This window comes from Chenopodium quinoa, unplaced genomic scaffold (assembly GCF_001683475.1).
Source record: "Chenopodium quinoa cultivar QQ74 unplaced genomic scaffold, ASM168347v1, whole genome shotgun sequence".
Classification (NCBI taxonomy): domain Eukaryota; kingdom Viridiplantae; phylum Streptophyta; class Magnoliopsida; order Caryophyllales; family Amaranthaceae; genus Chenopodium; species Chenopodium quinoa.
Genome location: NW_018743252.1, coordinates 2,387,208 through 2,459,296, shown reverse-complemented (window position 1 = coordinate 2,459,296; position 72,089 = coordinate 2,387,208). Strand labels below are relative to the sequence as shown.

The window sequence follows — 72,089 nt, the reverse complement described above, 5'->3', positions numbered from 1 at the left end:
GCCACCAGTACCCGAGAGTACAATGACAACATCATTGGGCAAGACCATGATAAAGAAAAGGAGGGTGGCGAGTCGTCTGATTCCACCTCTGGGGAGTCGGAGCAGGAGGAGGAGGAGGCGGATGGCGAGAAAAAGGAGGAGCCAGTCGTGGATCAGAAGGATGCGGCTCCTGAATCTGAGAAGCCTCCTCCAGAAGCTTAGTCTTTATTCTTTGGCCTCCGTGCCACTTTCCTTGTATCATTACCCGACTAAGGGGTCGGGCTTTATTAACAATTTTAAATTTCAACACTTCCTGTCGGTCTTTAGGCCGACTATTAATATTAATCATTCGGCTATTTTTCCCGTTTTCTTCAAATTTTAAAGTTTTTGAATTTTTGCTTTTCATGAATTTTGCTAAGTGTATGTAGCTTGCTTCTTGTTTTCATGAATGCTTTATATACCAACTGTTTTCGCCCCTAGGCGACTGGCGCTTGGTTTTCAAAGGTGAGTTGATTGTCTTAGAATTTTTGATACTTTTGAGTATTACTAATTCTAGGTCAATCAATCACTATGGTGATTGCCCCAAACCAGGAGGTCAGTCGGCCATTACACAGGCGAACACTCAGCATTCAATGCCTCTCGGCCTTATAGGAAACTGCAACATACCAAGTTATGTATTTAGTTTATTTTATTGATTGTAAATAGTCTGTCTACTTGGTGCTTGTACAGAACAGGCGCCAATCTGGATATTTTTAATCAAAGTAGGTTCCAAGGTGTGCTAACTATAATAGGAACAGTGGCCAAATGCCGTCTGTTTGCCAAAAAATAGGCGGTTTCATTCGTACCTTTTAGATTCCAATTGTAGGGTGGATGAGTGACTGAGTCCACTTTTTTAGGTTGATCAGTCTCCATCACTTGCACTCAAGTAATCAGAAGAAATAGTCGGTTGTGGCCGCATGTTCTTCGTATAACTTAGAGGAATAGTGGCCGAGTACCTTCTATTTTTCCAAAAAACAGCGGCTTGGTTCACACCGTTTAGGTTCCATCCCAAGTTTGCTAGAGTGACTATGAGTTAACCCTTGGGGTTAAATCAATCTGTCACTTTAATTTGAGTGAGTAGAAGAAACAAGCAGCATTGGCCGCATGGTACTCCTTTATTCGCCAAGTTTTGCTTAGCTATTTACTCAAATTATGCCGATTGTATTGTCCTAAGCAATAACAGGCGGTTTCAGACTTAGATTTTAACTTTCTGCGGCGTTTGTAGTATAGCGGTACGTTTATCTTTGTCTCAAGTCAAACGACTGCGAGGTTGTCTTGGAGACACTCGGTTGGGTCGTTTGTTTTAAGTTTATAGAGCAATGTGCCACCTAAATGGGAAATGCTCTCTGTGTTGAATTCACCCGGATGGACGTCGTCGGACGCCTGCTCAAGTTTTGGGATAGACGTATTAATTTAATTTTAAAAGGATCATCCGACCATGGGCCTCAGGTTGATCATTCGGCCTGTGGCCTCATTAGGTTGTTCAGAAAAGAAACAGATTGCTAAGTAAAGAAATAAGGTCGATTGTGTTCTGCACAGGCGGCTTGCCCCACTAAGGAGACTTGCACAAAAATTAAAATAAATTGCAAACTTTATTGATATGCTTACATATTCCAATAATTTACAAATCTCAGAAGAAGTACTTTTTTAAGTTATCTACATTCCAAGTTCTGGCTAGCTGCCTACCGTCTGGTGATTCCAAGCGGTAGGTGCCACCTCTAACTTCTTCAAATATTCGGTAGGGGCCATCCCAGTTAGGAGTCAGTTTTCCCTGCTCATTGGCCCTACCGACTGCTTACATTTTCCGTAACACAAAGTCCCCTACTTTTAGGAGCCGCTTGTGCACTCTTTTATTGTAAGCTCTCGTCATTCTCAAACGGTAGATCTCATGGCGCAAGGTTGCATTGCCCCTGCGTTCTGGGAGTGAATCCAATGCTAGCCGCATGGCTTCCCAGTTAACCTCTTTGTCATAAAGCATGACTCAAAGAGTCGGCTTAGAGTGCTTAATAGGCAGAACAAACTTTACCCCATAAACCATGAGAAATGGAGTTTCACTAGTCGCCCCTTTTTCAGTCGTCTGGATGGCCCATAGAACATGCGGTAACTCGTCAGCCCATAGGCCATCGGCTCTTTTAATTTTCTTCTTGATGCCATCGGAGATTAACTTGTTGAAGGCTTCAACCTGGCCGTTTGCTTGGGGATGGCCGACAGATGCAAAACAATGAGAGATTCCTTGGTCTCCCAACCAGTCCTTGAGAGCAGGCGTCTCAAATTGAGGTCCATTGTCAAAAACCACAAACATGGGTACCCCATACCGAGTGATGAGATTTCTCCAAATGAAGGAGATGACATCTTTTGTTTTTATGCCTTTGACTGCCTCCGCTTCTACCCACTTGGTGAAGTAGTCGACTGCTACCAAAATATATCTCCGTCCACCTGTAGCAGGCGTATAGGGACCCAGAATATCCATGCCCCATTTGGCGAATGGTACTGGGATATGGATAGTCGTCACTTCATGGCCGGACGATGGATAAGCTTGTCAAACCTTTGACACTTGTCAAATTTTTTAACCATCTCCATGGTGTCTGCTTCTAGGGTAGGCCAGAAGTATCCTTGCCGCCTGGCTCTCTTTGCTAGTGTCCTACCGCCTATATGGGAGGCACAAAACCCTAAATGCAACTCTTTGAGGACCTCTCGGCCCTTTTCTGGGGTAACACACTTCAAAAGTGGTTGTAGATAGCCTTTTTTGAAAAGTTCCCCTTTGTGAATCTCAAAGTTAGACGCACGCTTTTTCATTATGATCATCTCAGGATAAGTATCCGGCAAGGTGCTGTCTGTTAAGTATGCCTGGATGCCATCCATCCAGGTTGAGCTTCGATCAAGGACTCCAATAGGTTCCTCCTCGATGCTTCTTTTTTCCATCACTTCCCAGAAAACATACCTTGGTGTGTCACAAGAGGCGGATGATGCCAATTTGGAGAGGGCATCCGCCTGGTTATTCTCGGACATGAGCACTTGACTTAGATGGAATTCCTCAAGTGTCCTAGCCTCTTCTTTGACCGCCTGTATATACTTGATCATAGCCGGATGTGTGGCTTTATAGTCACCATGGTATTGGCTAACAATCAATTGTGAATTAGAACAGGCGTCCACTTTCTTTGCCCCAGCCGCCTTACACATGCGGATGCCAGCTAGTAGGGCTTCATATTCTGCCTCATTGTTTGAGGCTTGGAACTTAAAACGCAGTGCATATTCATATTTGTCCCCTTTAGGAGACTGACATAAGACGTCTACACCACAGCCGCTCATTGTGGAGCTCCCGTCCACATATACCTTCCAGACGTGATCAGGATTGTCTTGATCAGCCGGTCATGTCATTTTAACAATGAAGTCGGCAAGTGCCTGCCCTTTCACTGCTTTCCTTGGCTCGAAAGTAATTTCTAGGCTTTGCATTTCAATTTCCCACGTTCGGCCGGATGATTCCATGGTTGTCAGTGGCCGCTTGATTGGTTGATCAGTGTAGACAACGACCGGGTGTGCAAAGAAGTAAGGTTTCAGCTTCTTAACTGCCATGAAGAGGGCCAGGCCAAATTTTTCAACCATGAGGTACCGTAACTCAGCATTTTTCAGTACATGACTAATGAAATAGACAGGGAGCTGGCAATCGTCTCTTTCAGCAAGGAGAACGGCACTGAGAGCATGATTAGAGACGGCCAAGTACATGTATAACACTTCCTTTGACAAAGGGCTGACGAGCCTTAGCAAAGAGTGCAAGTGTTCCTTCAACTTTTGGAAGGCCACCTCTGCATCTGCCCCCCATTCAAACATAGTCTTCTTCTTGATTGCTTGGAAGAAATAGAGGCACTTGTCGCCTGACCGACTACGGAATCTCCCCAATGCCGCCAGATAACCTGTTAATTTTTGAACTTCCTTTACAGTACGGGGCGACTGCATGTCTATGACCGCCTATGTTTTTTCTGGATTGGCCTCTATCCCCCTTTGATCAATCATAAATCCAAGGAACTTCCAAGACTCAACACCAAAAACACATTTCTTGGGATTGAGCATGACCTGGTGCCGCCTGAGTGTGGCAAATGTTTCTCGGAGATCTGTAAGATGATCCGTCTGAAATTTGGATTTGACTATCACATCATCAATGTGTGCCTCTGCATTCCTTCCAATTTGATTAATGAAGACGGTATTAATCATTCTCTGGAAGGTAGCAGGCGCATTCTTCAAACCAAACGGCATCAGAGTATAGCAAAATAACCCCTGATCAGTGACAAATGTCGTCTTTTCTTGATCTTTTTTCCACAAGGGTATCTGGTGAAAGCCTGAATAGACGTCCATGAAGCTCATCAAGACATGGCCGGCTGTAGAGTCGACCAGACTGTCAATATTTGGGAGAGGATAGCTATCCTTTGGGCATGCCTTGTTTAAGTCAGTGTAATCTACACACATGCGCCAGGTTCCATTCGGCTTCATTACAAGAACAACATTGGCAACCCAATCAGGGAAATAGCATTGCCGAATGAACCCAGCATCTAACAATTTTTTCACCTCGGCGGCTGCCGCCTGGCTTCTTTCTTCACCATGGTTCCTCCTCTTTTGCCTAACCAGCTTCTTTTTAGGATCCACGGCAAGTTTGTGGACGGCTAGATCCGGGCTGATGCTTGGCATCCCGTCCACTTCAAAGGCAAATATGTCTTTGAATTCTTTTAACAAGTGGTGCAAGTCTGCACCTAGTTCAGCAAAAGAAGTCATCCCAACCTTAGCAGTCTGGTCAGGACGAGAGTCATCTAGGACGATGTCCATATATACACCAGCCGGCCGGGGACGGAGTTCATCCGGCCTTTGGCCGGTCAGTGATTGCTATTGCATGTCTTTTTTCTCAACCACTATATGGTTGGCCTTTCTATTCTTGCCAGCTGCTGTTGCAGCAAGCGCAGCTTCCTTGACTTGGTCAAGGTCAGTTGTTTCTCCATTGGGGCCAGCTGCGACCACAGTGGGCTTGACATCAGAGAGGTAACACTCCCTGGCCATCTTCTGGTCTCCCCGTAGGGAGCCAACTATTCCATCATCCCTCTCAAACTTGAGAAGCATGAGAGACGGAATGATAACAGCCTTGGATTCATTCAGGGTGGGACGCCTTAGAATCATGTTGTAGGCCGTCGGTTCCTCAACAACTAAGAATCGGACCACCATTTGGTGTCCTTTCCCTTTCTTGCCCAAACGAACAGGTAAGTCTATCTGACCTACCGGATGTACCACACCATCCCCAATTCCCACTAAGGGATGAGAGATCTGGTGCATACTCTCGGGCTTGTACCTGAGCTTGGTCAAGCACTTGTGACTGATGAGATCAGACAAACTCCCAGTGTCTATGAGGATCCGACCGACTCTTTGGTCGGCCACTTTACATTCTATTACAACAGGATCATCATGTGGCCTTCTGATTCTGCCCCTATCATCCTCAGTAACTAAAACTTCGGGGAAGGAATCCTTGGACGACTGCCCCTCGTCGACTAAGTTGATGTCGAGCTGTCTGATGTAGTCTTTGTTACCCCGAATTGTTGGGCCGCCTCCAACGAATCCGCCTGCTATTGTATAGATCGGAGTTTCATCAGTATCCGAACTATTAGTAGAGTGGGACTTCTTTTTAGGCGGCTGCCCAGTGTTAGTTTTTAGGGTAACTTTGGACCTTAGAACATAAGACTTAAGTACTCCTTTGTCAGCCAGGCGGTCCAACAAACGCTTAAGGCTATAGCATTCGTTGGTATCATGGCCAATATCCTCATGGTAATGGCAGTATTTGTTTTTGTTCCGATTTTTGGCGGAACCTTTCATAGGAGCCGGCTTGTCATTAAAGACTCGGTCCTTAATCTCCATGAGGATGGAGTAGCAGTCCTTATTGAATTCGTACTTTGGGGAGTACGTCTTCGTTTCTCTCTTTTTCTTCAAGGATGGTTGTTTAGAAGTTTCAACCACCCAGACTTGTTTTCTTTTCTGTTCTTCTTTCTTAGCCGACTGTGATGGCCGACTCTCTTTTTTGTCAGACCTCTTTGAGTCCGACTGTTTACTGATATTACAGAGCTCGATCGCCTGTATATAGGCGTCCGCCTCCATCAGTGCCTCTTGGAAGGTAGCCATTCTCTTTCTAACGAGGTCGAACTTGAATGTCGACCCGTCCTTCAGACCTTTTAAAAAGTCTGTATAGGCCACCTCATCAGACAGTCCTTGAATCTGAATTTTCATAAGATTGAACTGCCTGATATATGAGCGTAGCCCCTCCTTCTCTCCCTGTTGTATTGATCCCAAGTCTAGACTTCTTTTCTTTGCTGGGATATTCATTGAGAAGTTTGACGCGAACAATATGCAAGCGTCTTAAAGTTATTGGTGCATCCAGCTGGCAGGTTGCCGAACCATTGCTGGGCGACACCCTTCAATGTGGCCGGGAAGCATCTACACCATGTCGCATCATCCAACCCTTATAGATACATAAAGTTAGTGTAAGCCATCAGGTGGTCTTCAGGATTGGTGGTACCATCATAAGTACCTACCAACACATTTTTTACCTTAGCCAGCTATGCGGCCTCAGTTATTTTCTTGGATAAAGCTGAAGGTTGTTCCCCAAGTCTTAGCAGTCGGAGTTGCCAATCCAAAGGTTGGATATTTTGTGTCACCTGCCCCCCGAAGAGGGTAGGCTGCATATAAGGTGGTCCATACGGCATGTATGGCTATGGAGGCGCATACGGGGCCGCCTAGAACATCTGACGACTAGAGTCGGCGGACATGTCGCCTGTCTGGTTCTCTTGGTTTGATTGAGAATACCTCATTGAGGCATTCTAAATGTTGTCATTGAAGTTCGACGTGGAAGCTAACTCTTACAGTTGCATATTCTTCTATTGTTGGATAGTCATCCGAGCATCGGAATATGCTTTCTTGGAACCATCCGGCTGTACATGCCGGATGACCTTCCTCTTTCCTGGCTCAGGAAACCGCAGTCCGACTAAGTTTAACAAGGGCTTCTGTCCCACCCTTGGTTTAGGGTAAGAGTGGCCTCTCGGTCTTTGACCGGCTTATTTCTCCCAGAATGAGAGGGCTTTTTGGCCGCCTGTTCCTTGGCAGGATCAGTCGTCCGCTTTTCAATAAGATCCTTTATCTCCCCTTTGAAACTTGTCATGAGGGTCATGAGCTCGTTTCTAGTGATGGGGGTGGATCCTTCGGCCCCTTAGAACTGACCTGTCGGCTGGGCCGACTATTTCACTAGGCCCTGCCTGGTCAGTGTTCCGTTCCCTCCTTTCAGTGGGACGGTGCGCCATGTCCTGAGGGACCCATCAGGGGCCGTGTGGGTGGCGACTTCATAGTCGTCATCAGTATCCTGGTTTGAGTAGACCTGGACATCGGCCATAGGCCGTTTCTCATTAAGAGGCGGTACAGGTTCTTGTGAAGTCATCTCAAAAGTACTCTCCCCACAAACGGCGCCAAATGTTTCGTGGTTTTTTTATGTCCTACGGGAGAGTTACAATTCCAAGACTGCCCTTTGGATGCCTGTACCTGCAAAACAACAGAGATTCCGGTGGGTGGGAGTTCCACCTCCAACGATCAAGTTAGAACGTGTATGAGGAGTAAAGTGCAGAAAGTAAAAGGGTCTCCCTTGGATTCCAGGTGAGTATCTGCAATGCGAGATTGCTCAGTTTGAGGTGTCAGGTGTCTAACTTTCTCTGATTGTGAGTTGATGTGAATTGAATGTTTCAGAATTTATGTTCCTCAGAGGGAAACATCTCCCTTTTATAGGGTGTTGGAAAATATGTCCACTATTAGGTTTCATTAAACCTAGGGCTGACTGGGCTTTGCCTTGGAATTTGGGTCGTACGGGGCCAGCTTTCCTGGTTGGCTATCTGTCTGCCACGTGTCGTGACCTGATTGGTTCAACTTGGACCTCTCACGAGATGACACGTGGCGAGCTCTGATTGGTCCACGTGGATGACACGCAGCAGGATTTGAGTGGTCCACGTGGCGGGGAAAAATCCCCTAATCAAGATTCATAAGGGAGAACTTTTCAAGAAAGGGTTATCTCCAGCCGCTACTAAAATGTGTCACCACAAAAAAGGGGGAAAGAAGTTCTAGAGGATCTCCACTTGGGTTTCTGTGCATCACATATAAGCTACAGGACTCTAGGAAAAAGGGCCAGGCGACAAGGCTACTTTTGGCCACTCTTGAGGCAAACGCCATGGAAATGGTGAAGAAAGTTTACAAGTGTCAAAAATTTGGCAAACTCATACATCATCCGGCTACTAATCTGACGGCTATTCACAGCCCAGTGCCATTCGATAAATGGGGCATGGACATCCTGGGTTCATATACTCCTGCTACAGGCGGACGAGATACATTCTAGTTGTCGTTGATTACTTCACCAAATGGAATAAAGGCAAAGGATGTCATCTCCTTCATTTGGAGGAATATTATCACCCGGATAGGGGTACCTATGTCTATGGTCTATGACAATGGCCCTCAGTTTGAGACGTCTACCCTCAAGAGCTGGTTGGGAAATGAAGGGATCTCACATTGCTTTGCATCAGTTGGTCGTCCCCAAGAAAACGGCTAGGTTGAAGCCTTCAATAAGCTGATCTCAGACGGCATTAAGAACAAAATTGAAAGAGCTGGTGTTCTATGGGTAGATAAACTACCTCATGTCCTATGGGCCATCAAAACAACTTAAAAAGGGGAAACCGGTGAAACCCCGTTTCTTAAGACGTACGACGCAAAAGCCGTCTTGCCAATTGAGCACGATGAGCCAACCCTTCGAGTCATGCTTTATGACGAAGAGGCTAACTGGGAGGCCATGCGGCTAGCATTGGACTCAATCCCAGAACGGAGGGGCAATGCCGCCTTGCCTCATGAGATTTATAGTCTGAGAATGACCAGAGCCTATAACAAAAGAGTATACAAGCGGCCCTTGAAAGTGGAGGACTTTGTGTTACGGAAAATGGAGTCAACCGGTAGGGCAAATGAGCAGTGAAAGTTGACCCCCAATTGAGAAAGCCCCTACCGGATCTGTGAAGAGAGAGGCGGCACCTACCGCCTGGAAACTCCAGACGGCAGGCAGCTAGCTAGAACTAGGAATGTAGACAACTTAAAAAAGTACTACTTCTAAGACTTGTAAATTTTTGTAAATAGAGTTTATCAATGAAAAGATGCTTTATTTTCACGTATTTGTGCAATGTACAAACGGACCTGTAAAAATTTTACGTCTGCTCCAAACATGAGTAGATGCAAGCTAAGTCCAATACTTAGCAGCTACCTATGAGGCCGATGGCTAGATAACCTTAAAACAACCGTCTGCTCCAACATGAGTAGGCGACCGGCGACGCCCATCCAGGTGAATTCGTCGCAGAGATCATCTCCCATTTGGGTGGCACATTGTAAAATAAACTTGAAAACAAATGGCCCTACTAATTGTCTGGATTAAGACCACTCGCATCTGTTTGAATGATCAAATGGAAAATTGGATAACTACAATTACCGCCTGTTTTATAGAAAACGGTAACTAGTATCTTGGTTGGATATAACCGGTCTTTGCTTAGAAGTAATATAAACGGTTACAATTGGAGATTTAAACTAAGTCATAACCTTAGCAACTAAAACATTCCTTGGTTCTGACAACTACACACGGCCAATGGCCGCTTGCTAATAAACAATTGGCAAAGACTGATTATCCCAAGGGGTAATTCGCAGACGGTTGACCAGAAAAATCAAAGTAGGAACCCAAGCGCCATAGAGAAAACCGCCTGTTATTCCAACTTAGAATTAAATACTGAGAATTGATTCAGATGCGGCCATTGACCGCCTAACGTTCCATCCGGATGCTTATTGGACGACTGCCCGCTTGGGTTGGGACAATTACCAAGCAAACACCCGTCCAAGGGCAGATAAACCTAGTTCATACGGTAAGCCGCATGTATTAGGTTACTTCGCAAAACGTGCACATTGAAAAATTGCAAAAATTGAGAAGTTGAAGGAAATATACCAAAATCGAAACAGTCGAGAAATCATATTATAAAAAACCGGCCAAATGGCCGGGAGAGTAATTGTTAGCCGGATCAACATCCGGAAAAAGAAAGAGAATACATCAACATACACGGCACTTAGGCCGGAGACAAAGACAAGTTTATTTTTGTTGCTGCTGAGGTGGAGGCACCGTCTGGCCTTGACCGGATAGGAGCACGCTTTCAGTTTGCCCTTGTTGAACTTGGACAGTAACAAACGGCGCTTGATCTTCTTGCACATTGAGTTCCTCATCCTCATGCTCCTCATCGGACGGCTCAATGTCGACCTTCTCTTTAAACGAAGCCGGTGCCTCAAGACCGAGAAACTGGGCATCATATACCTTATTGGCATACTAGTATCTTAAGTTGAAGAACTCCCAGTCGCAGTCCGGGTGGATGAGATTCCATGCTATACCTTAATGACATCGTATACCTTAGTGGCATACTCTGGATGCGTGGTGAAAGTGTACCACGCCTTCCAGCCGCCTAAGCCACGGCTCAAGTAATGCATATGTGCAAACGCCTCCCAGTTGGGTGTTATGTCCTGCATCTCATAGGCGACGATATAACTTAAAATATTTACCCAAGAATTGGGTGTTAATTGCCAAACGCCAAGATCATAGCCCCTTAAAATGGCTTTGACTGCGTCATGAAGGGGGAAACCGGAGGTCGACTTTGAATGCTGCCTCATAACAGCCGAAATAATTGTTGGCATGATCTATGTCACCATCACAGACGACGGTTGCCTCAGTAGGCTGCACAAGAATTTCCCACTTATCCCCAACCGGACATTTCTCTAAAAAGGCGGGAAAGGTAGTTGTTAGGGTGACAATGTTTCTAGCGGACATGTGCACCTCAGTGGGGTTAGTTATAGCCGGCCACTTGTGTGCATCCTCCTCACTGGCAACATCCGCCTGCAATGAGGTTGACTACCCTGAGTCAGATTGCTTAACGGTCTCAGCGCCGTCTCCACTATCAGATTCTTCCAATATATCGTCACTTGGAGTGCTGGGTGCACCTAGAAGACTGTAGTACTCTATGTCAGCCGATGCCCCAGCTGAGCCGTCTGATGTATATTCAAGGTCAAATGTCGTCCGCTTCGTCCGAGCCATACTGTCTTGCACATGCACAGAGACGTTCGGATTTGAGGAAGAGAAAAGGGGGTCCAAACACCCGGAGACGACATCCCCAGTCCTAGACTCAGCCGTACCAGGAGACTGGCTGACTACCGCCCTAGGTTGTGCCGTGTGTGTGGTGGGTGAATCCATTATTCATTACTATACATAAAGAAAGAAAAATCTCGAAAGAGTTGCGAAGGGAGAGAGGGTACCTCGAAGATATCTCTGATAAGAAAAATGCTGACTGGCTGTGATGAGCAGGCGGAAATCTATCAGCTGCTTGAGAGAGGTGCAGACAGTTGACCGAATGTACCCACCTGGAAAGCAAGAGAACTTGTTAGAAATATACCAAGATAGTTCTAGGAAGCCCTGGTTTCTGAGCACACAGATGGTATACCGGTTGTGTCAGGCGGAAGAAACAGAATTGGAGAAAACAAAGCCAGGCGGAATCAGAGCTCTCTTAAATCTCCTCTCTCAAAATTTTTAAGAATTCTAAAAATGAGAAAAGGAAGGGGGAGGAGGCTTACTTATAGAAGGGAGGGAAATAGGGTCACCCCTATAACTTCCCCGGAAGGTGAACCGTCACCAAAAATCACCAAAAAAAAAATATAATATATTCACCTGCCTGCATATGACACCAAATTTGGGTAAAAATACCCAAGGCCACGTGGCTCAATAAGGTGGTGACACGTGTCACCCTTAGAGAGGTTTAAAATGAACCTCTCATCTGCTGACATGTGGCGTCTCCAATGAAGGGGAAAAAAGACGGCCTTCAAGGCCCAATTCCCAAGACAGCCCAGCATTCCTAGGTTTCTGTAACCTAGGATAGCGTCACAAATTCCCAGATCCTATAAATAGGGAGATATTCCCACCTAGGATGACATTCAGAAATATTCACAAAAAATAGAGCAATCATTAATTTGCAGATATTCTCTCGGAATCCGTGAAGACACTTTACTTTCCACACTTTTTACAGACTCTATACACATTCTAACTTGATCATCGGAGGCGGAACTCCAACCAATCGGAGTTTCCGTTGTTTTGCAGGTACAAGTGCTCAGAATTCAGTGTTGGTGTTGTAACTCTCCCGAGGGACACAGAAAACCCCGAAACATAAATATATATATGTATATATGTATATGTATATACATAAATATAAATATATATATGTATATATGTATATGTATATGTATATATATATATATATATATATATATATATATATATATATATATATATATATATATATATATATATATAAAAGAACCATATTATATGTGAGGACATATTACAACCGTTAGATCAATTGCATCCAATGGCTACAATTTACCCCAATCAAACATAATTTCAAAAATAATTTTCTAGCTTTTTCTCTCCTCCTTCAATTTCTCTGCTCTCTTTCAACTGCTATTTGCTTTGATTCTTCATCAATTCTTCTTCAAACTTCATTGATTCTTTGTCAAGGTGATTTTCGTTGATTTTAGTTTGATTTTCGTTGATTTTAGTTTAATTTTCGTTTCTTACATATTTTCGTTTTTTCGAAAAACCTAGATATCACGCTTATTTGTGCTATTACGTTGATTTTAGTTTGATTTTAGGTTTATTTGAATAATTATTAAGTTGATTTTAGTTTTATTTGAGTAATTATTTTTATTTGTGTTTTTACCTTGATTTTTGTTTGATTTTTCGGCTTAATTTCGTCAATTGTGTTTAATTTTTCTGCTTGATTGTATTAAGTTTGTGTTCTTGTTCTTTTAATTGTTTGGATTTTGAGGATTATTCTAGTTGTTACTTGCGGAAACTCGAACTTCTCCATTTAAGCAATTTCTGAGTTCCTCTTCTAATCCATTGAAACAATTCATGAGGTAAGTTAATCTTTCAACGGAAAGTGATAGGATGTGATGAGGTTGGAAAGATAGGTGAGGATTTCATCACCTTCAAAAACCCAATTTGAAGGATCCAAGTATACAGAACAATCTGCTGTTGAAGATGGCAGTGGTCTATGGAAGGAAGATGCCCCTGAGCTTCCTTGTTGGGCCCAACCAAGTTTGGGTATTAATTTCTAAACTCTGCAACCTTCAAAAATTTATGAATTTTATTTAATATTTGGATCTCAGAAAAATGGAGTTAAGTCATAATATTAATTTCTTCTTCTTTTTTTTTCTTAGAAGGAGTCCAATCTGAGGGATATGTTACTTTCTCCTTGACAGATGGTCCAGTATACCATGTCTCATAGGTGACTAACCAAATTCCACCTCCTTTTATTTATTTTCAAAGTTCTTGAAATTGCAATAAATGATGTCACAAAGCTCTTGTTGAAATTGCAATTAATTTTGCCCTTAAATTGGTAGGTGATTTATGTATTTAATTATTGTATACTATAATCTCTATTCTCTAAATTATGTTTTAGTTTGGATGTTGACTGATCAATAATTTTGATCAATCTCATTAATTTCTTCTTGCAGTATGGAATATAATAGAATAATAAAAAGAAGAAGAGTTTCCTTGCTTGAGAGTTAAATGTCTTATCATGTACAAGAATTTGTCCTAGAATCTTGTTAGGTAGCTCAATTAATGTAATCTTAAGTTTGGTAGCTTTTGCTGCCATCTAAAGTTTTGGGAAAATCACCATCAATACACATTGGTGAAAAAGCGATATTTTTTTTCCAGTCGAAATCAGCTAATTAAACCTTGGAATGTCAATTTGTCACTTAGGCCTCTGGTCACTATCATCTTTCTATTTATTCTTGGTTTAAAACTTGTAAATTCCCAACACCAGGCCACCAAGTCACTAACTGTAGCAGAATTCTGCTGGGTAATCGTTATTACCCTTACTGTTGTTCGTGTCTCTAAACTGTGCTACAAAACTTGTAGATTTATGCTGTCATGCACACTCGTTAGAATCAAAACTGCTCCTGATTGTGTTTAGTAGGATATCTAGGTCCAGAATATCCCACTACTCTTTAAACGTAGCTTTCTACTTATTATAAGCCTCTGATGTGCTTCTATTACCAGCCTTGTAATCGGAATTTGCCACATTGGTGTAGCATTAAGATTTTTGTGTGTTGGATCACTCATATTGACATAATGACATGCCTGAAGAATCGCATGATTGCAACCAGAAACCTTTATTTAGGTTATTAGTTGGTTTAATTGGAAACATGGCAAGATTTCCATGCTTCACTTCAGTTTCACGTGTCAGTAGAGTTTTTGTGAGTTGATAATGTAATTAGAGTAGGGCAAAGTCTGCCAACATACATTTACCATTTCAGACATTATTATGTTGCATAAATCACAATGATTGACTGGGTCTCATGCAATAAAATTTCCTTTGACACAAATTGTTGATGCAGTGGTAGTGGCAAGAAACCTTGGTGCAAATCTTGTGGTTCCTAATATTAGGGGAAGCAAGTTGGGGGACAAGAGGTTGGTGATCAGATCTTGTAACATGGAGGTTAATATGGATTTCTGGTTTAAGCTGGCAAGTGAACGATGGTGAGATTTTTTTTTTTTTTTTTTTTTTTGGTGAGATTTCTTTCCAAATGAACAAACAATTCTTTGCTCATATGTCAAATGAGCAAACACATTTCTACTCATTTGTCAAATGAGAAAATAATTTTTTGTTCATTTGTCAAATAAGAAAATAATTTTTTGCTCATTTATCAAATGAGCAAACAATTATTTGCTCATTTGACAAATGAACAAACAAAGTAGACGAGTACCCAAGTATTTTGCTTAGCGATGAGTGTATTTTCATGTTTGGAAATGTATCTATTGTTTCTAGGACTTTCTCTGGTATGTTGTAATTAGAATCTACAAATGTTTTAGTCTGATTCTAGGACTTTTTCTTGCGTGATACCATTAGAATTTGGACATGTATCCATCTGATTCTAGGACTTTCTCTGCTTTAAAAGTTGATATAAGTTGCTTTTGTCCTCTTGCATCCTGACTCCTTGTTGAGTCTCTGAAAAGAGATGAAAATCAAGCTCTTAGCTGGTATAATAGTAAGAGCAAACACAACATACTATTGTATCACAACATATCATATACTACTCACAAAGTTACAAGCAAATATTATTTGTTTAACTGCCTAAGATCGAGTCTCATTTGCATCAGCACAAACTAAACAATTTTGATCATCAGAGCCTATCTAGCTTCATCAGAGCATTAATTTGTCAAATGAGCAAAAAAATTCATTGCTCCTTTGTCAGATGAGCAAACTATTTAATGCTCATTTGTCAAATGAGCAAATGATTCTTGCTCATTTTGTCAAATTAATGCTCATTTGCGAGTGTGTTTGAATGTTTTAAATACATTAGCCTACTAGCTCAAGGGTAGAGCATTGTGCAAATGCACAAAAGATGTGGGTTCGAATCCCACGTAGGTTCATTTATGTAATGTGGAGACACAAGTTTGATAGTAACAAAGTTTATATAGTTATAAATCATTTCAAACCATTTTTTTGCTCATATAATTTAGTACAAATTTGATTTTTTATTTTTTTAATTAATTTTGTTTATAGAGATAACCTATGTAGGAATTGAACCTACATCCTCTATGCATTTGCATAATGCTCTACCAATTGAGCTAATAGGTTTATCATATGTTTTAAATCATTTTCTATGTTATAAATTTTTAATCAACTCATTTGATAAATCAACAAAGAATTGTTTGCTCATTTGATAAAATGAACAAAGAATTGTTGCTCATTTGATAAATGAGCAAAGAAATACTTGTTGATTTAATGAATGATTAAAGAAATGTTTGCTCATTTAACAAATGAGCAACTAACTATTTGCTCATTTGACAAATAAGCAACTAAGTTTTTGCTCATTTTTTAAATTAGCAACTAAGTATTTGCTCATTTGACAAATGAGCAACTAATTATTTACTCATTTGACAAATGAGCAACTAACTATTTGCTCATTTTCTAATTGAGTAAAAAATTGATAGCTCATTTCCCAAATGATCAAACAAAATGTTTGCTTATCCTACAAATGAGTAACTAATTATTTGATTATTTGACAAATGAGCAAACTAATGGTTGCTCATTTCACAAATGAGCAAAGAAATGCTTGTTGATTTAATGAATGATTAAAGAAATGTTTGCTCATTTGACAAATGAGCAACTAATCATTTGCTCATTTGACAAATGATCAATTAAGTTTTTGCTCATTTGTTAAATTAGCAACTAATTATTTGCTTATTTGATAAATGAGCAACTAACTATTTTCTCATTTGCTAAATGAGCAAAAAATCGATTGCTCATTTTCCAAATGATCAAAGAAATGTTTGCTTATTTTACAAATGAGTAACTAATTATTTGCTTATTTGAAAAATGAGCAAACTAATGCATCACACCCTTCCTCACTGGCCACACATAGCCCACACCATTCACACAACGCCCAAGGCCAGAACAAATAAGTCTTGTTGCTTCTACCAATAAACAACTCAACATACCAAAACATGCATTACTTATCCAATTACATAGGGTTCAATTACGTTTGATTACATTAATTAATAATTCATTAATTTAGCATAATCCATACAACACAACAATCTAAAATTACAACTACAAAAATAATGGAATTGATGATATACATTGTTTACCTTAGATACTACTGTCAAGGGCAGTGTGAACTGAATTGTTATCAAATTTGATCTGGTTGACAAGGTGCTTGAAAAGAAAATCAGGATGGATTAGAATTATAGAATGATTTGATGCTTCAAATTTGATGTTTGGTAACATAAGTAAAATTAGGGTTGTGTACAACAATTATTACATCCTACTCAACCAATAAGAGTATATAAAAATCTATTAATCTACTGTAATCCAGGCAGAGCTGTTTTAGCCCCGTTATGGGTCTGAGGCAAAATCTCTAGCCATGAACGAATTCAACTCTGGGGCAGGTTTTAGTTAACGGGTCTTGTACTGTTGTACAAATCAAATTTAGAATTGGTCCATTACACTACCATCAGAAATGACAAATAAAATCTTTACAAAATAAAAACTTTAAAATGAAGCAACCAAAACATGGCGCTTTTTTTAGCACCTCGAAAGTTTCTAAACCAATGAGGTGCCTAATTAATCTATATACATTGTAATTAACTCAAATAGGTGAATTCCAATATATGGCTCTAAGTATATAAGATATAAGATCCAGTCAGAAAAGCACAAAAGGAACCGAAAAGAAAAACTGGAGTATAAACTGAATACAGGACAACTGATTCTCTGTTCATAAGCATTCTAATGCTAGGTATTGAATCTAGTAAAACTCACAATTTGAGACCACTTCAAGAATATAACATGAACATTCATACCATCTCTTTCTGGATTCCTCATATCACACAGACATTTTGACAATAACAGCAAATTTGATTTAAGTCAAGCGAAGAAAATTACTTCTTATAGAGGCTTGAGACTTCACTTTATAATCCAGAGGAAGACATTCTTGTACAGCAACATCAGTCGGAATTACAAGTTGTAATTATCAAGCCCCAAATCTCATAGAGCATCTATTGCAGCAGCCTTGCAATTCTGATGACTTTCTTTGGCCTTTCTGATGATCTTCTCAATGCCATTGTCAAGCAAAATTTTTTCTACAAAAGACGGCAGATTAAAAATTTTAGTCAATCCCTTAGAGTTGTCTCTTTCAAGTATCAATGAATCGGCCAATATTATAACACATGATGAAGTTTATAGTAGTTAAGCTGTTGTTACTACCTTCCTCAGAAAAACAAAGAACGTGGTGATCATCGTTCTACCAATATGGCAGCAACTCCAACAAGTGCTTCTGATACAATACAAGTTCAGGGTCTTTCGAATTCTACCAATTTAGCAACGCCAACAAGCGCTTCTGATACAATACAAGTTCAATATCTTTTAAATTCTACCAATTTAGCAACTCCAACAAGTGCTTTTGATAAAATACAAGCTCTCCCAGATGCAAGTTATGCTATAACCAATGCTCAAAGGTCAGGAAGTACTCCAAGGCAACAACCAAAACATTTACTCAACCAAAAAAACCGAATTACTTAAATCGAACGAAGAAATCTGCAAAAAATAATTAAAAAAAAACCATAGAAAACGCAAAAATCAGGAAAAATTCAATAAAAATAAAATCAATGAAATTGGCATATAAAATCGCACAAAAATTGAACAAAAAATAATATTATGAAATCGCACAAGAATTCGAAAAAAATCGAACAAAAATTAAACAGGAAACGCACAGGAAATCGAACAAAAATCAGAATTTTTTTTGATGAAATTGAAGCTAAAAATCGATATGATAATCCAAAGTAGAACTAATAATCGAAAATTTTGATCATAAACGCTATTTTATTCGTAGAATTTGAAAATAATATCAATAATTATCCGAAAATAAGATCACCCAATTTGAAATTTTAACGAAAATCTGAAAATAGAGAGCATGAAATTTGAAAATTACTAGCCAAAATTAAGAACATCACTTACTTGTTTATTGTTCAATGAAGCTTGTTGATTCTTGTTGTTGCTGAAATCTGACATAAATTGAATGGATTTGTGCTCACAATCCTTGAATCTCATTGAAATTCGTAAAAACTCTGCATGCAAATATAGAATTTCAACACTTACAAGAATTTATCAAGGTTCTTTTTTCATCGAACGTTGGTAATTTGGATAGGATCCATTGATGATGATGTTTGTAGATTGTAGTTGTAGAAATTTTTGAAAAGGGTTTTATAATGAAAATCGAACGATTTTTCTCTCTGACAGTTTTTCGCTAATTTTTTTCAGAAATGGGGGTGGGTTTGAATAGTGGTGATTAGAAAGGGAACTGAAGTGGGTTTAAATGGCATTAAATGCGGAAACATGTATTTACTAATTTTGCCATTACTATGCGCTTTTTCATCCATCAGATCTATTTAGTTCAATGGTCCAGATTTGGTCTCATATAAGAGATGGTCTCACCAGATCCCGACCCTATATATATGTGTATATATACATATATTTTCCATAAATCAAATATATATATATATATATATAATGGAATCAGGGTGCCCGGCGACTCCCAAAAGGCTAATGCACATCCTGGAAAATTCAAATCAAAGATTAATACACATTCATGTAATAACTTAGATAAAATAAAAAGAAGAAAGAAAATAAACATACTGCAACCATCCGATGTTCACGGCATGACAAAGCCATGAGGGCCCTCCGATAAGCAGCGCGGAAAGCTCGAAGGGTCCTCACCATGCCTTTCACGGTCTCTCGCGGAACCTGTTCCACAAATAGGACAGTTATAAACATATATATGTATATATATATATATATATATATATATATATATATATATATATATATATATATATATATATATATATATATATATATATATATATATATATATATATATATATATATATGATAAATAAGAAAAAACTTATGTACATGTACAAAACAAAAACGTACCGACTCGACCATCTCAGGAACGAATGGTATGTCCTCATCCTCCACTGTCGAAAGAGTCTCGTGAATCATCAATCTGATGGCATCGGTATACGAGATCTCTACCATGGGAGGCACCTAGCCACCCACCTCGACCATCTAAAAAGAAAATAAAGTAAAAACAAATAAAGGGTTAAAAATCCGAACGCCGAAAAGACATAACAGAATCTAGAGAAAGAAAGGCTAACCGAAACGAAAGCTGGAAATGGAGTCAGTCTAGATGCGACAAATGTCTGGTAAGACGCTCTAGGCAACACCAGTTGCTCCGCTGGATAACCAAGGATCGCTTGAGCTCGATCCTCGGTAAACAGCAGATCCGGACGCAGCATAGGGTCTGCAGGAACCAAAGGCTCCTCAGAGGAGAAATGCCAGACGACGCACTCGCCTAAAAACCACGCGTCCGTTCGTGAAGCGCGGAGAGTCCTTGATTGAGCTCCCGAAAACGGAGCGAACATCACCTGCCCGAACAACTTCAGGGACCCCAACGATCAGGCCCCAAGGGCGAAGATCGACCTAAAAAATACAACTTTATGTCAACAACGGAGATAACTAAAAAATAAAGACATATGTTTTTAAAAGCATACTCACCGACGCACGAGTCACTGAAAGAATCCTCTAGCGGAAGTCGCCGGCTGCAGTATCTCGTTTCCTCTTTCTTACAGCCAAGCGATGGCCAATAGGGAAACGAGTCGGCCCGAGCGTTTTGGGGGCTAAAAAGAAAAGACAAAAACATTACTGAAAGACTAATAAAAATGATGACAAAAGAAAAAAACAAAAAATATGTACAAAATGAACACGTACCTCAAGGATACAGCTGTTCCATGAAATGGAGATCCGGGGCACCTCAGTAGCTGCCGCAGAATCCATCACTCGGGTCGCCTTGCCCATAGCAGTAAGCATATGGGCGTACGACACCTCCGGCCAGCTAAGGTTACCCACCTGCCCTAGGTCACTGAGGCAAATAAGTAACCCAATGGAGAAACGCTCTCCCCGAGCGATCATTCAGAATGGTGACAGAGAGAACATGAGCAATGTATATCTGAGCCAACTACTCAAGAGTACACTTCCGGTCAACCTCATCAGCTAACAACTCATCGGCAAGAATCGAGTACGGACAAGAATGCGCAAACACATGGAGGGTCGCCGCAAGACGATCCCCACGAGGTCACGCAGTCTCTCGTCTGACCCCTTTACAGTCTCCATAATCACAGGCTCGCCTCCGAAAGGAAAACCTTTGATTATAGAGAAGTCGTAAGGGGTAATCGTCATCTCTCCCCGCGGTAAGTGAAAAAAGTAGTTGGAATCCCACCAAAACTCCAACAACCCGAAGGAAAGCCAGTAATGCAGGCTGACTCGATAGATCCTGAAGGGCTGCCAACTAGGGACCGATCCCTGAAAGCTCTATCACCTCCTTCGCTACCTCGGGCAAGCTCTCAAAACCACCTCTCAGGTCACCCAGGCCATAAAGGCACATGCTAGGCTCACTCTAAAAAAGGAAATTTGGTTATGACAGGTCTTGAAACAAACAAGAAAAGGAAATAGAAACGCGAAGAAACTCACTATGCCGCGCCAACCTCAAACCGAAACGTGGTGGTCCGGGTCCCATTTAAGGAAATGTGGATCCCAGTTAGGAGGAGCCTCCCAAACCACCTCCTCATTGCGTCGCTCAGCACTGACGCGCCGCTCTCGACCTTCCTCTCGAGGATGTGTCACCCTCTTTCGAGGGCAAACCGCCTCGTCCAGAACTGGTCCTCCTAGGACGTCCTCAGTATAAACAAACGGAGGAGAGTCCATGCTACAATCGATGCGATTTATAAAAAATATTAATTTAAAAATTACACGATTAAGTACGTTTTCTAAAGTCCTAAACCCATTTCGGCAGCATAACGGTTGCAAAAAGGGCAAAACGCTAAGTCGAATTCCACCCAATACTTAGGCCTATGACACTTTTGAACTAGTAAATGGGGGCTTAAACACCCACAAAGCCAACCTATGCCAGTTCAACTAACTATTCTAGAGATTATTTCTACAATAGAAAATTCGAACTAAGAATCGAAGGAGAGTGCAGAAAACGAGCATAAAAAAAGACATGCTCATACAAGGTTCAATACTTAGCCATTTTTCATGAAATTTCATGAAATTTGTTTCAAAACACTCCATAAACATGATATAACAACATGGAATAAACAATTTCAAGAATTATGGACCGAATAAAAAAACCCCTAAATTCGAAATTTAGAGGTTCTTTGGTTCTTTTTTCCCAAATTCGGCCAAAAAGTGAGCAAAAATAACAAAATACTTACATTGGATCTTGGCAAATGTGAATGGGATGCGAGATCTTCTGCCTTGAGCCTCAAAAAATAGCAAAAAAATGAGCTTTGTAGGGAAATGAAGGAGCGAAAATGGCGAAAAGAGGAAGAGCGAACTAAAATTGCGCTCTTCGATCTTTTTTTACTGACTTAAGTGTCGCGCCCAACTCAGTAAGTTGCGCGTGACAGCGAAGCGCAACTCAGAAGCTTGCGCACGCCTGGCCAGCGCAACCCACTGTGATGCGTGCGGATACTGGTCATTTAAAAGACTGGTACCTGGATTTTAATCTGTTTTGAATTTTTACTTACGGTTTTGTGCGTTGTAAGACATAATAACGCGCGAATCATCAAAATCCTTTTAATTGCTTTGCATTTTGTAGTTTATTTTTTCTTTGATAGTTTATTACATCATCTTGCATGCACACCGTGCTTTGCACCTGCCCCAAGCATATGTTTTGGATGTTTTTCGTGAAGCGTCTTAAAATCTTCCGTAGTGGTGCTTTACGCAAAAGCTCCCATAGACAGTTTAGCATTTTCTTGTGCTGCCCTTTTAAAAATGTCACGTTTTTCGTATTTTTGGCACCCATATAACAAAAACACCGCGTTATTGTACATCGTAAAATTGTATGGCGTATGTGCTTCGTAAAATTGCACTAGCAACGTGATCTACCTCCCGTTGGAGAACAGTAGAACTTCTTTTACAAACTTTAGGCGTTAGATTAAACGAGTTGACGAGCGCGCCAAACCATCGGGGCCAGACGCCCCCCGATTGGAAGCAAATACGGTTAGCCAGGAAGCACTCTAGCTTTACTAGATAGTTAGGGTGTCCGTCCACCCCCTGTATAAAGAACTGGCCCCTGCTAAAGCCATTTATACACGTGCCCTCAGTCCTGAGACACGTGTTCTCATCTTGTGGACAAAACTGTTGAGCGAGTTGCCAATTTTCTTCTCTCTCACTGGATTTAGATATGTGCCTCTAGTCCTGAGACATGTATTTCAATCTTATGGACATTGAGTATTTGTTTTGGCAACGTATGTCAATATTTTAATCAAGTGCTGGGCCACAAATGCCGAAACACCCCCATTTTATCATATTTTACCTTGTTAAAATTAAATCATGGACTAAAGTTTCAATGACATATCGGAGGACTTTAGATCGCAGATGACATATTTAGAGGGTATCATCCTCTTTACTTTTTTTTAAAACCCGGTACCTTCTCATAACATGACATCACCCAAGACAGTCTTTACTTGTAAAAGCGTTCTACATTAGCAAAGGGTCAATCTAGATTCTTTAGCGCACTAAAACCAAAAAATACTTTTTTGGTCTTAGCAGCTACTTGTCTTGAACACTTAGCGAATCGAGAATAGTTTCGACATTCTCAACATTACTGAAAGATTCCTCATCCTTAAGGAACTTCGCAGTATGAGTCTCGGATTTATTTTCTTGGCTACTTTGATCAACGTCTATTCTAGACTCGATCAAAGTGGGGGCTAATTGTAGACATCTACTTTTGGTCCCTTGCCTTGACCAGAAGTGCTATGACGACAAATAAACCATCTTTGTGCTGGATCGAAGTAAGAAATGCTTATGGACCATTGATTAAGGCTTAAACACATAAAACCATTAGCTTGACCCAAAACAAAATGAACAAAACCTTGTTAACACTAAGCCCAATTAGCAATTAGGGCTAATCCCGAAGATTAAACCTGATTTTGACGGATTTAGAAGCGCCTAGGTTAAATCTAGGGCTGCCGCAGGAAAAACCGCACACAACTCAAGGAGTCCCGCTGACCTACCCAGTGCAACCACCAGTGATGCGCTTGTAGAAGATTCAGAATTTCATAAATATACTGAATCGAATCTTACCATAAAACCACGCGTAAGACCATAAGTTGCTCTGACTTGATCAACGCGACTTAATCACTTGCGCGCAGCTGCCGCGAGCGACTCATTCAGATTCACGCGCCACCTGCTACGGCAGAATGTTCAAAACCCTAAACTCATCCATTCCCTATAAATAGAGGTTCAATTACGAGCTTTAGACACAGAAAAATAACCAGAAAGTAAGCAGAAACTTTGTAGGCTTATGCATTAATCACCCCCCTTGTCCTAAACACTCACCCTTTAATTCTTTGTTCTTACGGTGGAGGTTCCCGAACAAGAAGGAGTCCATAAGTGTTCTAAACAGAGATCTAGCAAGGAAAAGTGGTAAATTCCCAAGCACTTAGATAAATCACCTTTTATTTTCTTGTTTAAACAACTTTTAATCAATTAATTAGTGTTGTTTGATCACTTTAAATAAACTTTAATTAATTAATTCACATAGTATTATTGTGTTAATCAAGACTAGAATTTAAGTAATTAATTGATTGTTTTATCACTTAAGCCGAGGTGAATCTTGTTTATTTATTGTTCTTTTCACGAATTTGGAATAAATAAGAATAACGATATTCATTGCAATGTAATTTTTATGTGACTAATGCTTGTAACTAAAATCAACTAACTTAGTTTTAGGAATCACGTTGCATACATTGTTTGGTGATGAAATTGTGAAAAAGGAAAAGCTAGTAGAGGCCGCACTAGGGCTAGAATAGCGATTCCTCCCTAAAAGGAACGTTATTTTAGTACCCTCGCTCCCGAACTCATTTCTGGTACAAGTAGACAAAATTGGGCATGGGTAAACTTATGATTCATGCTAAATATCCCTTGAACCCTACTTGGGATAAAGGTATGAACGAAGTTTATGAGTTTTCCTAAAACTCATTGGCGACTCCTTATTAGTTTCTTACAAAAAAGTGTAATGATCGGATCAACTCTAATTCAAGGTCTCCCAAACAGTCAGGAATTCAAATCCTAACACACCTTAAAAAGTATAAAGTCCTAGGCTTTTAAAGGGTCGTGGGCATAGAGGAGAAGGATCCCCTACGATGGGCATACCCTCCTTACACTAGCTAATGCGTCTGATTTTCGCACTGGTTCTTTGAAGCAATGGCTAATAAGGAACATTAAAGTTCAAAAGCATAATGGCATGTCCCCGAAAATTTGGCCTACGTATTTTGCTAAAATTGTTTAGTGGCGATGGAGATGGAGAAATGCAGTGGTCTTCAATAGATTAAATGAGATTCCTGTTGATGTTCGACAATTCTTGTTAGAAAGGTTTGAAGAAGTGTGGAGGGTAATGGGGGATGGTATTACAAGTTCCACACAACTACCTGCTGTTAGGAGGGAGGAATTTATTAAGTGGGAAGCACCACCTACTGGATGGTTCTCTCTAAACACCGATGGAGCAGCTAAGGGTACTCCAAGGCCTGCTGGAGGCCAATGGGAGGTTTGATCAGAGATGCTACAGGGAGGCTATGCTTTGCGTATTCACTCAAGCTAGGCAGCTATTGAGCCTTCAAGGCTGAAGTTCTTGCGGTGGAGTATGGGATTGAGTTGGCCAGAAAAATGGGTGTTATGAAATTGCAAATCCAATCAGGCAATCAAGTAGTAGTACATATTCTTAATAGCTCGGAAGGTTACAATGGTGGGTGCATCCACGATATTCTTCATTGCCGAAGTCAAATTGAAAAGCAAGATTGGAAGGTAGAGGTGATGCATATCTATAGGAAAGCGAACCAAGTGAAAAATTGGTTAGCCAATCAAGGAGTCCATCAGAACAAAAATTTTTAGTTGATTCAAGTCACCCCCTTAGCTTTAGGGCATATCTTACATGATGTTATTAGTGTGGCTTTGTCACGTCTAGTTCCCCCTTAGTTTTGTCTATTGCTTTTTCCTCGTGTGCACCAAAAGAAGGAAGAAAAAAAAATGCATACACACTTTCACAAATCAAATAACAAATTACTTTTTAACATACTCCCTCTGTCCCATAATACTTGACACGGTTCTCATTTTCGTCCGTCTCACAAATACTTGACACGTTACTAAATATGGAATGGATTCACTAATAAAAAAATATATTTCCATGTTTTCTCTCTCTTCACCTACCTCACTCCCACCACACTTGTTGTTTTCTTGTAATATATAAATACAAAAGAGAATCTTGTATACAATAAACAAATGTTTTAAATAGATCCACTTATAATTTCTTAAACTATTATGTGTCCACCCCAATATCCCAAGTATTATGGGACGGAGAGAGTATGAATTTTATACATAAGTAAGAAAATGTGTGTGGTTAAAGTTAATACACCAATTGTATTAAAGAAAAGCTATTTCAAGTACTTAAAAATTGAGGGAAAATAAAAGATAATTTATCACATAACAAACCTTATTATAAAAATAGCATGCATATAACATAATGTTCTTAAAATTTTTAAATATAGCATGGCAAACATTGATCGGGAATGAAAAGGGTTACAACCAATTCTTGTGTTTGGGTAAAGTAACACTATTCTTGATTGTTAGACTTAAGTAACACAATACATATCAAAAAGTTTAATTTTCTTGATGAAATATTGCACAATTTCTATCCTACATTTTTGAGAATATATTTATAAATACTCGAGTGTAGGATGACACCCTACACTAATCGCATCATCATAGATATCCATGAGTATTCTAATGGCGCCCCCTGCCAGGGTTATGAACAGGGTTAGCTCCGGTTTCATAGTCTTGAGTCGTAAAAGCCATCATTCTGCGTGGAGTAGTTCCATCAGGTTGATCTTCTAATTTTATATTTTCTTCCACTGCCAAGTCCATGTTCGCCTCCTGTATAGTTGTCCATTGATTATTTTCGTGAAGATTAAATAAAATGGAGAATCCTCAGCCTATAATATATTTGACTAATAAATATTAAAATAATTCTTATTAAATCAATTTGAAAAAAATTTATTTTAAAAAAATGTTATTATGTGAAAGTAGTCTAATTATGTTTTTATGAAAATTGTAACAATATACATTTATGTCGAAGAAGCTAAGAAAGCGAATCTCACCCTATGTTCTTTGCGTGATTTTCATGTTTTGAAGCCCATGCAAACTAAAAGCTTTGTACTATGAATAATAACTTTGTGCAAGTGGGGAGGGGAAGTGGGGCATGGAAGTGAAAAAATGGTGATGACTTTTAATTTATTTTATTTTATGTCAAAATTGTTCTAAATGAATTATCATTTCTATAGCTAAAACCCTAGGTAATAATAATGATAGAAGACAATGGGAGTAACATTATGGTAAAGGGAATGAAAAAAAATTAACCAACAAACAACGAGTAAGATAGAGAATTAGAGAGTGAGGGGTAACTCAAGTGGTTAGAGCATCTCTTCCGATTTCAGGAGATCTTGGGATTAATTCTCATCACTAGCCCTTGGGGCTCTCTAAGCACCAAAAAAAAAAAGTAAGCTAGATAATTAGGAGTGTTCTTTGCTCCTTTGTTAAATACCCTAGACTAAAGGCCTACTAAAATCTTCTGCCCTTTCCCACATTAAGAAAAACTCATCACTTGTCCTTCCTCAAATCACCCAAGAATATAACATCAATTATATCTATATCACCTATACTAAAGTAGAGTCTTGGAAACTTTATTATATAATTATTTATTATGATGATTAACTTTTGTATTACATTTTTCTAGACTTATACAGTTGAATTTCAATTACCATTAGTTTTAATTTAAAAATTGAGCATAGCTTGGAAATCATCTAATTCTTAACAAATGTATTCAACAAAATCTCTCTGAACATGAAATTAATTTGTCAAGTTCCCACCAAAAATCTCACAGATTCTCAACCCAAAATACAACGATTAAATAAAGATTATCTAACCTGCAATCAACAACTAACTTTTTGAATCTCAACAGATTTTAAAACGAATTTTTCAATTTTCATTTTATAAGCTTTCAAGATTTTATTCTCTCGAGCATAATTGAACATTAAGCCTTACAATTTCGTTTCCAACTTATTTTCGTGGACCAAACTCATAAAAGTGAAAGGAAAGCGTCCTCGATCACCTAGGCACTTGTAGTTGAGATTATTTGAATTCGTGACCTCAAATTTTCATAAGTGGTATATAAAAACAGAAGAAGTATATACCATCAAATTCATGTTGTTTATCAACTTAAGTGGTGTATTGCAAGTAATTAAATAATTTAAACGGAGGAAGTATATAGACCATCATCAAATTCGTATTGTTTTCACTTGAGGAAAAAAAAAAAAGTATACAATGAGTTTATTCACACACAATCATACAAATGCATGTCTATGTAATACTATTCTATCTACTTGTATAAATTAAATTTAGGTTACTAAATTGATTAATACTTTTCGTATACAAGCTAGACTAATTATTCTAATATGCAATGAAATGAACTTTAAACAAACTAGCAGAAACAATAAACAAAATTTGATGGTGGTAAAATGGAGATCATAATGAGCAAATAATACCTGGGTATTTAACACTCCATCTGACATATCTTCCTCAATGAAACTTCCACTTCCTAAAATATAAAAACGGTTCATTAGAATAACATAATTAGGAAACAAATTAAGCTTCGTAATTAATAATGTCGATTATTCAAAAATTATAAAAGTACGTAATACTAGTATTAACAGTATATTTATCATGGATGATTAAGCAACAAATAATTAAATTTATACAATAAAAACTTACTAGAAGATGCAGAAACTATTGTTATGCTGCAAAGTACAATGGCCAAACCAACAAATATGAACACAATCGTAGCCTTTTTCTCCATCTTTAAGATCATATGAATACAAATATGATCTTTTTTGCAGATTTTAGTAGACAAATAATAGCTAACATTAAATAATAAAAGCTTATAAAAGGAATTAATGAATTTTATTAAAATTATATATGTAGCATCGTAGTCAATGATGTTTGTCCAGTTGTAAAAACAAAGACATAGCTGTATGTGTTAGTAATATAATTATACCCATTTGCATTAATTTAACATAATCATACTAAAATTCAACCATGAATTTCGCATTCATTATATTGTTTGTAAATTTTTATGCAAAGTTGCATAATATAATAATCTATTATTCATAATCAACAATTTCAACTAATTATTATATGTTGTTTTATGATAAACTTCAATTGGTCAACTAATAAGCTAGTTACTTGATCTACTACGTGGACAACACAACTGCACAAGTAATGCATGTTTTAAACTATTAATAATGAAGATACGGAAAAAAGTTTGATTATAATAACCTTTTGAATTGTCAACCCTTGCGATTGAGTTATTAGAGGGACAACCTCATTTATGTATAATAGTTTACATAGAGAAAGATGTCATATATTTATTGTTGTCGAAAGTTTGACTAATTAAATATAGGAAAAATTCATGGGAATAATCCCACCTTTGAATCGTTCGTTTTTAGTAATCACCTTTGAGATATTTTTTAATAATCCGACCTTTACCTTCTATTCTTTTTAATGGTCCCATTTTACCAGAAACCGGTTAAATAGGTAATTTTTTTTTAAAAAGAAGATAAATTTACACGTGCCATTACATAATTGGTTAAAAAAAACAAAAAAAAAATTAAAAAACCCAAACCCAATTTAGCCACCATCCCCACCACCACCCAAACCCAAACCCTAGAACCACCATACCCACCAGACCCGAACCCCAAAACCACCCCACCAGCCTCCCCCCTTCCCCCGGTCCGATTCCGGCCACCCAATCCCCAGCTCCCTTCACTGCACCCTTTCCTCATTCCGACCACTCTTCCCCGCACTCCGTTCTCACCACCGGAATGGCCTAAAAACCACCCCTCTCATCTTCCCAAGCACTGAAACCCAACCCCCTCCATTTCCCAAGCCCCAAAAACCCCAAAAGAGGTGGTGTTGGTGTTAAGCTAGAGAAGGGAAGGGGACGGGATTGGGTTTCGAGGCTTGGGAAGGGGACGAGATAGGTTTTTTAGGCTAGGGAAGGGGGTTTCAGGGATAAGGAAGAGGAGGGGGAGGGAGGGGGTTGATTTCGGGGTGGTTGGGGATAGTGTTTACGGAAGACAAGGAGGGGCGACGGTTTCGGAAGTGGGCTGGGGATGGTGGTTACGGAGGACAAAGAGGGGCGACGGTAGGGGTGGGGGAGGGGCGGTGGGCCGGGATGAACGCCGGTGGAGGTTGGGGTTGAGGAGGCTGCCTGAGTGAGGGTGGAGGTTGGGGTTGAGGAGGCTGCCTGAGTGAGGGTGGGGGGGGGGGGCTGTCGGGTTGGGTGGAGATGGAGGTGGTTTTTATTTTTATTTTTTTTAAAATTTATTATTATTTTTTTGGGTTTTTCTAAGCTATGCCTTCGAGGTTGTTGAGTTTCTTAGGTGTGCCTATGCCTTTTCAATATTACAAGTTGTGCCCTCCAACTTAAGTTGTTTAATCAACCGTACCCTCTAACGTAAACTCGACGTTAACAATTGTATATAAATAGGAAGTAATAAGAAGCGGATGAGAAAAAAGAATAATAAATACACCGAGAGCTTGACATATCAATGGTTGCTTTTAGAAGAAAGAAGAAAAAATAGATGAGAAAATTTGGAAAAAATGCTAAATGTTAACCTACTTATATAACTCTAACCCAATTTGGGCGTGCAATTTGTCTTCAAAGTATGGTAATAAACCATGAACACAACTACTAACATTGGATTAACGTTACAAGGTACGGTTGAATAAACACCTTAAGTTGGAGGGTACATCTTGTAATTTTGAAAAAGCATGGGCACACCTTAGAAACTCAGTAATCACGGGGGCATAGCTTAGAAAAACCCTTTTATTTGACTTTTTTTTTTACCAATCACAGGCCGCCACGTGTCATGTAACCTATTATAACAAGTTACATGACCGGTTGGGACCATTAAAAAAGAATGGGGGATAAAGGTTGGATTATTAAAAAATATCTCAAAGGTGGGATTATTAAAAACGAATGGCCCAAAGGTGAGATTATTCCCATGATTTTTCCTTAAATATAAACTATTATTGAATAGGGTAGTCCAATGATAATAGAGTCAGGGTCAAGTTTTAAAGATCCTTAATAAATAGGTTTTTGTAACGGACATGGCCTTATTATGTAGTGTTAATATAGGGATAAAATATTTGTCCAATTTAATTGATAAAGAACATAGATAATGTAAATAAAATTACATAAATATTATTGTAATCATATATGCTTAAATATAACTTTGTCCTTTACCTCAAAAACAAAAAATTATGACTTTGTCCTATATTCTTTTTAATTGAAAATTTATTGGTCCGTTCATTATCGACCTGCAACCCACATTGCTTGACTCACATTTGGTCCTATAAAATGTGATCATCTTTAACTTGATCCGGCACACGCACCTTATAACTAGGTCTTCTAAATAGATATACTCTTGTTCCTAGCCTCAACTTCGAAGTAAAAAAAAAAAAAATTAAAAAAAAGTGTAATGAAGGGTGAGAACGAAATGAAGATGACACGTATCTGCCAATGCACAATTTTATCAGTTAATATCTCTTATTATCAACATTGCAAAATTAAAAAGAAGAGGATATTATTAATAAAATTTAAATTGAGACGATTTTGAACAAATCCCACATAACTATGTTTAATCATAGCTATAAATCAAAAAACTAATTAAAATATAGTTTGTGAATAAAAATGAAGAATTTTTTTTATAGGACATCATTTGCATCGCCTTGCTGTTAATCTCTGCTTTCTTAAAGCCATGATGTTTACCAACATCCTGTAACATATTTTCATTTATAATTCAATAGTATCTTTTAATTAGGATTAGTAGAGGGCTGGCATTCCATTTTAAGAGATGGTTGATAGTATTTGTTAATAAACTTGAGAAAATAGCTTTTGACACTCTACAATAGGGCTACCAAAATATCAACTAGTTTGGTTAATCTATACCTAATATATGTTTAAAGACATTTCAATCCAAAGACGAAACACTTTTAGTGCATTGAAAAGATGATTTAAAAATTCACTTGTTACCAGTTTCGCATGCTTTAATCATAGCACTATCAGCAAAGAATTAGAAAGGGATTATAATTACAGAATTACTGAGTAAAGCCTTTATAAGTTTGTCGCTTTTTAGACTTAAGTTAGATATCGAGCTACAAATTCAACTCTTTACCTTCTTTTAGCTATTTTAAGGGATGGTGGATTCTAGTGAGCTAAGAGATTTAACTTTAATATTCAAAGCTATGTTACATAGATTCTTCATTTCACCTCAAGTATTCATATCGGACCTCTGACACTTAGATATGGGTTGGGTGTGACACTTGGACACTTATTAGGCATAATATTAATGTATATATTTTGCATATATTAAGGAATGTATAGCTGTTAAGTTTCCTAGCATAGCTTACTGGCCTAACTTTCTTAGTGGGCTTTAACCTATTAGGTGGGTATATTGGAAGCAGCCATATATATAAGGCATCAGACACGAAAATATAGAAGGAGATTGTTCTTCTTCCTTGATTCTTCAATCTAGCATGGTATTAGAGCCAGGTTACTCTATAAAACGATTTTCTTTGATTTTTATCCCAGTATGGATGAACCTGTACAAATTGATGGTGTTGGAATAAATGATTTATTTCATCGACAATCGCATATTATTGATGATGGGAATCATGAAGATATTGGAGTTAGGGGAAGTCATGAGGTTGAGGACGATGCTAGGGGTCTTGAGGTGAGGGATATTGTAGACGTTGCTGCTGCTCCCCATGACAAACAGCAGGCTCCACAACCTGGTTATGGTGCAGATGCTTCAGCCACGGCCACCCAGTGGCCTACCAGCAGCAGCATGCAATGGAGCAGCAAGCTCCACATCCTGGGTGTGGCGATCAGGCACCTGCCACAGCCCAGTTGTAGCAGCCTCATTATAACTCACAACCTTCTATTGAAGCAGCTCTTGGTAAAGGAGAACGTATCCGCCTATCCGGACTCCGTCAACGAGATTAAAAGGCTTCATTACCAACACAGTTCAAACCAATACTCTTGTCACACTCCCTAATTCATCTCCTCCAAAGCAGTCCTCAGGTATGCCTTTTCCTATAGCTTATTTTGTTAATTGTGATAAATTCTCTATGAAACATAGGCAATTTTTGGCGGCGGTGACTACTTGGGTTGAACCAAAATCTTACTCTGAAGCGGTTAAATATCCAGGATGGTGTAAGGCCATGAAAGAAAAACTTGACGCTCTTGAACGACAAGGCACATGGATATTGGAATCTTTGCCCTTGGTAGCATGTGGGTGTATAAGGCTAAGCTCAAGCAAGACAGGTCTCTTAAGCGGTTGAAGGGGAGGCTTATTTTTTGCAATAGACAATTGTCTGGCATTGATTTTAATGAAACATTTGCACCGGTTGCAAAAATGGTGACAATTCACATGTTTTTAGCAGTTGCTATTACTCAAAATTGGGAACTTCATCAAATGGACATGCACAACGCATTTCTTCATGGAGACTTGGAGGAAGAGGTATATATGAAACTACCCCCTGACTATGCGCCAATAGGTTCGAGTGGTAAGGTTTGTCATCTTCAAAAGGCTTTGTATGGCCTTAGGCAAGCACCTCGTCAATGGTTTGCCAAATTATCTTCTGCTTTGAAATTGTTTGGCTTTAAACAGTCAACTGTGGATTATTCATTGTTTTGCTACTCTAAAGGGGATGTGTCACTATATGTTCTTGTCTATGTGGACGATCTAATCATTGCAGGTTCGGGTCATGATGCGATACTAAAATTTAAGGCATATCTGCGTGTTTGTTTTCATATGAAATATTTAGGGGTCCTTAAATACTTTCTTGGCATTGAGGTAGCTCGTGGTCCTGATGGCTTGTTCTTGGGTCAAAGAAAGTATGTTCAGGATATCATAAGTGAGGCCGGCTTGTTAGGCTCTAAGCCTATTTCTACTCCAACGGAGAAAAATCATCAATTAGCTCGGGTTGAGGGGGAATTGAAATATCGGCGACTTGTTGGAAGGTTAGTCTACTTGACAATTACTCGACCTGCGCTTTCCTATTCGGTCCATGTGTTGGCACAGTTTATGTCTTCTCCTATGGTAGAGCATTGGGACGCAGCTCTACGTGTCCCTAGATATCTCAAAGGGTGTCCCGGCCAAGGGATTTTGCTACGACGTGAGTGCAACTTACAAATATATGGTTTTTGTGATAGTGATTGGGCAAGTTGTCCTATGACCCGACGTTCCTTAACTGGTTACTTTGTGCTTCTTGGGTCTTCTCCGGTATCTTGGAAGACAAAGAAGCAACCCACAGTTTCTCACTCTTCCGCTGAAGCAGAATATCGTTCAATGGCTACCACTACTTCCAAGTTAAAGTTCTTGAAGTCTATCTTATTTTGCCTTGGTGTATGACATGATCGACCTATGCGATTGTATTGTGATAGTTGTTTCGGGGTTTTCTGATGTCTTGCGGGAGAGTTACAATTCCGAGACTGGTATCCTTGCGCCTGTACCTGCAAAACAACGGAGACTCCTTGTGGTGGGAGCTCCGCCTCCAACGATCAAGTTAGTACTTGTTTGAGGAGTAATAAATGCGGAAAGTAAAGGTGGGAGATCTGGTTCCTCTAGGGGAGGAGTGATCAATGTGTTTAGACTTCTCTAGGTGAGAGTCATCAATCGTTGAATCCCCTTTAATGAGGATTAATTAAGTATTTATAGTCTTGAGAAGCGTGCCAATCCTAGGTTTAGGTTAACCAGGGCAAATTGGGCTTCTCTCGGACTTTGGGCCTTGGTGGCCATTTTTGCCTATTTGGCATATGGGAGGCCACGTGGTGTGGCCTGATTAGTCCATGTTGGACCTCTTAGGGTGACAAGTGGCGGACGCTGATTGGCCCACGTGGTGGACACGTGGCAGGTCCGGATTGGTCCATTTGTCATGGGTAATTTTACCCTAAACATTTTCCTCTCGGAAGGAGTTATTTCTCTTTCCAGGAGGGATTGCTCCTTTCGAAAGTTAGACCCTCGAAGCTTTGCTAGGTCGGCATCTTGTCTAGTTCTAATGGGAGATGGACTTGATTAACTTAGAAAATTTTGATACCTTGGGCGGTATGACATTTTCAAAGTTAATCAATCATAATAATGATTGCCGCCGAACTAGACAGATGCCGATTCTTTGCCCCACTATGCAGATAGCCCCTGATCAGGTGGACTGTCAACTATTGCATAAGGGGTAAGCGTTTAGCATTATTCGGCCATTGGCCTCTTTTGATTCAATATACTAAGTTTGGTACTTAGTTTATTTCGTTGGGGGATGGCTGGTCGTCTGCTTTGGTGGCTGCATAGAAGCAGGCGTCAGACAGGACTTCCAACCAAAGTAGCTACGCCTGTTGGGTTACAGACAGCAGCTTTAAGTATAGCCAACCTAGTAAGAATAGTGGTCGAGTACCTCTGTTTACCAAAAAACAGGCGGACTCCTCATACCTTTTAGGTTCCGTACTAAGGAGGGCGACTGGTTAACCTTGCGGTTAGTCAATCACTGCCTATTTTGTTTGAGTGGTAGGGAAACCAGGCGGCGGGGGCCGGATAGTCCCCTTGATTCGCCAAGTTTTGCTTGGCTATTAACTCAAAGGTTGTTAACCTAGCAGGAGTAGTGGTAAAGAGCCCCTGTTTGCTAAAAACAGGCGGGCGACTCATACTTTTTAGGCTCCATACTAAGTTTGAGGGAGTGACTATAAGTTAACATAGGAGTTACTTAGTCTCCGTCACACTCTAGCTTGAGTAGTAGAGGTACCAGGCGGCGGAGGCCGGCTGATCCCCTTGATTCGCCAATGTTTGTTGGCTATTAACCCAAGGAGTGGTTACCTAGTAGGAATAGTGGTTTGAGTGCCCCTGTTTGCCAAAAAACAGGCGGTCTACTCAAACCTTTAAGGTTCCATACCAAGTTTGAGGGAGTGACTATGAGTTAACGTTGGTGTTACCCAGTCGCCGTCACTCTTGCTTGAGAAGTAGAGGTACCAGGCGGCGAAGGCCGGCTAGACCCCTTGATTCGCCAATGTTTGTTGGCTATTAACTCAAGAGGTACCCCCTGCATTTATCCCAAGTAATACAGGCGGTCATCTGACTCAGATGTCAACTGCTACCACTGGTTTGGTTACTGATAGAGTTATCCTTGTCTCAAAAACGGCTACGTGGTTGCCCTTGGGGACAGTCGTATAGGTGCTGTGTAATTAGTTTATACAGCAATGTTCCACCCAAAAGGGAGCTGCTCTCTGCGACGAATTTCATCCGGAGGGATGCCGCCGGACGCCTGCTATGATGTTGGGACAGGTCGTATTAGTTTAAAGATTGGATCAGTTTGCTTGGCGCCTGGACCGATCATTCGGCATGTGGCCTTGGTTAGTTCTTGGTGAACGTAGGTGCTAAGTAAGAGGAGGGTAGCCGCCTGTTTAGGCACAGGGTCGGCCAGGCCCTAATCTTTTTAGCTAAGTATAAGGGGGGTGGCTGTGTGCTTTGGAACCAGTCGGCCCTCTTCTATGGAGAGTAGCCGACTATATGTCCAGACGGCATGCCCCTCTAGTGATAGAGTAAAATAATCAAAGCAGAGAGTAGCCGACTATAGAGGTGCCGCTGCTATACTCAATGGAGAGTAGCCGACTGTAAAGGTACAACGGCATGCCCCTCTGATGATAGAGTGAAATACTCAATGGAGAGTAGCCGACTGTAAAGGTACAAGCGACATGCCCCTCTGAATTAGTATCAAGTATTGAAATAATTTCATGTGTTAGAGTAGATAGATCACTTAGCTCCCTTCCATGGAGGATTGGTGACTCTACTTTCTTCGAATGGGAACAGTTGTTTTAATGTGGTTTGCGACCTTGTTGTTCGGCCCACACATTTTCTGCCGGTCTTTAGCCCCTTAGTGAAATTAATGAGGGTCGACTGCTTTCATAGCTTCGAGACTTCGTCGTATAGGGGGCCGACTACTATTCATGCCGCCTCTCTTGCTTAATAGATTGTCACACAAATAAGTGGAGGACGGTCTTCAGTAAGGTGTCGCCTAAACAGAAGGGAGACGGTCTTCAATAGGGTGCCGCCTAAACAGCCGGGTTTACTAACCTTAGGCAATTTTATTTTATTTTTTTTTTTTTTTACTTGCAATCATAATAATGATATTGTGCTTATGGTGACAACTCACACATAAGATGAGACTTCCTGAACAATCATGCGGCAGGTTTTATACGATATGCAAGGCGTCAAGCCCCACACATGCTTGCAATGAACAAGCAATCGACTACTCTTTGGGTTTTGAGGCCGGCTGCTTAAGCTACGATGCTTTACATGCCGCCTGCTCAAGCTTCACATCCGGCCAAGCATGGTGCCGGTCTCCTTTGTTGGTTGTTTAAAGAGAGCTGGCTCTCTCATAGCACCAAGATACGAGGGGGTGTTTTCAATAATCATTTGGCGTGCCGCCTGTTGTATGATGTCGATTGCCGAGCCACTTGTATATAGCTTGCATATTCACAGGTGGCTTATTATGCCGCTTGAGTTTCTAATTCATCTTCAGTTTTCCACTCAGCAAGGAGTCTATCAAACATACGGCTTTCGCCCCTTGCTTGTGCTACTGTCGGATGCTTTAATCATAGGTGCCCATGCTCCACCTTGTACTTTGTCAATGATTTCAAAGGCCGGCTGGTTCTGCCGTGATATGCCAGTTGGAGTTTGAGCTGCCGCCTGCTAGCCTATTCGAAGGACCAATGAAGGTGCCATCGAAGTGGACATGCCGGCTGAAGCTAGGTGACTAGCGCATGATGCCGGTTGCATGCTATTTACGTGCTTGGCATTATTTAGACAAAAATGATCATAAGACTCGGCCCCTATTTAAAAAGTATGAAGACCCACTTTTGCTCATGCCCTTTCAACCAAGTGCCGGTTGTTTAAGGTGAGTCTAGCTGGGACTGGGCTTGAGTCTTGAAGAGCACTTGTGGCCGCCTGTTTTCATTAACAAGGGTGGCCGACTATTTGATTTTATTGAGCGTCTGAGCACTGAATGCCGGCTGAAATAAGAGCAATGAGGATTCCCTAACTTAGCAAGTTGAGTTATATACTCTTGGGCTCATAAATTTGGCTTGGATGATCACTTCATGCGGCTCTTCAAACACATGGTTACACACTTGGTTGGACGAATGGATAGCTTAGCATCTACTTGGCATGTACTCGTACCTAGCATCAACGTCAAATCTCAGCATGATATTTGAACTTAGCACGATAATTGTGTTTCATGTGCCGCATGTTTTACTATGGCTAGCTTCTTTGGTTGCAAGTGCCCCCTGCTAGCTTGAGCTACGACACTTAGATGCCGCCTACTCTCGAATTCTTCGACCATCTAAACTCAGCCAAGCCGGATGTGTTTTAGAGTTGCTCCTTGCTGTGTTGCTAGGACTAGGCCGGCTGTCTATAGACATACAAGGGACTTGTTGTTGCGTGCATACACATGGTGGCTGTTTCTTTACAAACAATAGCAATGTGTCGTTTGATTCTTGATGTTTACCCATGATACTATGAAATTTCAAAAGGCACTCATTTTGAGCTTTCATGGTGCTTTGGTAAGGATGCCGAGCTGCTCTTCTTAATGGAGCTAACTTTCAAAATTTTATTCGGCCACATGATGCCGTATGATCAGCTTGCCGCTTGTTTTAATTATGTTTTTATCGTGTTGGGCATTATTTCATTACAAAATGTTTAGACCAAAGTGATTCAAGACTCGACCCTCATTACAAAACATGAAGACCCATATCACCTCACGCATTGCTTGATGCGTTCGCTGTGGATGCCGCCTGCTTTCATGAAAGACAAGTGGTTTGTTGGATTTACTTGATGGCTAAACAGCCGGTTTCAATGCTTCCCATACATAAATACAGCTGCCTAGCTGCCTATTTTTTACATACACACGAACTCATTCGTCTCGGCCTTTTGAGTTGCTTGTTCTTGAAGTGATCAATCCGGCTGTTTGGTGGCTCGGATTGGGCTGGCTGTTTAGGTGTCACCTACATTAGCATGGCTAGCTGATTTGTCATGCTTCGTGGCTAGGACTAGGCCGGCTGTCATCTGGCCGCCTGCTTCCTTGGGCGAGACGCCAATGCCCAGCTTTCAATAAGAGGCTAGCACATGAACAAGTTAAAGCATTCACTCTCATGGCCAATTATATTACTACGGGCCAAGCGCTACTCCTCTCGGCAGGCCGAGAGATTTTTATATGTGCGAGTATTTTGGTTGTTTGCTTTTGGAAGAACAAGCTGGAACCAAACTCATTTGTATCAAGTATACTTGGCATTATATTTTGAGAAAAAACCTTGCGACTGTACCTTGATAAAACATCATATAGAGCCGGCTGTTTATGCGAGAATGAGGGCTGCTCTTATGGTTGCCGCCTAAAAGCTCAAAGGCTCAACGTTGGCATGCCACTACTGCACTCACAGTCGGGCCTTTATCGAAGGAAAAACAGCAGGCTTCCTAGACATGTAGAACAACCGACCAAGGAAGTTGTTCGTGACAAGCATCATGGGAGCCGGCTATGTATATAGCGATGTGGGCTGGTAGTTATGACACTACTTATGCCACTTGATAATATCAAATGCTAAGATTAACTTTGTAGTAGGTTGCCACCTAAGGCTCTTAGGTGGAGAAGCTTGACCGTCTGACTCTTTGCATTCGGCCGTATGACGCCTGCAGTAGTTGGCCGCCTGGCCGTATGCTCGGAGGCTGGTATATTGCCGGTTGTACCCAGTAGTTTCATGCGAGGCGCATGTAACTTCAACTGGGAGTTGTTTGATCTGGCCGACTGTTCCTTTGGTGGAGCAGTCGCCTTTTTATTGAGAAGCTCTTGGATCTTTCCCCTGAAAGTACTCATGAGAGTCATGAGTTCTGTCCTAGTAATAGGAGCAGATCCTTCGGCCGCCTGCTGAGTCTCAGGCGGTGGGCCGGCTGGCCGACTGGGACCAGCCTCTCGTTCCCTCCTTTCGGTAGGACGGGTGCGCCGGGCCCTTAGGGTCCCGTCTGAAGCTGTGTGAGCTTCAACTTTAAATTCTTCCTCAGTATCATGGTCCGACTGAACTAGAGGGTCGTCCAGGGGACGTCTCTCTTCAGGAGCCGGTACAAACGTGGATGCCATCTCAGAAGTACTCTCCCCACAGACGGCGCCAAGATGTTTCGGGGTTTTCTGATGTCCTGCGGGAGAGTTACAATTCCGAGACTGGTATCCTTGCGCCTGTACCTGCAAAAAAACGGAGACTCCTTGTGGTGGGAGCTCCGCCTCCAACGATCAAGTTAGTACTTGTTTGAGGAGTAATAAATGCGGAAAGTAAAGGTGGGAGATCTGGTTCCTCTAGGGGAGGAGTGATCAATGTGTTTAGACTTCTCTAGGTGAGAGTCATCAATCGCTGAATCCCCTTTAATGAGGATTAATTAAGTATTTATAGTCTTGAGAAGCGTGCCAATCCTAGGTTTAGGTTAACCAGGGCAAATTGGGCTTCTCTCGGACTTTGGGCCTTGGTGGCCATTTTTGCCTATTTGGCATATGGGAGGCCACGTGGTGTGGCCTGATTAGTCCATATTGGACCTCTTAGGGTGACAAGTGGCGGACGCTGATTGGCCCACGTGGTGGACACGTGGCAGGTCCGGATTGGTCCATTTGTCATGGGTAATTTTACCCTAAACAATAATCAGACGGCATTACATATTGCAGCGAATCCAGTGTTCCATGAACGTACGAAACACATTCAGGTGGATTGTCACTTTGTTCGGGATGAGCTTAAGGCTGGTAATATTGCTACGTCCTACGTATGAACGAGTGATCAATTAGCGGATATTTTTACAAAAGCTCTTGGGAAATCACAATTTTGACACTTTTTCGCAAGTTGGGCATTCGAGATCTTCATACTCCAACTTCAGGGGGAGTATTAGGCGTAATATTAATGTATATATTTTGCATATATTTAGGATTGTATAGCTGTTAAGTTTCCTAGCATAGCTTACTGGCCTAACTTTCTTAGTGGGCTTTAAACTATTAGGTGTATATATATTGGAAGCAGCCATAAGGCATCAGACACGAAAATACAGAAGGGAATTGTTCTTCTTCCTTGATTCTTTAATCTAGCAGCACTTCACTTTTATTTCAAAATCATGGAATTTTTTTACAAAATTGCAAAGTCGGACGCTTAAACATGTACTCGTATCAAATATGGGTACCTGAGTCCATATAACATAGGATCAAAGTATACATTCCCATTAGCTACTTCAAATTTATTAAAAAGATAATCTAGCTTGAATATTATTGCACTTTCAACTATAATACTTTGTATATTTTAATTAGCAAAATCTGATAGCAAAAGTCAATGAGTTTTTTTTTTTTTTTTCTTTTTTTTTTTTTTTTTGTTCCTTTTCTGAATCTAAGGATGAGGGAACCTGGAAATGGAGTATCAAAATGGAACATTGAGAGTTACTTGATTTGAATCAGGATAAAATAATGGGATGTTTGTTTGACTAGATGTTGTCTTATTGAAGAACAAAACACCAGATTGTATCAACATTCTCTTTTCTTGTATTTGAACATGATGCTTGTTTACATGTTGCTTACTATGTGAATATATACATGTTTTTGTGTAATGTGTAGAGCATGATCATTAGCTAAGAAGATTCATTCTAAGCTGACTGATTTTGCCAAACTACTTTGCAAGATTAAAGAGTTATCTCTATATGAATGCCCTTATATATCCTGCATATATGATGTTATGTTGCTCTACCAACTCTTAGCAGCAAATTTCTTAAATTTACACAAATATTAAATTCTATACATGCACAATTATCACCTTTGGGCTACAAAGCAAACATAGATTGGATAACTTAAATTGCAAAATTAATCTTCACCCGCTTTGTTCGAAGGCTGGCTTGTATCTCTAACTCCTGGACACAAATTGGATTTGATATTTACATCAGCATTGGATGCAGAAAAGGGCATAACAGATGACCGAAGTGACTCAGGACCATCTGAAGCAATTCTTCGGCATAATGTATCACAGTTACTAATAACCTCAGTCAACCGCCCTTTAAGCTCCCCAAGCTCCACTTGCAATGCATGAACTGCGTACAATGCAAATATGAGATGTATCAACAAATCATGCTACAATTGGGGATGACTACACGAGGTACAAATGTACAATTCAGATAAGATTTACCAATTTCATCCCTATTTAGTTGACATACTTTGACCAACACAAATTTTTAAGCTAATTTAATTGATTTATTTGTTTATTGTGTGATAATTGGTCGCGGGATTTTTTTTTTTAATTTTAATTTGTGTATAGTAAGGTATTTCATAATTTTTTTAACATAATAAGAGAATAGTGGGTTCAAAATGAAGTGCGAGAAATAATGTACAATGAGTAGTGTTAATGAAAAACAAAAACACAAAAAAAAAAAAAAGGTAGTGTGAATTATATGGAAACAAACTCCTCTGCCTGGAAATCTGAAATTACTTGTTAAAATTGCATATGTATCCACATCCAGTAATATAAGACCACTTAAAAAGTTTCCATGTTTCCTCAAACAATAATAATTGGTGATTTTTCTCAAATACATATGCCACGACCTAAGTTAAGTAAATGAGGAGTGGTAGAAATAATATAGAAGGTCCTTTTGAAAAAACATGCACACTATATCCTAAATGGGGTTAGGGACATTTTTGAACTGAGGGAGTATATCTTTAGCCCAAAAACATCAGAAATTAGCTGCTAAAGAACAAGATAATACTACAAAGAGATCAGTACAAAAAAATTAAAACTGCGATCGTAAAGTTTGTCTTGAGATCATCAGCATTACCTTCTGATAAATGTTGTGATGCAGTCTTCATGGTTGATACAGAGCCATTAAATCGCTGCAGAAGTTTAACTGCCAATGCATCTACAACCTCTATCTTGTTTTCAATTTCATCCTGTAAAAAGTAGATTTTTGATGAAGAGCAAGGGAAAGACTGTAGACTGTAGACTAAGCCTAAAAGCAAGTATCTAGTTGTTATCATGATTTTACTTCATTCTTTAACAAAATTTTAAACCCAAATTTCTTAAAATGATAAACCCTGAAAAACCACTTATGACTCTATAACTTTATTGGACAAAGTGACAACCCAAGGAATCTGTGAAGCTAAGTACCAAACTAAAGATAAATGACAGGCAAATTAGTATAACAACTTGTACCACTATGCTACTGTTCAATAGATTCAACCTCTTAAGTGAATTGATTTGAGTTCAAAACTCCTACCTCTAAGCTCCAATGATTGGAATTCAAAATGCTGAGTGTCCAGATTTCTAAACTCTTAAGCTTTCTAAACTCTTACCCCATGCCCTGAATAGTAAGCACCTTAATTGTGATTGCAGCAACGTGTTGAACACATGAAGTTAATTATGAGATAGGATGCAAACCTGTCTACAGGAGATCTTATAAGCCTTGTCCTCCTGCCAGTCACGATACATAGAGAAAAGATCCAGGATCACCTTTGGGTTTAAAGTACCTGATTCAACCATAAGCCATAGAAATTCAGAAAGCTTTCTATGATGTGAATTTTGTTGACTTGCCATTGCATTTCCCTTCAAATCACTTTGCAAAGAGGAAATAAATAAATGCAACAAACAAACAATTTCACAAGCAAGCCTTTCAAATCACTTCACATCCCTTAACATGCTCATGGCCAGAGTCATAGCATAATCCATAATTTGTTATTACGGAGCGTTTCAAGGTACAATGTGATCGACATGTCCATACCCAGTACCTCCCACGAGAAGATACATTCATGTTCTCGGGTCTTTAGAAAAGTGTGGAATTCTTCTGGTTGAACACTCTATTTAGTTTCTTCGTTGTGAATCATTCTTTACATCTCTTCCTTATTAGCAGAGGCAAACAAAAACATTGGTTAATGGATGCCAACTACATTACAGTTCAAGTTTAGTTTTCACAATAGGCCTCTGAAACTGCAATGCCATCAGTTACTAGCTGAATCATTAGCATCATGAATTCACAAATAGTTTAACCATCTTGAATTAGTTCGTCGCAATTACTTCTTGTGTCTGTGACTAAGGTGGATGTTGTAGCCCAGTAGGCAATGATGCTATGATCTGTGACTAAGAGCAGAAAATTCCCATTTCCCAGCCTTAAAAAAATACATGGAGGTTGAAGATTTCTCCTAAAGAATGTTTCTGTGCCAGCAACATACAGCAGATATTACCCATAGAAGAAGTTCTCAAGAGAAGTAATATTAGGTTTTGCAACCAGAAAGAAATAGGAGAAATTGGTAGACTACATCTTAATTCAGCGTTTTCCTTATATGTCGTGGTCATGTCCAGCTAGTCAAGATTATACTTTGTTGGGTGCATGGCAGATGACTATGAAGTGGATTAGTGAGATGTGGGAGCTGGTTTTCTTGGCTATTAAGTGTTGGACATAGAAAGAAAGAAAAAAAAAAGTTGCAGATTTTATATGACATAGCTTATTCTTTAGCTATTATTTGGTGATCCTTTGGTTCACTATTTTACCCAGCTGGTTCTAGCTTAGCGATCCTTATAATTGTTTTTGTTTTTAATAACCCTAACACCTCCTTAGTAGTGGGAAAAGTTTGGTTAAGTAAATTCACTTCTTTATAACCTTCCCTTCCTCCCTCCCCATCATACGGAAAAAGGAAACTGAAACGCCAAGTTTTCTGATCATTTTGTTTGGGGCCTCGTCCATTAGAATTTAATACACCGATATGAAAGCCGGATATACTACGGGAAGGGAAGGGAAGAGGAGGATAGAATGATGAGTTATCCTTCTAAATCTCTCCATTTGGAGAGATCATTTTCTTACAATTTAATCCCTCCATTTCTCTCCCTCCAATCCTTATCCATATGAAAGATACTCTATGCTCCATTTTCTTCAATCCAAACAAAGTGTAAAAGACAATCTCTCACAAAAAAAATTTACTAAAAGACCATGGTATACCTCAAAGAGCCTACCAGAAGGACTCGTAAGTACTACCAGTTAGAGCTGTCAAAAGCTGACCTAACGCGAAATACCGACCCGAACCCAACCCGTCTAAACCCGGAAAAATGATGATCCGAACCCGATATGACCCGACCTGAAACCAACCCTAGACCCGAGTTAACCCAAGTATTTGAGACCCGAACCCGAACATAAACCAACCTGGAGATGACCCGACCCGAATATAACCCGTAAAATATTGACTTGAACCGAACCCGACTTGAACCGAAATTGACCCAAACCCGTTTTAACCCATCAAAACCTGAATTTAACCCGATCTAAATTCAACCCGACCTATTCCTAACCCGACTTTTAATAACCCGACCCGAATATAACCCGACCTATTACTAACCCGACGCGAAATTCAACCCGATCTGTCACTAACCCGACCCGAAATCAACCCGACTTGTTATTGACCCGAATTAACTAGCAATATAGGATCACCTCATATCTTTTTTTCTTTCCCTAATTCTATGAATTATTTTCCTATTTAAGCTTATTCAAATATTTTCAATAAAATTCTCTATTATCAAATGTATTACAATTTATATGTCTGAAAAAAAAACCTATAAAAATTTATGAATACCACTACTTTTTGGATGCATGTGCATTCTTTATTTAAATTTAGTAATTACGATTTACGAATACTACTACTTTTTAGGTGCGAGTTCATTCTATATTTCAATTAAGCAATTATGGTTTACGAATACTACTACTTTGTAGGTGCATGTGCATTAATGTAATCAATTACGGTTTACAAATACTATTTGACCTTAGGCTTGATTGTTTTATCTTATATTTTATAAAAAATAAAAATAAAAAAAATAAAAAAATAAAAAAAATAAAATCAAATAATAAAAAGTTAAAAATAATAATAATTTCGGATAATGATTGAATTGAACGTGATAATGATTGAATGCAAGCATGAGTATATGACAATTGACTTGAACCGAACCCGACTTGAACCCGCAAACAATTGACTTGAACCCGCAAACAATTGACTTGAACCGAACCCGACTTGAACCCGAGAATGACCCGACTTGGAAATGACCCGACCTGATTATAACCCGCAAATTATTGACTTGAACCGAACCCGACTCAAACCCGAGAATGACCCGCCTGATTATAACCCGCAAATTATTGACTTGAACCGAACCCGACTCTAACCTGAGAATGACCCTAACCCGTTTTAACCAGTGAAAACCCGAATTAAACCCAACCTATTATTCACCCGACCCGAATGTAACCCGACCTGTTATTAACCCGACCCAAACCCGATAAGATGTATGACTCGACGTTACCCGACTCAAGCATGACCCAACCCGAACCCGACCCGTATAGGTTACGACATTAACCCGAAATGACCCGACTCAAACCCGACCTGTTTACCCAAATTGACTGCGAGTGCTTCAATAGTGGATATAGAGTCTTCTTGAATATGTGACAAACAGGAGAGCAGGTGTGAATGAATTATTTGTACACAAATATCTTGTACAAAGACAACACACCACCCTAATTTCGTTCCTCATTCCAAACTCATACTACTCTGCCAATCAAATAACCCCTGATTTATTTCCTTGCTTTTCCATTCAATCCCTACTTACCAAGTCAATAATGAATTCTCTTTGAGCTGATAAAAGAAGTCCTTAGTGTCTAGATAGTTTGTTTCAATCTATGTTACATGGACTCTCATTTCACCTTAATTACCCATGTCGAACCCACCCTCACAATCAGACATGGGTATGACACTTAAACACTTCACTTTTAATTCAAAATCATGGAACTTTTTCACAAAATAGCCGAGTCAGACACTTGGACAAGTACCCACATGGGTACCCAAGTCCATGTAACATAGGTTTCAATTCACAATAACACAAAAATGAAGTAAAATTGAATCAGAAAGAGAGTAAGGAGCATAGGTACCATGTTTTGAGGAGGATAAGGACTTCCGCACTAGAAGATCAGTCAAACTACTCTCTGCTGGAGGGGCTGTCAGAATTGGCGTTGCCTAGAACAACATCAACCAAGTAGTTTTTTCTTTCATATATATAGGAACAAAAGCACCAAAATTAACTTACAGAATAATAGTTAAATCTTACGATTTTTAGCGATTTTAGTCTATCCAAAATTGGGTCCGCATCTTCAATTCGTTCGGATACTGTAGTTATCTGATCCTCCGATTTCTAATCACATCCAAAATATGAAAAAATGTAACTGGGTTAAAAAAAAAAAAAAGAGAAACAAATCAAACAATAGCACCAAAAACAATAGTTGGTACTTGTATATAATAAATAGAAAAGGGAATTCAAGAGTGGTAGTTACAATGGAGGATGAAATCGTAGATTCAGATGCACCCATTTGATGAAAACCAAAAGCTGGACTCGAGTTTGTCAATGGCTAGCTGCTGCAGGCTTGAGGCTGGAGCTCGCTCTAACTCTCGTGTGGAAAAAATCAAAAACTGCAGCAATTCTCCGATTAATTTAATTTTAATTTTAATTTTAATTTTTTTGGGTCATCCTTGGTTTTTGTATTAAAAGGGGACAACTCAAGGCAAAAACCATTAGAAGTCGGTTGGTTTATATATGTTAATATTGTATATTTCTCAACTTTATCTTGTTAGGAGTTTTAGGCAAGTTAGGTTTTTTGTATCGTCTATATATATATTTGTTGTAATTATCAATGCAAGGCTAAGTCGTTTTCTCTTGTATTTCCTTGAGTTTAACATGATACTACAGCCTCTCTAATTTCTAAAGATTTTTTTTTTTTTATTTTGGTTTGTTCATCACATTAATTTGTTTCTTTTCCGCAATTTAGGAGATTAAGGCTTCAATTTTATTTTTTATTTTTTTTAATTTTCTCCCACAAATTCTGATTTAGTTTACTCGAAATTAGGGTTTCACAATCCTAATTTTGGTTTGGTTAAGCGCTGATGTGTGGTAGCGTGATTGTTTGTGGTGCTGCGTCTCTGTTGTGTGGTGCTCGTGTTTGTGGTGCGCTCGTTGCGGTTTGTGTGTGTGCAGTGCGCTTTCCTGTGCATGTGGTGCGCTGGTGCTATTGTGTGCTTGGTCTTTGTTGCTACTGTTGCGTGTTGTGTGGTACGTAGGTGTGGTGTGTAGCGTGTTGTGTGGTGTGCTAGGAATGGTGTTGTAGTCGTGTGTTGCTGCTGTTGTGCGAGTATTGTGCTGCTCGTAATTTGGTGCGATATGTGAAGGCGATAAAACTCCACCTCCTCCACCTTCTAAGTACGAGCCGTTCACGGATTATTACCTTCATCCGAGTGAAGGTTCTCAATTGGTAATTTGTCCTGTGTTGCTTACCGTCGACAACTATGAAGAGTGGTCGAGATAGATTCGCAACAATCTTCGTTCCAAGATGTAACACCCCAATAATTCTCTCTTTAAAACCTGTATTAACCTGTAATAACCTGTATAACCTGTAGTAACCTGTAAATACTTTTAATAACCTGTGAGAGAATTACTGGCGTGCTACCGCCACGTGTTCAAACGTTAAGGCTAGTTTCAAATATAAGCAGCGGAAAACTAATTTAGTTTTAAAAAGGAATATAAGTTTCAAAACTAAAAGTCAAAACTCAATTTAGTCTTACAAGTTGGAACCATAACGGCCCTTATTCAAAATCCAGTATAATAGGAAGTAAATGGAATTAGAACCAAAATAAAATTCAATCTATGATATAAAATAAGCTAAGTGATTAACCAACGCTTCACTCAAATCCCATCACCCTGATGCAAATCAGTTTATGCAAAAACCTGTGATTAATCTGCTCCCCAATATTACAAGTGTAAGAATTGGATCATTACAGGGTCATTGAAGGGCGAAGGCCATGACCAAGAGAAAACACACAAAAGCACACGAACATACATGCTATGAAATATAGTAAAGAGTTTTAGCATGATACTATCAAGCATTCCATACACTCACAATATAATCATGGACTTGAACACATGATTCAATTGTTACTTATTACAAAGTTTCTCTAAATAGTATTGATCACTTCATTAATTTAATTGAATTAAGCAATAGACCAGGTTGTCCCCCTATGCTCCATTCCGGAACATTAAATAAGAAAACCCTATGCCTCCTTTTGGAAGACATTAATAAACATCCAATGGCAGACGAGCGCAACTCCGTGGCCATAGCTAGTATGAGATCTCATCTAACTCATTATAATTTTAAGAGAATTTAAAACAAGAGACTCGTAGATCAGACGACCTCTGAAAAGTACACGGCTAATACCCCGTGGACCCCAACCCCTGTTTGTCATTACTCTAGATGTGCACAAATCCAGAGTTTTAGTGCTCATCCTTCTTGCACTTTACGTGATTTACCGGTTTAAACTTGGTGATGACTCAAATGCACACAACACAACCAATCATACATCAATCACTCAAACCATTCAAGTTTCCAATTCAATTCTTAATATATTAGTGACAAACAATATTTGTTATTGAATCCTTTAACTACCTCGGTGTATAAATACCTTAAGTGCATAAGGCACCTCAAATCCTATCCTATCCCTCAGTGTTAGAAACACCTTAAGTACACATAGGCACCGCAATATAATTTATCCATGTGTACTAAGACACTTAAATAGCTCCTTTCTCATGCTTATAGCATCAATAAAAATTATATGAACCATAATAAAATTCCTTTTTCATATTCCAAACCAAATTAACATTTAGTTTAATCAAACATGCTCTCTAACATGCCAATAAAAAGTATGGTTCACAATCAACATGCCATTATAATTAAATCCAATCACCAATTCACCATAAATAAATCATACATCACCTATCATTCACCAACATCAATCCAATCAACCAATTCCATCCAACACCTATCATGATACTACTTGAAATTAATTTAACAAAGCCTAGCATGCTTCTATACACTTAAACTTTATCAAGTACGCGAACGTACCTTAAGTCATCTTTCCAACTAGCCACAATTGCTAGAAATTACTCAACTTAAAGTCTCCTATAATACCAAATACATAAACTCAATTACTTCCTTGATTACACAAATTTCCAGCAACTTTTAAACACTTTAAACCTTCTCTAATAAGCTGAAATTTTGGTTTAAAACCTTTAAAACTCTTTCTTTAAGTGGGCAATTAAAACCACAACATAAAAAATCATTCATGGTGTTTATATAAAAATTCCAGCACACTTATTAAGATTTAAATCCCTCAAATAAATCTGAAAATTATTTTTAAAACATTAAACCTTCGTCGAAAATCAAAAACTGTCCGAAAACCCTATTTAGAGGCTGAATTTGGCCACTAGAGGGTGGCAATCACTACCAACGGTAGTGTGTTCTGATTAGAACGTTGTTTACACACGAAAAACACTATTGTTTTGTAAAAATCGGACGAGTTAGAATTTCAACGTGATTAAAACGTGATTAAAAATAATTAAGAACGGAGATCGGAATTTAATTACCGAAAATTTGTTTTTATGTTTAATTAATCTTTATAAATTCAATAGGAATGAAAGCCCTAATTTAATTGATTATTAGAACCCTAAAAATCAACACTTTAATAGTTAAAACCCTAACTTTTAATACTTTATAAAATAATAATTTAAAACCATACAAAATCTGAAATTTATACTCTTTAGTTGTCAAAACACAATTATAAAATATATTAATCATACTTCAATAATTAAAATCAAAAATCCATAGTATATAATTATAGGTTTAATAATTAAAACAAGAGGACAGGGAGAAGGATGGCTCACGGTGGGGGGTGATTGCCGGCCGGCAGGTGGCTGGTTGCCGGCGATGACATGGCAGCGGTGGTGAGGTGGTAGCGGTGATTGCTGGGCGGCAAGTTGCGTGAGTTTGCACGCATGAAAGAAACAAAGGAAATAAAGAATAAGGAAAAAGAAAAGAAAGGAAAAAGAAAAGAAAGGAAAATAAGGGAAAAGAAAAGAAAAGATTACTTACCCCAAAAAATCTGATTTTTGATCTCTTGTGTGGGAAATTTTTGGGGTTAAGAGGAATAAGGGTTCAAATAAAATAATTAGGCTTACTTAAATAAAATGGTTTGGTCCACTAGGAGTATGTAAGAATTGTTTAATACTATTATATTATTTAAATGAGTCCAGACGATTAATAAACGTTTAGCCCAAAATAAATTATGCTTTTATAAAACTCAATAATTTAAATACTTTAGCCATTTTAATATTTAATTAAAATACTTGAGTACTTTAAAAATATATTTTATAATTAATTATATAATTTATAATATACATAAAAATACGGAGTATTACACAAGAGCAAGCATCTGGCTCTAATGAGCAAGTCTCTGATTCTGATTGTGGGAGTGTTCCTACGATTTCTAACGCTCAATGGAAGGAAACCATGGCTGCTGTAAAGGGTGTTAAGTCTGGTTGTTCGTCAGATGGCACTAAACTTGGTACGTATAATTCTATTGTCTGGCTCATTGACACTACTGGAGCTTCCAATCATATGTCTGGTAATATTGATCTTTTCATTGATTTACATGATATTTCTTCGACTGTTGGTTTGCCCAATGGGAAGAGCACGACGACTATGAAAGAGGGAAGAGTTGTTCTGTCTGATAACTTAACTCTTGACAATGTTTTATATGTTCCTGCTCTTAAATGCAACTTGTCATCTGTGTCTCAATTGTTAGAAAAACAATGCTATTTTATTATGTTCACTAACAAACCTGATTGGACCGCGGGTACAATATAATGGGGTCTATATGTTTTGTCCAGTTCGTGCTCGGAATCAGCAAGCAAACAAAGTGGTTATTTCATATGCATGTTTGTTATGGCATAGGCGTCTCGGGGATCCGTTAATGCAAGTTGCGAGCTCTCTTTCGGGAGTTTTTAGTAGTCGTAATACTCAAAGTTGTAACTCTAGTTGTTCTTTTGATTGTGACATTTTTTTTATGGGGAAGCAGCCCCGAAACTCTTTTCCGTTAAGTATGAATAAAGCATCTGAAATTTTTTATTTAGTTCATTTTGATATTTGGGGTCCGAATAAGATCGTTTCTAGTTGTGATGCTCGTTATTTCCTGACCATTGTTGATGATTTTTATCATGCTACTTGGGTGTTTTTGATAGTTGGTAAATATCAGGCTTCATAGTTGGTTCATGAGTTCTGTGCTATGGCTAAGACTCAATTTGATCAGAAAGTGAAGGGGGTCCGTAGTGATAATGACCAAAAGTTTCTTAGTTTGGGGTTTTTCTTTCCGCAGAAGGGCAGCTTGCATCAAATGCTGTGTGTTGACACGACTTAACAGAATGGCAGGGTTGAACGGAAACATCGTCATATTTTAAATGTGGCACGTGCTCTTTCAAGAAAAGTTGCCCAAATATTTTTGGGGTGAGTGTGTTATGACAGCTGTGCATTTGATTAATAGGACTTCGACTCCTGTTCTCAATGGTAAGATCCCTCACGAGTGTTTGCTTGGTCAAGTGTTGTCTTATGATAGTATACGGGTCTTTGGTTATCTTGCCTATGCTGCGAATCGTCCTCGGAAAAGATAAGTTTGATTCACGGAGTCGGAAGTGCATCTTTGTTGGGTATCTGTTTGGTAAAAAAGGTTAGCGACTTTATGATTTGACGACTAATGAACTTTTTGTAAGTCAGGATGTTCAGTTCTTTGAAGACAAATTTCCGTATCTTGAGTCGCTTTAATTTCGGATGCGCGACGTTTATAGTGGGAAAAGTATTTTGCATGACTTGCGTTATGGCATGATGATGAAGATTTTATGTGGCCACAAGGTGCGCCTACCCACGCTGTTGTGCACGAGACAGCCCAGACCGCAGGTAGGCTGCAGCCAGAGGTGCCCAATCGCGACCATGCTGCGGAGTGGACTAATCATTCCCCAGCCACGCAGCTGCAGGCCACGGGTAGGCTGCGGCAGCAGGGCTCCAGCCGCGGGCAGGCTGCGGAGTACCCTACTTCGCCTTCTTCTTTCCCACCTCTCTTTCTTCTTCGACTAGCGACAGCAGCGAGGCATTAGCCCAGCAACACTGCCGCACCTAGCCAGCCAGAGTAGGGCAGTCAGCGCGCCAGCCACCGGTGCAGGCCAGTCTGCACCCCAATCAGCGGTGGTCCGACAGTCGGTGGTGGCATTCCTTCGATGATCTTGGTGGTGACACACGACCTCATAGTATTGTTGAGCAAGAAATCGACGATGAAAATATTGTTATCTCACCGTTGAATTTGAGGGGGAGTTCGTCGAAAATTTTGGGTAGGGGTTGTTTCAGGTGTTTTTAGAGTCCCTCGGGAGAGTTACGATCCTGAGTATGCGTGCCCGACTGTCTGTACCTGCAAAACCACGAAACTCCGGTGGGGTGGAGTTCCGCCTCCGACGATCAAATTAGTATACGTCCGAAGTAGTAAACTGTACGAAAATGGTAAATATTTCTCCCTGATTCAGAGAAATTCCGCAATTAATATTGCTCAATTTTTTGTGTTTGCATTTATGGATCTCTAATAAATGAGGATTTTCCTCTATTTATAGCAGATGAAGATCTGCTCCCTCATTAGGGTTACAATGCCACGTGGCATCCTCTGATTGGATCCCCTTGGGCCTCTACGAGGTTGACACGTGTCAGTCCCTCATTGGACCACGTGGCAGGGGTAATTTTTACCCCAAACATTTGTCCTTCACAGGTGTGACGTGGCTTGCCACGTGGCACCTATGACACTTGTCACAATTTGGGTAGGCGACGGTTCGTCTCCTTCCCTCTATTTTTTTAATTCGAAATTGCGAGGGGAGGTGACAATTCGCCTTCTAGGTTTCCTTATAAATAGGAACCTCCCTCCTCTCATACCACACTTTTGCCAATTTGCTGGGAGAATCTTTGAGAGAAAAGAGAGTACTCTGATTCCGGCTGCTATTTCTTGCAAACAGCCTTCAGTTCCAATACGTTCGGGTACTGGTTGAGTGATTCTTTGCCCATCTCACTAAGGTACCGCTCTGACTTAGTCCCTTTATCTTGATTTCTGATAGGGAAACAGCCGGTCTTATACCGTCTGGGCATCTTTAAACAATTCCTCGAGAATTAAATTCAATAGACCCACAACCGGTTTATACCGTTTGGGGCATTTTTAAGTAATTCCTCATGAATTGCATTCAATAGACCCACAACCGGTTTATACCGTCTGGGGCATTTTTAAGCAATTCCTCATGAATTGCATTCAATAGACTCACAGCCGGTTTATACCGTCTGGGGCATTTTTAAGCAATTCCTCATGAATTGCATTCAATAGACCCACAACCGGTTTATACCGTCTGGGGCATTTTTAAGCAATTCCTCATGAATTGCATTCAATAGACTCACAGCCGGCTTATACCGTCTGGGGCATTTTTAAGCAATTCCTCATGAATTGCATTCAATAGACCCACAACCGGTTTATACCGTCTGGGGCATCTTTAAGCAATTCCTCATGAATTGCATTCAATAAACCCATAGCCGGTTTATACCGTCTGTGGCATCTTTAAGCAATTCCTCATGAATTGCATTCAATAGACCCACAGCCGGTTTATACCGTCTGGGGCATTTTTAAGCAATTCCTCATGAATTGCATTCAATAGACCCACAGCCGGTTTATACCGTCTGGGGCATCTTTCAGCAATTCCTCATGAATTGCATTCAATAAACCCACATCCGGTTTATACCGTCTGTGGCATCTTTAAGCAATTCCTCATGAATTGCATTCAATAGACCCACAGCCGGTTTATACCGTCTGGGGCATTTTTAAGCAATTCCTCATGAATTGCATTCAATAGACCCACAGCCGGTTTATACTGTTTGGGGCATCTTTAAGCAATTCCTCATGAATTGCATTCAATAAACCCACATCTGGTTTATACCGTCTGGGGCATTTTTAAGCAATTCCTCATGAATTGCTTTCAATAGACCCATAGCCGGTTTATATCGTATGGGGCATTTTTAATAAATTTCTCTCTTAAATTGCTTTACTAGACCTCAGGTGGTCTTATACCATCTAGGGCATATGTAAGAAATTTCTTTCATGATTTGCACTCAGCATACTCGCAGCCGGTTTCATACCGCCTGGGGTATCTTTGAGCAGTCTTCAAAGTCAGCATTTATTAGGCCCTCGGCCGGTCTTGTGCCGTCTGAGGGGCTTTGAGCGCCTTTCTTAGTAATTGCTTTTAACAGCCCCACAACCGTCTCTATACCATCGGTGGTATCTCTGTGCAATTTTCTTCATAAGCTGCTTGCAATAATTCCCATCCGGTATTATAACCGCTTGGGGTGTCTTGGGGCAATTTTCTTCAAAAACGCCAACCCATTTGCTTTCTTTACAATTTTCGATACAACCACAATAGGTTTCTTCCGCCTGTGGTATCTTTGGGCCACATTGGTAAATAACGATTGCTTTCTTTGCCAATTTTCAGTTGTTCAAAGGAATACCGTCTAGGGTATCTTTAAGCAACGAACCTAAGCTTCTTTCGCTAGCTAGCCTTTTTTACTACAAGGTACCGTCTTTGTTCCTTGTTCCTTGAAACTTTTTAAGTTTTTCTGACTGTATAGGTTGTTAGAATAATGGATTCTCCCAACACACACACGATACACCATGATTTAGAGGTCAGCCGATCACCTGGTACGGCTGAGTCTAGGACTGGGGGTACGGTGCCGCCTCTGGGTACTGGGATTCCCCTTGTTCATCTCCAAAATCGACCGTCTCTGTCTCTGTGCAGGACGCAATGGCTCGAACTAGGAAAACAGCCGTAGATCCAGAATACAGAGGAGAAACCTCTGAAAAATTGTCGCCTGGACCTAATCAGGCTGAGATAAGGGAATCCCAGCAAGGTACCACAAGCACTCCCGGTGATGGAATCCCGGGGTTAGATAATGAAGGCGGCGGTGATAACGCCTCTCCATCTAGGGTTGAGGAGGAAATACCTTCTGGGGATGAGAGCAGTGAGGAGACCGCCTCCTCATCAAACTCTGGGCAAAGCAGCAGCAGCAGCTATCTCACACCGGTTGTGGATAGCGAGGAGAAGGAGAGACCCACAATGGAATAATAAGGGCGACCCCTTCCTAATCGCCGTCTCTGCTAAGGACCGGGCCAGCATGGCTAGAAATCTAGGAGACTTTATCCACCTGAGGCCTCTGGGAGCAGATTGGAAAATTATAGTGCCGCTTGAGATGGGCACAATAGTCTGGGAGGACAACCAGCAAAATGCAAACGGGTACTTTGGTTGCTACGAGGCGGCCTTTCTAGCCGGTCTAGGCTTCCCTCTTCACAATACTATCAAGGCCATCCTTCGAGGATACGGTCTGGGGATTTGGCAGTTAACCCCCAATTCCTGGGTTAACATTTTAGGTTATATTAGCGCCTGCGAGATGCAGAACATTAACCCCGGCTGGGAGGCCTTCGCCCATATGCATTATCTAAGTCGGAGCCTATGCGGGTGGAGAGCCTGGTATACGCTGACCACCTACCCCCATACCTAATGACCCTGGACAAGCCGTCCAAATGGTCAGACTGGAAGAACCGATTATATCTGGTTTTTGCTCCCACCAAAGAGGAAAACCGGGAGTACAGGACCTTCAACTGGAAGCCCGAGCTTCTGGGCCAAAAGTGCAAAAAGCCTCGAGTCCCGGATGAGGACTACGAGAGAATAATAGAGGCGGGGTTTTTTGAACTCACCACAACCCCCCTCTCAACAGGAGAACTAATAAGTGTGCCCAAGAATTGAATTGGGTGCCAAACATGAGTTCCTTCGAGATGAGGCGTTTTTATCCGCCTGTAAGCTAAGCACCCAGTTTAAGAAACATAGGTCGCAATAGTGCCTGGTCCAACTATGCCGCTTGTGCATATTTTATGTTTTCCTTGGCCTTTATTGGTTTTCTTCTAACCAGATGGTTTCTTTTCTACAGTGAGAGTTTTTAATGTTGCTCACAGAGAAGACACCGGCCAAGTCTACCGCCGACATCCGCAAAGAGAATGCGGAGAAGAAAAAAGCTGCCCAGGCGGCAAAAGATAAAGCATATACACCTGCTTCCTAACCCTTCATATTTTGTGAATTTCTTGTCGGCTGACTTTTGTACTTGCTTTTTGGTTCAGGATGGGAGCAGGGCGCCTCGCTCCCTTACAAAGCTTATCTGACCCCGGCCGGGGGAGGAGACGGCTACTCAAAATAAGGTGAGGAAGACCTCCTCCCAGACAGTTCCCAACCGGCTGACGGTTGGGGGAAATCTGTCAAAAATACAGGTTTGGGGTTCGATCTAACCCCCAGACAGCCAGATGTCACAGGGGCATCTAGGGAGGCAACGCTGCCTAGGGCATCCGGTGCCTCTGTACCGGCTGAGGGCAGTCATGGCCCTCACCCTGTCTCTAAAGGTACAATAGATCCCTTCAACCCTTCTTTTCTTGGCAAGCCCATGCGTGTCAAGTCGCACTCCCAGCTCTAGCTAGAAGACTCTTCTGGCAGCCGGCAATCAATATGAGGGACGTATGTTGCTTTCTCACCGTCTTTTTCTGGTGCAGATCTCTCCCCTCGCTGGCCGGATGTACAGCAGTATGCCCGGTCCATGCCGAAGGCCATCCCCAGGGAGGAGAAGGAGGCGATCCTAGGGATTAACACCTTCAACGCTGACCGGGTCAGGCCAGTTTAGCTGAGGTATGATTCTTCAACTAAATTCTTCTAAGTTATTATGTCGTTTGACCCTTCTAACTCCGTCTGGGTCTTTGCAGTCAATGCTGCGCGTGGAGGGGCTCAAGAAAGCTTATGCCCGGAAGCAAGAGGAGGTAAGACGGGCTAAACGGGATGCGTCTGAGGCACATAAAGTTGCCCAATATTCCATGATCATGCATGAATTAGAAACTAAAAGCATAATCATAAAACAGGCGGACTCCATCAAAGAGCTTCAAAAATCCCTCAATGAAGCCCACACCAAGATTTACAACCTCCAGGTGAAGAAAGAGAATGCGGAAGAGGAGGTGAAGAAGGCGTCGGATTCTCTCAAAATCCTGGACCTAACCAAGAAGGAGAGTGCCTTGCTACTCACTGAAAACATCCGCCTGAAGAAAGAGGCGGCTTTAGCCAGTCAGAACTTCCAAGCCAACTTGGAAGCATATTAGAGCCGGCTCATTGAAGAGAATGAGCAAGATTGCGCTAATCGTATGCATATGGCTTGGTCCCTGGTACATCCGGACACAGACTATGCCGTTTGGGAACTTGCCTACAAATACGCCGATCTTGCCATTCAGGCCCAAGAGACAAACTAGCCGGCTTTAGAGCCGTATGATGTGTGGGCCAAGAAAGAGATCGAAGCCATGCAGGCGGAGATGGGCTCAGACGGGGGGGAGGAGCCCCATGAAAAGAATCAAGAAGAGACCATCCCCCCTCCTGCTTCCGAGGCCGCCTCCAAGGACCCGGCTCAGTCTTAAGCTTCTTATTATTCAACTTTCCGGCCTGCGTTCCGTGTACTTCCTATATCGTTTTTCCGGACAAGGATCCGGCTAAAATTTGAACAAATTTTTATATACATATATATATATATACCGACTGTGTCGGTTTGCTGCACTTGTTTGTTTCCATTTTGTTTTGCATCAATTTTTTGCAATTTTGCTTTGAATGGAATAACTTCAATTTTTAATTGATTCTAGTAGCATGCCGGATGGTGTAACTCTGTCTGCCCCTGGATGGTTGTTTTCTTATAGCTACCAACTCTTAGGAAGCAGCCGTCCATAAGCATCCGGACTAATGAGTAGGCGACCTTTGACCGCTTTAAAACAAAAAATCCAAGTTGATCCTGCCGACTGTGCTGGCTAAATTGGACTCAGGTTACGCGCTTACCTGGCTGTAGGTGGCCCCTTGGGTGCCCGACTAGGTCGTTTTGTTGGTACGCAGGCAGCTCATAGCCGGACGTATACATTTCAAGCGATAGTGGATTAAGCGGCTGTAGTGCTTTTTGGCAAAAGCCGGCTGAAGATCAAGATTTGATTCACCGCCTGTATTGCGTTGGGGCAATAGCTGGGTGTATCTTGACTTCAACAAGGTTTTGAACTTGTTTATGATAGCTGGAGCCGGCTGTTGTGCTTTTTGGCAAAAGCCGGCTGCAGATCAAGATTTAATTCACCGTTTGTATTACCTTGGGGCAATAACAAGGTGTATCTTGATTTCAATAGGTCATTCAAACAGTCATGAGTTATCTTTAACCTAACTAATTAAAGCCGTTTGAGTCTATTACCTGTAGAACAATGTACCACCCGGAAGGGAGATGTTCTCTTCGACGAATTCACCCAAATGGGTGTCCCCGGATGCTTGCTCATGCTAAGAGCAGGCGGTTTAAAACATGTTGGCCATTGGCCTTTTGAATGACCAAGTTAGGTACTTAGCCTTCTACTCAATTAGAGCAAACGGGTGCCCGGTTGTGCATTGCACGTGGGAATTTGAAGGAGCCCGGTTGTGCATTGCACATGGGACTTTGTACAAAAAATTTCATGCATGAATAATTGAAATAAAACACTTTCATTAATGTACTCTATTTACAAAATGCTTACAAATCCTTAGAAGTAGTACTTTTTCAAGTTATCTACATTCCAAGTTATGGCTAGCTGCCTGCCGTCTTGTGTTTCTAGGCGGTAGGTGCCGCCTCTAACTTCTTCAAAAATCCGGTAGGGGCCTTCCCAATTGGGGGTTAGCTTTCCTTGCTCATTTTCTCTACCGGTTGCCTCCATCTTCCGTAGCACAAAGTCCCCCACTCTGAGGGGTCGTTTGTGTACTCTTTTGTTGTAGGCCCTCATTATTCTCAGACGGTATATCTCATGACGCAAGGCAACGTTGCCCCTGCGCTCCGGGAGTGAGTCTAATGCAAGACGCATGGCCTCCCAATTAGCCTCTTCATCATAAAGCATGATTCGAAGTGTAAGCTCATAAAGTTCTATTGGCAGGATGGCTTTAGTGCCGTATGTCATGAGAAACGGGGTTTCACTGGTTGCCCCTTTTTCAGTTGTTCTGATGACCCAAAGGACGTGAGGTAACTCATCCGCCCAAAGACCGCTAGCCCTTTCAACCTTCTTTTTTATTCCGTTTGAGATGAGCTTGTTGAAGGCTTCAACTTGAACGTTTGCTTGGGGGCGGCCAACGGATGCAAAGCAATGGGTGATCCCCTGGTCTCCCAACCAACTCTTGAGGGTAGGCGTTTCAAACTGAGGCCCGTTGTCAAAGACCGTAGACATAGGAACCCCAAACCAGGTGATGATGTTTCTCCAAATAAAGGAGATGACATCCTTTGTCTTAATGCCCTTGACCGCCTCTGCCTCAACCCACTTGGTGAAGTACTCTACAGCCACTAGAATGTATCTTCGTTCGCCTAAAGCAGGCGTATAAGGACCTAAGATGTCCATGCCTTATTTTGCGAATGGAACCGAGCTGTAGATAGCCGTCAGGTTAGTAGCCGGACGATGTATGAGTTGGCCAGATCTCTGGCACTTGTCACATTTATTCACCAAATCCATGGCGTCTGCCTCAAGAGTGGGCCAAAAGTAGCCCTGCCGCCTAGCTCTCTTTGCTAGAGTTTTGCAGCCTATATGTGAAGCACAGAAACTCGCGTGCAGATCCTCTAGCACTTCTTTTCCCCTTTCTGGGGTAACACACTTCAACAACGGCTGGAGGTAACCCTTTCTGAAGAGTTCCCCCTTGTACATTTCGAAGCTCAGAGCTCGCTTCTTTAATGCCGCCGCCTCTGAAGGGGCATCCGGCAGAGTTTCGTCTACCAAATAATCCCGGATGGGGTCCATCCAGGTAGAGCTTCGGTCAAGAACTCCAATGGGATCATGTTCAATACTTCTTTTTTCCATGACTTCCCAAAAGACTGACCTAGGCGTATCACATGTGGCGGATGAGGCCAATTTGGACAAAGCATCCGCTTGATTGTTCTCTGATCGGGGCACCTGACTTAGATGAAATTCATCAAGTGTCCCAGCCTCGTCTTTGACCGCCTGCAGGTACTTGATCATTGCCGGATGGGTGGCCTCATAGTCACCATTGAATTGGCTAACGATCAATTAAGAATCCGAGCAGGCATCAACTTTCCTTGCCCCTACCGCCTTACACATGCGTATACCGGCTAGCAGGGCCTCATACTCAGCTTCATTGTTTGAAGCTTGAAACTTGAACCGTAGTGCATACTCGTAGGTATCTTCTTCCAGAGACTTGCAAATTACACCTGCACCACAGCCGTTCATAGTAGAACTTCCGTCTACGAATAACTTCCAAACTTGATCGGTATTTTCCGGCTGCGCCGGCCTAGTCATTTCAACAATGAAGTCGGCAAATGCCTGACCTTTCACTACACGCCTAGGTTCGAAAGTTATCTCCAGGCTTTGTATTTCAACAGCCTACTTGATCATTCTGCCGGATGACTCTATTGTAGTCATTGGGCGCTTGAGTGGCTGATCAATATAGACAATCACCGGATGAGCCAAAAAAAAAGGATTTCAACCGCTTGACTGCTTTGAAGAGGGCCATCCCAAAATTTTCAACCATTGGGTACCGGAGCTTAGCATTTTTGAGAACATGGCTGATGAAATACACCAGGAGCTGTTTGTCGTCTCTCTCAGCAAGGAGAACAACACTAAGGGAGTGGTTTGAGACGGCTAGGTACATGTAGAGAACCTCCTGAGGCAGGGGACTCACTAGCCTTGGCAAAGAGTGCAAGTGTTCCTTTAACCTCTGAAATGCCGCCTCAGCTTCTTCTCGCCATTCAAATCTAGACCACTTCTTGATTGCTTGGAAGAAGTAGAGGCACTTGTCGCTTGACCGTCTGAGGAATCTTCCTAATGCCGCCAGGCAACCGTAAGCATCTAGGTCTCTTTGACAGTGCGGGGTGACTTCATGTCAATCACCGCTTGTACTTTTTCCGGATTGGCCTCTATGCCTCTTTGATCAATCAGAAATCCGAGAAACTTCCCAGACTCAATACCAAAGACACACTTTTTGGGGTTAAGCATAACCTTGTGCCTCCTAAGGGTGGTGAAGGTTTCTCGGAGGTCGGCTAGGTGATTCGCCTGTAGCTTGGATTTGACTATCATGTCATCAATATACGCCTCTACATTCCTTCCGATTTGGTTGATGAAAACCGTGTTAATCATTCCTTGGAAAGTAGTAGGCACATTCTTCAACTCAAATGGCATCACCGTGTAACAATACAACCCCTGATCAATGACGAATGCCGTCTTTTCTTGATCCTTTTTCCATAGGGGTATCTGATGGAAGCCTGAGTAGGCGTCCATAAAACTCATCAAGGCATGTCCGGCTGTAGAGTCGACTATGCTGTCGATTTTTGGGAGTGGATAGCTATCCTTCGGACATGCCCTGTTCAGATCTGTGTAGTCTACATACATCTGCCAAGTACCATTAGGCTTCTTGACAAGGACAACGTTTGCTACCCAATCTGGATAGTGGCATTGCCAAATGAACCCGGCATCCAACAATTTTTTGACCTCGGCGGCTGCCGCTTGAGATCTTTCTTCTCCATGATCCCTCTTCATTTGCCTAACCGACTTCTTTTTGGGATCTACGGCGAGTTTGTGGACAGCTAGATCCGGCCTGACGCCTGACATCTCTTCCACTTCAAAGGCAAAAATGTCTTTGAACTCTTTCAGCAGTTGGAGCAAGTCTGCTCCCAACTTTTCAAAAGCAATCGTCCCAACTTTGACGGTTCTATCGGGGCGGCTGTCCTCTAGGACGACACCAATGCTCTCACCAGCCGGCTGGGGTCGGAAATCGTCCGACCTTTCCCCGGTCGGTGATTGATATTGTTTTTCTTTCTTGACGGGGGCCATTTGGTCTGCCTTTCTCTTTTTGCCGGCTGCTTTGGGAGCAGGCGCGACTTCCTTGTCATCAAGGTCGATGGGCTCCTCGTTATGGCCGGTTGCAATAGCAGTCGGCTTGACGTCTGAGAGGTAGCACTCCCTAGCAGTACGTCTTCTGATCCCCGTTCAGGGCGCCCACTGACCCGTCATCCCTCTCAAATTTGATCAGCATGAGGGATGGAATGATGACTGCTTTGGACTCGTTGAGGGTAGGACGGCCCAGAATGAGATTGTAGGCGGTCAATTCCTCGACTACCAAAAACTTGACGACCATGTGTCGTCCTTCCCCCTTCTCTCCCAGCCGGATGGGTAGGTCAATCCTACCCACTGGATGCACTACTCCTCCCCCAAAGTCGACTAGGGGGTGAGGAGCCTTGTGCATACTACTAGGCTTGTACTTGAGCTTTGCCAAGCACTGATAGCTGATCAAGTCAGACGAGCTCCCGGTATCGATGAGGATCCGGCCTACTCGTTGGTTGGCAACCTTGCATTCGATGACAATTGGGTCATCATGGGGCCGCCTGACCATACCCCGATCCTTCTTAGAGATGAAGACATTAGGGAAGGTGTCTTTCGACGCCTGGCCCTCATCCTCTGGGTTGGCCAGCTTCTGGATGTTGTCCTTGGTACCCCGGATGGTAGGACCACCGCCCGCGAAACCGCCTGCTAGGGTGAAGATGTGCTCTTCATCAATGTCAGAGCTCACAGTTGGCTTCTTTGACGGTTGCCCACTGTTGGTTTTGGGATTACCCTTGGACTTCACCAGGTAGGACTTCAGAGCCCCCTCATCAGCCAGACGGTCCAGTAGCCACCTGAGGCTATAGCAACCATTAGTGTAATGGCCAACGTCCTCATGGAAGTGACAATATTTGCTCTTGTCATAGTTCTTGATAGAACTCTTCATAGCAGCCGGTTTTTCAAGGGTTAACTGGTCTTTGATCTTCATGAGGATGGAGGAGCAGTCCTTGTTGAATTCGTACTTGGGGACATACGGTTCCAACTTTCTCTGTTTCTTCTAGGACGGCTGACCAGAGCGATCTGCCGCCCAAACTTCTCTTCTCTTCTTTTTTGGCCGGCTGGGAAGGCCAACTCTCTTTTTTGTCGGACCTCTTGGGTTCCGACGAGTGTTTGATGGCACAGAGTTCTGTTGCCTGTATGTAGGCTTTGGCTTCCATCAACGCCTCTTGGAAGGTGGCAACCCTCTTGCGGACTAGGTCGAATTTGAAAGTCGACCCGTCCTTCAGACCCTTGAAGAAGTCTGTGTATGCAACTTTGTTAGACAGCCCCTGAATTTGAATTCTCTTCAGATTGAACCGCTTGACATATGACCATAGTCCCTCCTTATCCACCTGCTGAATAGCCCCTAGGTCTAGACTTGTCTTTTTGGCAGGGATGTTCATGGAGAAGTTTGAAGCGAATAGGTATGCAAGCGCCTTGAAGTTGTTGATGCACCCAGTCGGTAGGTTGCCAAACCATCGTTGGGCTATGCCCTTTAATGTAGCCGGGAAGCATCGGCACCAGGCGGCGTCATCCAACCCCTGTAGGTACATAAGGTTAGTGTATGCCATTAGGTGGTCTTCCGGGTTGGTGGTACCGTCGTAGGTACCAACTAACACATTTTTAACCTCGGCCGACTGTGTGGCCTCGGTTATCTCTCGGGAGAAAGCCGAAGGCTGTTCCCCTAGGTTTAGCAGCCGGAGCTGCCAGTCCATAGGCTAGACCTGATGTGCCGCCTAACCTCCAAAGGGGGACGACTGCATGTACGGTGATCCATACGGCAGGTATTGCTATTGGGCACATACGGAACCGGCTGGATGATTTGAGGGCCAATACGTGCGAACATGCCGAGTGACTGGCTCCCTTGATGCGTCTCCGAATGCTTCACTGTAGTATTGCGAAAACTGTCTGGGTAAGTCGACGTTGAAGCCGACCCAGGCATCAGAGAAAGTCTTTTTTGACCCATCCGGCTGAACTTGCCGGATGAAGGGCAACAGAGTTTTGAGAGGTCGATCAGAGGCCCATCCGTCCCCTTGGGTTTGGGGTGAGGAGTAGGCACCTAGTCTTTGATTTGCTTCTTCCCAGAGGGAGAAGGCTTCTTTGCCGACTGACCCTTGTTTGAGCCAGTTGACTTCTTGATTATGTCCTTTATTTCCCCCTTGAAACTCGTCATGAATTTCATGAGTTCGTCTCTGGTGACAGGGGTTGTGCCCTCCGCCGCCTGGGTTGCTGGGACCAGCTTTGTCTTGGCCCCGTTCCTTCTTTTCTTTGTAACGGGTGCGTGTTGTTCAAAATGACCCGTCTGGGGCCACATATGTGTCGACCTCATAGTCTTCACCACTGTCATGATCCGTATGGACCTCAGGTTCAGCTGTAGGCCGGCTGCCTTCTACATGTGGTACAGTGTTAGATGCCATCTTAGAATTACTCTCCCCATAGACGGCGCCAAATGTTTCGAGTGTTTTTAGAGTCCCTCGGGAGAGTTACAATCCTGAGTATGCGCGCCCGACTGTTTGTACCTACAAAACCACGATACTCCGGTGGGGTGGAGTTCTGCCTCTGACGATAAAATTAGTATACGTCCGAAGTAGTAAACTGTACGAAAATGGTAAATATTTATCCCTAATTCAGAGAGATTCCGCAATTAATATTGCTCGATTTTTTGTGTTTGCATTTATGGATCTCTAATAAATGAGGATTTTCCTCTATTTATAGCAGATGAAGATCTGCTCCCTCATTAGGGTTACAATGCCACGTGGCATCCTCTGATTGGATCCCCTTGGGCCTCTACGAGGTTGACACGTGTCAGTCCCTCATTGGACCACGTGGCAGGGGTAATTTTTACCCCAAACAGGGGTCATCGTGAGAGACGTCCTCCTTCGTGGCATCGTCACTGTCTTACGAACGCTGTCATTACTGAAAATATAGACCCCTCTACATCAATTGTCGTCCTTCCTCAATCTTGTTCTACAGGTAAACCTTTCCCTATAGCTTGTCATGTTGAATATAATATTTTTTCTATGAGACATAGGTGTTTTTGGGCGGCGATTACTATGAGAAAGGAACCGTCTTCATTCAAAGAGGCAGTTAAAGACGTCGGTTGGCATAGGGCAATGCAAGACGAGATTGACGCTTTAGAGCGCAATGGCACATGGACCATTGAGTATCCTCCTTCCAACAAGAAGGCAATTGGCAGTGGTTGGGTGTATAAAATCAAGTACATTAACAAGTCAAAGGTGGAACTTCTCAAGGCTCATTTGGTTGTTCATGGCAATCGATAGGTTGTCAGAGTAGGTTACAATGAGATGTTTGCTCCTGTTGCAAAGATGGGTACGGTACGTATTTTTCTAGCTGTTGCTTTGTCTTTGAATTGGGAGTTACATCAGATGGATGTTCATAATGCGTTTCTTCATGGTGATTTGGATGAAGAAGTATTTATGCAGTTTCCTCCAGGGTACGGAACTCCGACACCCGACAAGGTTTCCAGGTTGCAGAAGTCTTTATGTGGCTAGAAACAAGCCCTGAGACAGTGGTTTTCGAAGTTGTCTAATGCTCTACAAGGTTTTAGGTTTAAAAACTCGTATGCTGATTACTCCCTGTTTAGCTATGTACAGGGAAGTGTGTCTTTGCACGTCCTTGTCTATGTGGATGATTTGATCATTGCAGGGTCCTCACATGATGCCATAGTTCGATTTAAATATGTTGGGTTTTGCGGTGTCCAACACCGCGCGGAAACAAAACCCTAAAATCGGATCGTATGCATAGTAATTACAACATAAACAAAAGCATGCAAATAAACAAAACACAAACACATAAAAGAGAAGAGAGAGAAAGAAACTCACACTAGACACGTGCTTCGCTTACTCAATGAGCTCGAACTTGGAAAGCTTCAAGCTCCGTAAGTGCGAAACCTCTGACGGCTCACACCCTCGCTTCCTAAACTGGAACTGGCCCCTACCCCGTAGCTTAGACGGGGCCAGACCAAAATAACATAGAGTTTACGAACTAAGGTTTTCTCTCTTTTGGAGATCCCTTTGAGTTCATTAACTCAAGTGAAATTCCCAATACCCAATGATTGGTATTTATAGGGAATTGTTCCCTATAATTCCCATCATCTTTCAATGTGGGATAGTTGGTAAAATGCAAAAAGTAAGATTTAATTTAATTCTAAATTAAATTAAAAAGAAAAAACAATCACCAAACAACAAGTGTCACAAGGAGGGCAAGGGAGTAGGTGAGGACCACAAGGAGAGGACCACCTTCCCCTTGCTCGACAAGAAAACGACCCCTCACAAACCAGCACCACTCACGGTGCGACAGCGCCCAGCCTTGGGCACAAAGGCAGCCACGCTGATGTCTGGTCCCTCGGCTGGGCTTGCCTAGCAAGGCCTTGTCGCACCAGCCTGCAACAACAAATCGCGCGCACATGCGGGCTGCATGTTGATGGGCGCTGCTGTTGTGCCGCGCATCGAGCTTGGTGCTAGCAGCAGCTCGTTATTGTGCAAGTGGCTGGGCGTCTCAGCTCGGCTAGCTAGCGCTAGCAGTAGCAAGCGAGGCCCAGCATGCTAGCATGCGGCAGGCCTTGCTAGCACTGCTAGTACACGAGCTCGGCCAGTAAGCCCCAGCCAGCACCCGCATAGGGCTGCTTTGCTTGCGACCTTGCTAGTGATTAGGCTAGTAGCCCTATATAGCCTAGCCCTCGCTTGGCTAGGCCAATGCGAGGCTACGGCTATGTATTGACTTGTTGTTTACTGATTTTTCCGTCTCGTCGACTCCTAAATTCGACTCGACTTTCGCACTACTACAAAATTGGGCTTAAGTAACACCCATTGGTAACACTTTAAAAATTTCATGATTGTTTGATTTTTACATAACACTTTTGCAACATTGTGATATTATGTAACATTTTTTGTAACACTTTAATTTTATGTAACACTTTGTAGTTAAGTAACACTTAGTTATATAATAATTTATTTTTTTTAATGGGAAGAAAAACACTTTATCAAATACTTTTTACGGACGGATTTTTCACCATATACCACTGAGTGAATGCATAATTCACCATATACCACACGAAACTTTCTAATACACCAAAGATCACTGAGTTAATGTACATTAACACAAAATGCCTTTTTTTTGGTAACTGCCATTAGTCTGCCATTAACGCCGTTAGTAACTAAGGTTAATTGTGCCACGTGGCTGTCACTTATTGGCTTTTATTAATAATATTTAATTAATTACTTAAATAAAGAATTAAAAAACTTTATTAAAAAAAAAAAAACACCACCCATATCCACCGTACCCTCCCACCCCGACCCCCCCCCCCCAACTGCTCCCCACCAAGCCTAGCCTGCCCCCCAACCCCGCCGGCGCACAGACCACCTTCCCGTTTGCCGGCGCCGCCGCTCCACCCAACAATACCAGCCCGCAACTTCGCCCAACAATACCAGCTCAATTTCAACCACCAATACTAATCTCTTTACGTCGCTGCCGGAGATCGAAGGTTATGGTTCTTCCACGCCAGATTCCAACTCCCCTTCCCTTCCCTGTTGAATTTCGACCACCTTGCGCCTTCTCTGTCAAATTCTGACCACCTTGCGCCTTCTCCACGCATCGTTGTCGCCCCCCTCCCGTGAACAACCATACCCCATCTGAATTGAAGTCCCCATCACTCTCTCCCGAAACCCTTCCTCTCTCTTCTTTCCTCACCTCATCACTAAGCCTCTGTTATCTTCGCAATCTCTGGTTAGTTAAGGAGTGGGATTGGGAATTCGGGTCATGTAAGGGGTGGAGTTGAGGATTAGGGTCAAGTAAGGGGAGGGGTTACAGGTGGGGGATGGTTTTCGGGGATGGGGAGTAGGAGTGGGATGGTCACCAGCGTCGGGGGAAGGGGTCGAGAATGTCGCAGGCAGGGAAATCGGGAATTGGATTACGGAATCGGGAATTGAGAAATAAAGAATTGGGGAATCGGGGAAGCTTCCGGCAAGGGAGGGGTTACATGTGGGGGATGGTTTTCGGGGAAGGGAAGTAGGAGTGAGATGGTCGCCGGCGTCGGGGGAAGGGGTGGATAATGTCCCCGACGACCGGGGGGGGATGGTTGCTGGCCAGCTAGCCAGGGGTGGGGGTCGGGGTTGGGCTGGGGGCGGCGGTGGCTAAGTTGGTGGTGTTTAAATTTTTTTTTTTTTAAAATAATTTTTCTAAAGTTATTTAATTAAATAAATAATATTAATAAGAACTGATTAGGGGATTTTTCCCTACCAATCACCATCTGACAAGTGGACCATTTAGGCTCTGCCAAGTGTCCGCCAAATGGGCCAATAGAAGTCTGCCACGTGTCAGGCGTTGATCAGTTGTGTCCAGCCACGTGGCCTTCATATGCCAAACAGGCCAAACGGCCACCTAGCCCCAATTTCCAAGGAAAGCGCAGTCAGCTCTAGGTGAACCTAAACCTAGTATTTGGCACGTTTTCCAAGGTTATAAATACTCTAGTTAATCCTCATTAAAGGGGATTCAACAATTAATTACTCTAACCTAGAGAATCTAAACACACTAATCATTCCTCCCCTAGAGGAACCAGATCTCCCTAAGACACACGGCCTCAGATGGGACCCTAAGGGCCAGGCGCACCCGTCACACCGAAAGGAGGGAACGGGTAGATTGCCAAGCTGGACCCAGCAATCCAGCCGGCCCACCGCCTGAGCAACAACAGGCGGCTGAAGGATCTGCTCCCATTACAAGGAACTAACTCATGACTTTCATGAGGGGGTTCAAGGGAGAGATCGAAGAGTTGATTAAGAAGAGAACACCTGTTCCTGCAAAGGAACAGTCGGCTAAAAAATCCTCCCACTCTGGTAGGATGAAGTCAGTCATTGATCGTGCGGCAACCCCTCACCCAAAACTTGGGGCTAGTCGGCCACCGGTGATTGATTGGATGAAGTTTCACTTCCCGTCAACTGGGAGGAAAAAGCCCATTCGTCATGTTCAAGCGGATGGGACGAAGAAAATGTACACCGATGCTCGGTTGATGCTAGATTAGAAGAAGAGTGACCGACTGTCAAAGTCGGCCTTTACTTCAGATTTTCAGGATAGTTTGCATAATACCTCCATGAGGTATACTCAATCAAATTATGAGAGTCAGACAGGCGGTACCTCCCGTCGGTCCAGATCTCATAAAGATCAGTCTGTACCGAATGTACCATACGTACCGCAACAACAATACTTCTTGCAGCCTCCTTTGTTTGGAGGGCAGGCGGCAAGAAACGTCCAACCATTGGACTGGCAACTACGGTTGCTCAAACTTGGAGAACAGCCGTCCGCCTTCTCCAAGGAAATTATTGAGGCCGCCCAGCCGGCCAAAGTGAAAAATGTGTTAGTAGGCACCTATGATGGCACTACTAACGCAGAAGATCATCTAATGGCGTTCACCAAACTAACGTACCTCCAAGGGTTGGATGATCCCACTTGGTGCAAGTGTTTCCCAGCGACTCTCAAGGGAATTGCACAGCAATGGTTCGGCAACCTGCCGACTGGTTGTGTGAATAATTTCATGACACTTGCCTACTTGTTCACCTCCAACTTTGCTATGAACATTCCTGATAAAAAAACGACCCTTGACTTAGGGACCATTCAGCAGGGTGAGAAGGAGGGACTCCGTTCCTACATCAGGCGGTTTAATCTGATGAGGATTCAAATACAAGGGCTGCCGGATGAGGTAGCCTACACTGACTTTTTCAGAGGTCTTAAGGATGGGTCGACCTTCAAGTTCGACTTGGTCCGAAAAAAGGGTTGCGACTCTCCAAGAAGCATTGATTGAAGCTGAAGCCTATATACAGGCGACTGATCTCTGTAACACTGGGAAACAGTCGGACGGAAGGAGGTCTGAGAAAAAAGAAAGCCGACCAAAGCAATCGGCAAATAAAGATGAGAAAAAGAGAAAAAAAGTCTGGGCGGTCGTCTCCTCTGAACAGCCGTCCTAGAAAAAGAAGAAAGAATTCAAACCATAATCTCCCAAGTATGCGTTCAACAAGGATAGCCAAGCTATCCTCAAAGAAATCAAGAGCCGGATCTCAATCGAGAAGTCGGCCCCCATAAAGGGTTCTGCAAGCAATCGGAACCAAGATAAGTTCTGTCATTTTCATGAGGATATTGGTCATGAAACCAATGAATGTATTAGCCTCATGCGCTACCTGGACCGCCTTGCTGAAAAAGGCGACCTTGACTCCTATGTCAAGAAGTCTTAGGGGAATGCTCCCCCCAAGCACAAGCAGTCGGCCAAGAAGAATCACAGGTCGGCTGACAGTTCTGATACTGATGACGCAGTCGTCTACACTATAGCAGGCGGCTTCTCAGGAGGTGGCCCCACTATCAGGGGCAACAAAGACAATATCAAGCGGTTAGATGTTAATTCCGTTCACCAAGGACGCACCACCAAGAGTTCGTTCCCAGAAATTGTCATCACATAAGAAGATATGGGAGGTGTTAGGGGGCCGCATGATGACCCCATTGTCATTGAATGTAAGGTGGCCAACCAAAGAGTTGGTCGGATCCTCATAGATACCGGTAGTTCCTCTGATCTCATCAGCAACAAGTGCTTGGCAAAGCTCAAGTACAAAACTAATTGCATACATCTGGTATCTCACCCTTTAGTAGGGTTTCGAGGAAGTGTTGTACACCCATTGGGACGAGTGGATCTACCCATCCGTCTAGGTGAGAAAGGGGAGGGCCGTCACATGGTGGTTCAGTTCTTAGTGGTTGAAGAACTGTCGGCCTACAACATGATCTTAGGACGACCCACCCTAAACAACTCTAAAGCTGTCATTATCCCCTCTCTTATGCTGCTCAAATTTGAGAGGGATGATGGAACAGAAAGCTCCCTAAGGGGAGATCAAACACTACAAAAAAATGTCCATATAGAAACGGAATTCTAGCGATGGAATTCAATCCGTTTCTAAATTAGAGACGGAACTAAAAAATCCGTCTCTAAATTAATTTAGAAACGGAATTGAAAAATCCGTTTCTAAATTAGAGACGGAATTAATAAATCCGTCTCTTAATTAGAAACGGAATTGAAAATCCGTTTCTAAATTAGAAACGGATTTTTTTCCGTTGCAAAATTAGAAACGGATTTTTTTTCCGTTGCTAAATTTAGAGACGAATTTTTTTTTCCGTTTCTAAATTAGAGACGGATTTTTTTTTCCGTTGCTAAATTAGAGACTGATTTTATTTTTCCGTTGCTGATATGAGCGACGGATTTTTAATTCCGTTTCTAAATTATTTTCAAAACGA

The 72,089-nt window shown here is 41.5% G+C and overlaps 1 protein-coding gene and 1 long non-coding RNA gene across 2 annotated transcripts; both read right to left on the bottom strand.

The window, feature by feature from the left end:
- Positions 1-17,290: 17,290 nt before the first annotated feature.
- Positions 17,291-19,164, bottom strand: LOC110735015. Its single transcript, XR_002513972.1, has 3 exons — positions 18,660-19,164; positions 17,910-18,239; positions 17,291-17,785 (listed from the first exon to the last, which is right to left on the bottom strand). It is a non-coding gene; the product is annotated as an uncharacterized LOC110735015 (long non-coding RNA).
- A 22,293-nt stretch (positions 19,165-41,457) lies between these two features.
- On the bottom strand, positions 41,458-48,179 carry LOC110735013. The gene is made up of 6 exons (XM_021915132.1): positions 47,270-48,179; positions 47,047-47,130; positions 46,871-46,955; positions 43,357-43,445; positions 42,758-42,869; positions 41,458-42,019 (listed from the first exon to the last, which is right to left on the bottom strand). The coding sequence occupies exons 1-6, from the start codon at positions 47,303-47,305 to the stop codon at positions 41,796-41,798; spliced, it is 630 nt and encodes a 209-aa protein (XP_021770824.1). The 5' UTR covers positions 47,306-48,179; the 3' UTR covers positions 41,458-41,795.
- Positions 48,180-72,089: the final 23,910 nt, after the last annotated feature.

Excerpts from the sequence above, each read along its gene's own strand:
- LOC110735013 (XM_021915132.1), bottom strand. The coding sequence starts at position 47,305 with ATGGGTGCATCTGAATCTACGATTTCATCCTCCATT. Across the intron at positions 42,870-43,356 it reads ATAAGATCTCCTGTAGACAG|GATGAAATTGAAAACAAGAT; the intron begins GTTTGCATCCTA and ends TACTTTTTACAG. Across the intron at positions 42,020-42,757 it reads ATCACAACATTTATCAGAAG|TTCATGCATTGCAAGTGGAG; the intron begins GTAATGCTGATG and ends CATTGTACGCAG.